The following is a 72,089-nucleotide window of genomic DNA, read 5'->3' on the forward strand; positions in this document are numbered from 1 at the left end:
ATCTCTCTGCATTTATCTGCATGCCTCGCGGCAGAATGCCAATCAAAAGTATGCTTTTCCGGTCCCAAAATATGCCTATGATTTTACTTGTGACAAAAAAGCAGTATAATAACACAACCAAAACCGTCAGAGACGTGAAACGTAAATGCCGGCGTAGGGGGGGACTGGCCATGAGTGACTAACATTAAACGGTCGCCACGTGATAGGATGCGCAGAGACAATGCGCAAAAAGGTTCTTACTTTAAAAATGAACCATGTAATAAGGAAAAACACAAATTTACCCAATTTAAACTATATCTTACTCTTATCTTGATTTTGATTAAAACAGGCACCAAAAACATTATTGGGTTAAATTTTCTTTAAAAATCATCAAAGCAAAAAAATAAAATCAGGATTATGAATTGACGGTATTTCTCCATCCCTGTTCATGACATAAACTACGCTACCGTTGTGTTTATTTGGTACCCTCTAAATTTTGGGATACAATATCATTACAGTATTGAAAGAACTAGAAGTGTATCACAATTGAATTTTCCATCCACATTCGTTTTTCGTTTTATAATAATTGGGGGGTAAAATCATTCTTAAGTTTTAAAATAAGTACACAAGACTGGACTTTAAATATTATCTCCTGCAATATATTCTTTTATTATTAACTAGTATTATAAACTTTTTCGTTTCATATATTGATAAGGTGTTTATATAACATTTGAACATTGGAAATCATGAAGTGTTTGAGAGGTTATCTTAAATAGATTATCAATAACAGATGCACGATTGTGAAGAAGATTGATTTTACTCGTTTTTAAAAGTTGATGTAAGTGCCTTCACTTAAGTGATGGATATATACGAGACATTTGATGGTATTATGAGACGAGTACGTTAGTTTTGTGGAATGTATAATAAATCTTTGGGGAAGTTAAATAATTATGATTTATTATATCCTATTAGTTTACAGAAAGCGATGTGTTGCAGTTCTCGTATGTACGATAAAATAGTATTATGTTTTTTATTTAAAACTTGTGTATGATTAAAAATATAAAATAAACGTACCATAACATTTTATTTAATATTGTACTTTTAATATTATTTCGTTTAACGTTTTAGTTACGTTAAATGTACCCACTTTTATTTTGAAATATACACCTTCTTTTGCTGTATGAGTGGTAGATTATTAACAATAAATCTATATAACTAAAAATGAAATCGTTAATTTTATTTTATAATTATTATGTACATATTTTGAGCAAACACATTTTTTTATTCTGCCTTTGCTATTCTACTCCAATGTTAACACTCTACGAATTAATGATGATTAGATATATTTTCCACTTAGTCCCCTTTAATCATGAAAAATGTAGACTCAAAATATGATTTAGTGAAAACATTTAAATAATAGTATACATTAACACGCAATGTAAAAAGTTTAATTTACCAAAACGATGCTGCTGCAAAATTCTTTTAAGGGTATTTTAAGGGTACATTTACTTGCTTTATTAAAAATAAAAAGCTTTTATGTGCAATAAAAACTAAATAGTATTTACAAATTGCTTGCATTTATCGAATATAAGTTAAAGTAAGTTAATTTAGTGGGTTTTTTTAACTGAACACAAAGTAAAATAATGTACCGAAATAAAGCTTTAGTAATTTTTTAAATAAAGTACAATAATATATAAAGTGAAGTATTCCAACTTCAGCTTGCTCTATTTATCCAAGTTTACGACAAGAGATGGGAGTTGTTACAAGTTGCGTGATGGGATGTATAATACTAAACCCCACACACCTGTCAGACGAGATACATGGGTCTATTGTTTAGCTCAAACTTGTAATGAATGTGTCATTAGTGAATATAATTATTCTGCACCAGTTTAATGTTCAAGCCATGGTTCATGCTATGTTACAAATATAATTAAAATTCATACACGACCTGTTTCACTTCTTTTGAGTGAACGAGGAAAGAAACAAAAAAATCCCGTTCTGGACAATAATTGAGTTCATATCTTCTCAGAAGGTATATTTTAAATTGAAGTGTTAAATTTTAATCTGTAAAATAAATCTTTACTATTATTACTAAGGGCTGTTCACTAAAAGTTTGATACTTTAGAAAATCCTAAATTAAATCAGTGGTTTTAGAAATGTAGAATATTTTAACAATTTGTATGTACATAATGAGAGTTCTGATAAAATGTAAACAAAAATAGACCACCATTAAAAAAATTAACTTATTTCTTAAGAAAGATTTCCATACAACAGGTTATGTATTTGGCACTAGCTTGTGACCAGACAGGGGAACACCTAATGTTTCTAGTTTCTCAATTTATATACTTTACGTTCAACCAATTATTCCACTTAATTATCATGCTCTACATATACTTATAATTATTTCATTGTGAAACAATTTTTTTTGTTTATTACAGGTTTTTGTGAATGTCGAAAGAATATGATTGTCGAAAAGGTTCGCTGTGATTGAATAAATCAAAATAAAATACAATATTTATCTGCTAATACAGGATCTCATTATAAAACAGAATTCTTTAAAAGTGGTTCATTATGTTAAGAGGGACAAATATTTAGCGAAAAACAATGCACAGATGCGTTTAAATCTGCCGTTCAACGAAAAATATTTAGCAGAAGAGGGAAGATTTTACTGATTTAAATAAACAAGTCTACCTCTGGTTATTTATGAAAATCGTTTTCTTCTCCAGTGCTTTCTATAAAGAGTTCCTTTACTCAAAAATATTTCCATCGGCACATTTGTAGGCATCTGTTTATATATTCGGCTAGTTATTGCTTTGTATTGCAATTTCCTCAACATTTTTAGTTTTATATATTATATAGAACGCGCGTAAACTAATACCAATGTTACGAATGAAATATATTTAAAAGGCTAGGAATTATTTAAAGCCTTTCGAAAACAAATAGGTTTTATTATATTTTAAGTTTTTATATTTATGTGTTAACACACATGTTTTTATGGAGTCATACTTAGATAATCATCCACTCTTATTTTATGATGACTATGCGTTTTATTTAAAAAATGTAATATTTTATGGAATTTACTATTTAAATTATGTCTTGGATTAGGTTTATCGTCATATAAAAGGTTAATACCACCTCCTGTGAATTTGGGAGTAAACATTTTTGTAAGGTAAAATTTGTGATAAATTGATTGCTGACATATATTTTACTCATAATTATGTGGTGAATAAAACTAAATATGTTTGCATGGAAAATTTTTAACAGAATTGGTTTAAAACAATTACATTGTTACACATAAGCAGTTTTGGGTACTTTGGGATTATACCGACCACACCCAGACATGAATCGTTATTTGACATTTTGCTTCTACTGATTACTAGATTAGCATAGAACAATATTTCTTCAATATAAAACAGGAATTGTCTTATCGCAAACCCCTCCCCATCCTCAGACAGAGGTCAAAGTCGAGCGGTCTAGTAGATAACGTGATTGCAAAGTCTCGCCGCCCGTTCAGCTGGTGCGTCGCTTTGTTGTACTTCCGTGTTTTACCCCTACATTTCTCCAAACACAAAAATTCAACAAAAACAAACATTACCAAACAAAAACTAAACTCGTTATTGAAAAAAAAACACACAAAACTTGTTTTTATTCTTGATCAAACTCCGCCACCCAAAATGCGAGTGCCTCCGGCCATCAGCGCGGGCTTCGGCAGCCGCGCTGATGTCAACGAAAGAACAACATCCCTCGAGATAGTACCTATCAGTAAAATATCAAATTCTAGAGGGGCTGATCAGAAATATAAATTGAATTGTAATGGAAAGGCAATTATGTACCGTGCAAAAACTTAAATAATCATGTGATGCCGCGCGGCCTGCCGTAATCGGGCCGTAATCGAGATTCTCGAGAAAGATAAGATAACAGCGACAACAATACATTATTGTTGTACCGATCACAATACCTGGAAATGCTTGTTGATTGATGGATTGTTAGTTCTGTTACTCAACTACATCGTTTTTATAACGTTCTAAGTTCATTGAAAAAAGTTTAAGAGTTGGGGGCATACAGGTATAACGGAATCTGACCCCTGATTAAAGAGTTGTTTTTTCGTTCTATCGTGTTTGTTTCTATACATTTAATTTTTTTGGTTGTTCATACTGGTGTGGTCGGTATAATCCCAAAGCACCCAGTTTTGTGTATTTTTTTGGAATAATGTAAACTATTTCCTTGTCTGGGTTTAGTTTTTATATCTGCCATTTAGCAATTTATCTTTATTATGTATTATAACAGTACTTGTATTACAAATATTCATATATTTGCGAATACAGTACTTAATTTGTAAATATAAATCAAATGGTAATATGTATATAAATGAATTCCTGACGCTTAAGAATTGGTTTCATGATTATAAATGTTTTCATTATGAGAATATTAGAGTTAAACCATTCTAAATATGAACGTGTGAAAATTTTGTTAAAATGAACGAAAAATGTGAACCTCACCTTCCAGAAATTCGCAAATAATTTTAATGAACAAATATATTTTTATTTGACTGTAGATAAACTACTAATTGAGTTAAATCAGAAACTTCCCTTTCTTTTTTCAATACATTTTTATAATTTTATAGCAAATTGTGATCAATTTATTTACTGATCACCACTTTCAGTGTATGCTGTGTTCTATAATAGTGTACTTTAATTTTTGACCACGAGACGTATTTATTCTAGTAAGAGGAACATTTTTTGGATCCATTAAAACTTTGAAATCAATTTTACAAAGTAAGAGCTAACTTTGCCAAAAAATGTGGCGCACAATAGAGCGCCGGCGCGGCGTAAACAGAGGGGGAAGTACTTTCCTAATCCTATTTAAATAGCTGGAATCTAAATCCTCTTTTGAAAAAATATGTTTCTGTGAAAAACTAGTTCATTTAGGTATTTTATAAATAAAATAAAATATTTATATGCATGAACATGTAAATTAGACAATAAATACATTAAAACACGTTTTATTGACATCAAATTGTAATCACAGCTATAGCAGACTTTGTATGAAAAAAAAATATATCCTTTGCCCTGTATATGATTGATTGAGTTATATATTAAAATGACTAAGTATAAGTATTAGATTATAGTTGTGACTATTCAAAGCGTAAGTGTCATTCAGTTATAATAAAAAGAAGGAACATGTACTATAATTGTAGTCTAATAAATAGTTATGCATCTTTTCACTGTTAATAGTATTAAGTAGAACGTATTATACTTTATATTCAAAGTAAATAATACCCAAAGGTATAGAGTAATTATACAGGGTGAGGCAGACCACCCGTACAGTAGGTATAGCGGCCAAACCAAACGAGGTAGATTATTCGTAACAACTTAAACCCCCCTATTTCCACCCCAAGAAATTAGGATAAATTATTTTGAAATCTCTAAAACTCCCCAAAAGGGTAGTTTTTGGGGGGTAGGGGTGGTTTTTGGAAAATTTGCAAATGTAAAGGTATGTTGAGTTATACCTCATTTTATAGGTATTTCTTCACTGATTATTTTGATGCAAAAAGTTTGAACCTATCTTGCCGCTTATGTACAGGGTACACCAAAACGTTAAAAAATCAGGGGTTTGTGGGTAAATTTATTGCAACTACCTGCACAAATTTAGAGAGACGATATTTTTATTAAAAACTAATGATGAGACGGCTTATCGAAAAATATAATCAAATGTCACCCTACACCAAAATTTACACATTTTAAAAATACATAGAATTTTGAAATACTTAACAGCCCCAAACTAAAAAAACTCAAATAGCAACCTAGGTTGTGTTGTACATCATTAGAAAGGTCTTTAAAAAATAAACATTTTCTACATTTAAAGTTTGTCTCTATTTCCAATGGTTTCAAAACTGTAGTAAAAAATAGGGTTTTTAATAATTTTACTAAGTTAGTCTGAATTTTAATATCAAAACCCAATGAAAAAATGGAAAAAAGTTGGACTTTTAAGTTTAATTTGTTTTTAAATAATGTAAAAAAAACAGGATTTCTATCAGTGTAACATGTTTCAAAAGCAATCTAACCGTGGTGTTCATGTTTTAATAATCCCAAATACACGAGTTGCCCCTGAAAGAATTTTAAATGTTTAAAAATGGTAAGGTACATTTGAGTTAAAATTAAGATTATACAGGTGCTTAAAAAAGATGTATAAAACAATATGTTTACGTAAACTTAAATAATCAGAGTTACATGTAACAAAATGTGTAGTTTGCAACTAAAGAGTAAGTTGACGTAAAAAGTTATGTGATATATATTGACGTTATGCTACGAGCATTTTGTGATATATTTTACCTATATTCAGATTTACATTACTTAAAAAATTAATGCTTCCTTGCAGAAATCTATAGCACTTACGTGCTGTATGGTGTAGCATTAAGTCTAACGATGAATCGGCACAATACGCATGTATTATACATACATATATTTCTTACAACACATGTTTTGAAAAAGAAAATATCCTTACTCATTAAAAAGCATTTATTGACCTCTATCTGAATGAAACCGTAGAACTTTTTTGCTAATAAATTTTCATTTTTAAGCATAGGTTGTGGTGTATTTTGATATTTTTGTATCAAGATAAGTACACCTTTCAGGAATTGAAATAAGCATGTAAAATATCAAACAAGTAGCGAAATTTCTGTGATATGTTTTTGTATGATACTTACTGTGTATTGTGTACAATATATTTTTTCAGAATCACTAAGATAAATTCTACCCACTTTAGAGTGAAATATTCATGTATCGAAACAATACCACACAATTTTCCTCCATATTTTAGTAAAAGTTTGTAGCAGTACTCAGTTCTCGTAACATTACAATTTCAATATCATAGTGTAGCATTATAGCAACAGTACCTTCAATGTGAAAAACTTAAAATATTGATGTATGAACAAATCGTGTAACAAATTTTAACTACACAGCTACAGTATAATATCTCAGTGAAGGATTTTGTGAAATGCAATACGTGTTGTATCAGTTTTCAGATGATTTTTCAGGTATGACAATGTTACATATACAAGCCTAATAATATCCCTAGGAACGGATATTGTTGGACACAATGTGTATTGTGCTATTGTTATGATATCGATACAACAATGGAGCCTCAGAGTTCGGTAACAGGAACAGTGGGATCTGTGACAGCTCTCTGTTAACGAAGTGAACCTACTAAATTTAACAGGTTCAATAACTCATAGTCGAGCCTTTCAAATATTAAATTAAAATATTACTTATAATTTTGAGATAATTTATTGTTTACCTTTACAATACATGAAAAGAATTATTGCCTTTTTTGGTATGTATGTAGATAGCATTAAACATGCTGATTTTAATTTCGTATTTTAATGTTCATTTATTTGTTTACTTTGTTGAGGTAAAATCCTGAAATATTTTTGACGTGACAACGTCTTAAATTAGGTTGCGGATCGGAGTCACTCATGAAAAAGTGTAACGCCCGGTAACGTTACGATGCCCGTCCAGTGGGTCCGCCGCACGGGATCCGCACGGGATAAAGCAGATAACTGTGGGTCCGCCGCACGGGATAAAGCAGATAACTATGTTTATTCGTGAAAATGTGGAGTGCTTAGATTCGTCATTTACAACAACTACAACAATAAAGGTAAATAATTGTACACTGATATTTCATTATCGTAAACTATGATTGATTGATTAATTGTTAGATTGACACAAAAGTTGAGAAACTGAGTTTATAGGTTATGTCATACTACTGACAAATGTTGATAGTGTTAAGTAAATTATTAGTTTAAATCACTCTGCAATCAATCGTAATTCAGTCGATTGAGAAGAAACAGCGCGTATTGCTAGTCAAACATTTAAAATAACAAATTATAACCTCTAACCTGTCATAACAGTGCGACCAAACAAACGAACTAAACCGACCAATCACCACGCGCGGAGTTAGAATTTAACTGTGTTTAGCAAGAATTTCAAATTCCAATTTTAGTAAATGTTTTATTCAACTTTACCATTTACAATAACAAATTTTAATTAATTTCAAATTATGTACAATGTTTTAGTAAACAAAATATATTTCTATAGTTACAAATTGTGCAATTCTTATTTTCATTCAATTCCTTGTTCCTATTGTGCAATTTAATAATATTCATATCAATAAATATTCTACCGAGAAAAAGACGTTGTCACGTAAAATCTTCGCCCGTAAAACCGACTTTACAGGCAACCATAATTTTTCTTCAATTTAAATTTAAAATATGTATTTCTACGATTTTCATTACTTTAAGGGAGTTTAATATTTACAATGGCATAAACCATTCATAAAAATTTGCTATTTAAAACATGGGTTTTAAGATATAATTACAAAATCATAGATGGGTTAGATCTAACAATTTCAGAAATGCTCTCCTCTCTCCTGTTTCCATAAAGGATCACAATAGAACCGAGAATTACATACATAAAAACTGAACACACGAAACAATCGAAGAATCAAATATTTAAGAATTACCTTTTTACGAGCAGTTCAAAATTCAATTAATTTTAGTCTTTGTAATTATAATTGATTAGTTACAGAACATGTTTAAAATAGTACCATAATTAATAATTCTATAAAAATTTTAAACAAAATCCATTGTAAAAATAACTAAACAACCTAATCAAATTTGAACAAAGCTTCTTTTACTCTTACTAAAATAGTTCGCTGGTCCGCAAGTTCACAAAACTTGGCTCAATTGAGTGCTTATTTGTTAATAAATCGCCTATAGTTAGGTTACTTTATTATTTTTATATGATGATTTAATTTTTGTAGGATTAAAAAATTTGATATAATTTTAAACTACACGCTATTTGGCTAACCAATTACAATAATTTCAGTAAAAGCCATCTTAGACTGACTTTGTCTGTAAGTTTCTATGTTGTACTAAGCAGCTGATTGCAACGTAAGTGCAGTGAAATATCAGTAATATTTAGCAATTATCTGAACAGCAGAATAACAATTCCCTTCAACCATTCATAAAAAACGGGTTTTTATGAATTATTTCATGACCACCATGAGGAAAGTGCAACAAATATTTATTTTTTAAACAAGTATAAACTCAAAATTGGGTTTTTCATAAAAAAAAAAAAAAAAAAAAAAAAAAAAACTTGGACTGGGGTGCTGAGTAAATTTACTCAGGTACTCAGGAGTAAACATTTACTCGCTGTTAGCAGCTCCTGTTTGCTTGTCTTCACAAATTATTCATGATAATATTTAAAATCTATAAGAAAATGCATGCACAATACACGCAAAACAGTTTCCATATAGCAACTAACAAGAGAGCTGTGACACTTTTCGACCAAAAACAGGTTTTTGAGCATAGCGAGAGAACAACACAGCCAATAATTAACTTGACCATATTAATTTTTTAGTCTTGTTATTAAGCACAAATTTGTCCATTTAATCTCTGCTATACGAGTAGAGTATATCGTATAGTATCCAAGATCTCGTAGTGTGCATAAAATTTAGAACACATGGTATACATTAAAAAGTTAAAGAAATTGTTGTAAAATTTTATTAAATGGTTACATAAATTAGAAAATCATTTTCTGAATAATATTCTTTCTCTTTAAAAATATTTATAATTTCACAGGGAAACCTTCTAGAGGCAAAGAGGATAACGTTACTAGAATTTTATTGGAAAAGTATTATTCCTTTGTAATTATTTCAAATAATTTAATTCTATAGATTGGGTATGTAAGTCTGTCTCTCTGTCTTGTATTGTAATCATGATCTTTAGTGGTGATATAATTGTAAATTTTGTTTGGTATATATTCATAAATCATATTCTCTTTTCACTCCATTGATGATATTATACTGTACTGACATCCGACACTCAAAGTTCCATCTGTACGCTGACGATTTACAAATTTATCATACATTTTTACCTAATGAGATAGATTCTTTTCTACAACTAATGAACTCTGATGTTGGTTCAATAGATATAGTTTGCCCGGAACCTCAAGAGCTCCAGAGGATTCGCCGATCATCGCGCACCGACGCCCTTACACCGTCACACGCGCAACCTGGCTTGCTTGCCGTCAATTATTTCGATGGCGCACATACTAGGTTTTAGTTTTCAAAACTGACAATCAATTAATATTTTTTATTTTACGTTAATATTTTTGTACTTTTGATTCTGCAGTGCAAAACGAAATTCCTATGACATACCTAACGTATCTTAGGAATAAAGGGGAAATGATCAACTCAGCCTTGTAATTTCAATTACTTACTGATATACGTTCTTGTGGTCACACTTTGCGATAACGTTTAATAACCTGAGTGAATAAAGAATGAAAACTGATAAAAATAGTATAATTTTATTACCTGAAATCGTATTAAAGTAAAATTGTGTTCAAGTTTAATCAATTTACTAAATTTGAACTTTAAAATGTAAATTGAAATAATGAATTCATTATGTAATTAATTACTAAACGTAATTTAATACTACATGCCAATTACAGCATTGCAATAGAGATTATTATATTTTATTTTCAGTGTTTCTTTTAGAGGTTAAGTGGAAGAGAGGAATTTTAAGTCCTAACTTCGCCTTTATAATTAAAGACATTTTAAATTTTATTTTATTTAATTTAATTGACTATAAATTCGTTCTAAATTTGGTGAAATATTAATGTTTATACAAAATTAATAATTTAATAATATAACATCCGACGCAATAATAAATATGAATCACATAATCGGAAGATACAAAATGGTACTACATCAAACGATTACACTTGGAGTATTAAACATTCTCTGCAGCAGCACCGCTTACAAGGCAGTTATATAGTTCTCCACTCACAACGATGGCCCTAGAAGCGACGTATTGCAGCGATCGGTTTGTACCGTCTGCCAGAGCAATGCGGATCAGTCAGTATTTTTATATCGATCACCATAAAGACACGTGAATTAATGGAGAACCAGTTTGATGTTTTCCTCTTCAGAAGACAAACACTGCACACGTAAAATGTATTTTATAAAGAGCTAGGCAGCTTTACAGCTATAACGAGATAACAAGATATTCTTACTCAGTTCAGATATTATTGTTCATTCCAGGTCTTCATGCATGATTTGGCACTTCATATAAGTTTATTCTGGAGTAGATATCCAATAACCTCGGCAGTTAAACGGAAGGACGATTATTTTCAACTGTAAGGTACTTTTTTATGTGAAAGTCTTTCATGCCTAAAAAAAAAAATTACTATGGCAAACCAGTACCTTGAGTGATTGGACAATAAGAAAAATATTACACACATAGGTTAAACCTTTCTCGAGACATTTAGCGTGTAGCTTAACTTTGTTAATGACCAGCCAAATCCCATGGAGATTAATTTATCACCAAACCCATTTGCTGGCTATATATAAATGAAGCTTAATGTATAGTTTTAAGCATATAGCTCAATTTGTTCACGAAAATCTTCTGGACAGGGTGTAGATTTCTCTAATCCCCAAGATAGGTAACTAGATATCATTTATTTTTGACATCTGTATTATAGTACTAACAAATTACTGCATATTTAATATTTACTAAAATGTACGAACATGTAAAATGTTGAAATGTATTACTTTAGAAACCAGTGGAACAAACCTCAGACAGATTTTTGAAATAAGAATAAGGATATTTGTTAACTAAGGAACCTATAAATTTCCATTGAAAATTTCACTACAATGGTGAAGTTGTTTTTAAGTAATTGAATAAAACATACACACACAAAAACACTCAGACAGACACCATTATATTCTTATGTAATAGCATAGTTTATACACAACATTCAGGTGTCTCTATCGTACTCTTAATTAATGCTAATTAATAGTGTGTATCATAATTAACATTGTATCGTGAAAGAAACGGGATTTTCCGGACATATGCTATCGTTCAGTGACACAAAAAAATCAGTAACACCACGTTTCGAGATCTGGAATATGATCTCTTCTTCAGATAAAAAACTAAACTAATGCTTGACTACAATCTATGTTAAAGTAAACAAAAGATTCTGGAGCGTCATTACTACTGAATTCAGGTCACAATAGGTCTGCACTCACCGGCCAACCAATACCAAATAAATTTTATTGAAAGTTCATAAATCAACATTAAATAATGTCGTGTGAAAATAATATTATGTACTACAGTTATAGGTTATAAACGGTACAATGCAAAGTTTCGAGGATTTAAATCTATCATCTTCGTCAGGTGTGGGAGGTATTAATATATACAAAAATAACGAACAGAAACCTTATATCATCCTGTGCAGTGACATCGCCTGGACTGGGCTACAAGCACGTTTTGGTTATGTTTGAACCCCTTTCTTTTCCTTCTTGACTTCTTTCTGTTCGCTTTTTAAGTCATGGTAAATTCGTATTATCTGTATGCTGTGGGTGGTTAGTCTAAGTTACTCTCAATAATCAAGCAAGATTTAGTCCAACGTTGATTCTTGACTGATTGTCTTGATAATTTTTAGACAAATCCCTGTAAGATTGTTCCTCCCCGGAAGTCCTATTATATATGAACATAACATATAAAAAGTACAATATCATTTATATTCAAAACTACTTTTTCTATAAAAATTATTTTTTGGACATGATCGCTACTTCAAGTTCTCACTCCTTGAGCTGTCTCATCTCCAATGCGATTATATAAGAGAGGTCACTTGCCTCTATAACAAGAACAGATGTGGCACAGCCTGGGGCTATTAGTCTCACTTATCCGGTACCAGGTTATAACAGTCCAGGGTCCACATTTGTAATAATTTGTCCCACAGCTATATACCACAGTTACAACTTGTATAACACCCTATTATCGCTGTACGAGAGTTGAGCTGAGTAATTTAGACAATTAAGCAAGGCATTTTGTATATTCTGTCTCACTCAAAATGAATAAATTTTCATAGAGAAGTTCTATATTCAGACTAGTAATCAGAAAAAGAAATCCCAATACTTTTTATAATGATGATGCGCTACACAGAGTACTACGGTCCCATATAGTATTTCCCGTTTTGTCTAAAACTCTTTCTTTATTAACTCATGATTTGTTTTGGTAGATTTCGCGTTTTAACTCAAAATAATAAGAGTTTCGACTATTTAAATTGATGAAAGATGCAATAAGTACAAATATATTCTTGGATTCTGTATCGTTCTTGGATGGGAAACAACCAGAAGCGACATCTTATTTAAGTGATATTTAAATCAAAGGATCCAAATAGAAAGAGTAAGCGTCATAAGTGGTGTTACTGAGGCATGGAGTTCTCCCATAGATCTGTCATGGTTCATGTATTTTTAAAATATACAATGACAATCTAAAAGAGTAAATACGAATTTAAGAAAATTATTTAGGAAGCGGTATGAAACAGAGCAGGATTTTAAAACCAAATTCAGTATGAAACTATATTTCTGCATTAGGCCTTCATGAAATGAAAACCTAAATCTTATAGTTCTAAATGAAGTTTGATTTACATAAACTTTACGATAATTTGAAAGTTTACTACAAATGGTATTATAGAGGGATTATTCTCGAGCTCAGGAAATTGACTCTACTTAGTTCTTAGCTATATACTTCGACAAAGGTTTAATCAAGAACTGCATGGAAATAGTTTGTTCCTTAGTTGGGTCACTGTCATACACAACCTTACATAATTGTGTACAGGCTATGATTTTAAGTGACATTTTAACCTTATAATTTTGTAGTATGGAATACTTCGTTGGGGCAAATTATGATCGAAAGTTTAAGATATTTTATCATCAAAAGTACAATTACTCGTAAATAAAATGGTGCAGGGTGGCTTTCAGACTAGGACCGCTGGCTCTGTGCACATTTGGGACTGCTTATCTTGAATCTGTGTACTCGTGGTAGACATATATTGATGGTCTAGGTGTGAGTTAATCGATGGCTGAGATATTCACTATATGTTTTTGGAGACAACTTTTACATCGAAAGATGAGAATATCATATCCACATGTGTGTGTTCCTTTCTCCCCCCTTACCCTTTAAAACCCTTAAAACCTTCCTGACGCAACCCAAAAATTAAAAATCGTTCAAAACTCACTCAAACGCTACTTGGTGTTACAAACATTGTACTATATTTGTATAAGAATAAGTTGAGGTATACCAAAATCAAATTGATTGTGGTACTGGTACTACAGAATGCCTGTAAATGTTCGTAAAATGATATGTAAATATAAATTTATAGCGTTTGGTGTTGACGGAGTTCAGGTGAGTTAGCCATGAACATGCGTTGTGGGACCGAGATCATAAAGTGTACACTTTAATATCAACCGTTCTCAACAAGTAATGGCGATAGTGTTTTCGGAAGATAAGAAAAATTCTTATCCTATAAGGCTGAATGATAAGAAAATGGAATGATTACTTTGTAGGATTGCTGCATTTAACTAAACAATTTTCTATAATAATTCGTTATTAAGGTTTGTTTGTGATGGAGAAGGCAACCCAAATATAAATATTTTTCTTATGAAATATTATGAAAAAACATAAACATAACTGTTCTAATGACTATTTTAAAATATTTTACTTTGTTAAACATTAAAATTGACCAATTACTTCATTCGTAATTCATTTATGATTTCCCATTGGTCATAGTAATAATATTATCTAATTGCCATCTTGTAAATTTATGGATCCAATTAAAACTAGATGGGTAGTGGATTTATATTCAAATTAGTTTTTTAATTAGAGATTCTGCTGATTTTTACGAGAGGATAACGATAATGAACTTTGGGACTAATTACATTTCAAGGTAGTTATGCACGTAAATCCAAATTAAAAGTACCAAGCAAAGCTCACGTGTGGGATTAAACCGTTACTCGCTAAGTGCAACTGTAATTAGATAGCTAATCAGTGTAGATATTATAGCGCACCATTATTTTGGCCAGAGTTAACAAAACAATGGAGTAATGTACTTTACGTGCTCTTGCATTATAATCTTAGTGTTTTAAAGCAATATATGATATAAACTGTTCAACTTGTACTTTTTTCGTGAATAAATTTTAATTAAATATGTTTATTTAGTAAGAGGGCGTTAAATTATTATTTTTGATGGGACAGCATAATTTTGATACAAATAAAGAACTGTGATGAACACATGGTATATTGTAGTAAAAAAAGAAGCTATTTAGATCTATAACAAAACTTGCCAATATGAATTCTAGGATATAAAAATTGTTAAACAAGATTGATAATCATTACTTTAATTTGCACTCAAATCAAGCTAAATGGTTAAAACATCACGTAATATTAAGAGCCAACAATACTGTTGATAGTATTTGAATTTTTACTACAAAACAATGGTAAAGATTGAACCTATTACAATGGTAAAATTGTTCTTTTACTTTTGATTGTAAAGTTTTATTGTAGTTATGTCTGCTTAAAAATTTAATTATATGCATTTGAAAAATGTTTATCTTTTTAAATATATTAGTATTAGTTTTTGATATGTGGTCCAACTGTATTTGATCACCCTCAAAGTACGAAGTAAACCATAGAAGCTTCTGGAAATTACCAGGACTGTAATTGTACTGTACTGTAATCACACCCTTTCCGAGTAAAAATACTCAGAAAGAGTGTGATTGTAACTATGCTACCTTTCCACACTTGGATAATGACTTGTAATGTGTAATTTAATAATGCTGAAACGGGGTACAATTTCATGTTTGTTTCAATATTGTTGGCTCTTGCGTGAAAAGGATATAAGCCACTGGTATTGAAAAGAAGAGTGCTATTCTGTTTCTGGAGGTGGGGTCTGGGGTTCCGCCGCAGTGTTGTCCTGGAAGGCCTCTATGTGGAGAGTCATCTCATAAAAGTTGTACTTAGCGTGGATTTTGCGAGATGCATTCTTGAGGACCTCGTTGTGATCTGCTCCAGGCCCTGCCGAGATAAAAAGTGTTACCAGTTAATTTGTCACATTACGTTAAATACTGTAAACGTTGTAGGGTGTAAACACTGATATTACAACATTTAGTAACTTTTGTTGAATAGTTACTAAACAAAAGTAACATTTAGTAAAAATGTACTCTATTAAAACTCACGGATGGTCAGATGAGCCGAAAGTGCGATCTTATCAAGGCTGACAACCCACAGCTTCATGTTGTCTACCTGTTGTACTCCTTCCGTTGTCAGCAGCGTCTTCAATACCTCGTCCAGGTAGATGCCCCTCGGCATCGCTATAGCATGAGCGATATGAGACAACATATTAGGTCATTGAATACAGTACTCACATGTTATCTTGGATTAGACAGAACTTTTTTACCAGTTTGTGAAAGAATAACATTAATATATCATGCAATTGTTAGTAGAGTAGAGGGAAAATAATTAACACTGAAACTACTCAACTCTAATGGTAGCAAAGTTTCAAAGCCATCGGTTAGCTTACCTTTAACACAGCTGATTTCGAAAAGAGATGGCACAGTTCAGTAGAATGACATTAACGAAATCATATCGAATTGCCCAATAAAACCGAAAACATTTTTATTTGTTTCTTTACTGTCCTAAAGTAATTTATTATAGTTTTAAATTAATTCGACTTAGGGAGAGCCTAAGTTAGGGTGAGAGCTGAAAATTAAAAGTTTGGGGACCCAAAAAGAACTTTAGACGTCCCGACACAGAGCTAGGGACTCATAAATAGGGATAGGTATCCAAAACATGCCAGTGAATTTAAATTTAAGGTATTTCTCATATGGAGATTAAGAACTCTAAGACCTTGGGATTTCAGCAAAAAGAGGATCGAATAAACTAAGATGTAGTCGAGCAGGGTATCACCAGGATCCAGATTTTCTGGACATAAAAAAATACAGTAATAACCGTGGAAGCCTATTTTCAATAACAGTTGTTCACAGATACGAAGTAAGACTATTCTGTGCTCACAGACTGGAAAAATCACAGATACAAGAGTACAGTTAAATGAGTACGTTTTTGTAATCCGATGTTTAGAATAAAAAAGTGACGTATCACGTACATATGGGCAGCCCTATGGATATTCAGGAGTGGAACTTGGGTAGAGAACGATAAGCGGACCGAGATGTTTTATATCGATATAAATAAGAGATATTGGATAATTGCAACCATTATTATTATCAACTGATACTTGTTAATTAATTTATTAGTTAACTTAGAGCTCCCTCTACACTCGGTATGTAATCGTGGTGAACATGTTCGCCAAATACAATATTGTGCGTAAAACTAAATATTTGCTGCAAAAATGTTTGTCGAATATTTATTTAGATGTTTTTTTAAACAAATTATGGTGTTTGAAGGGAATTCAGTGTTTAATACAATTTCAGTGTTCGAAAATAAATGCTGTTGTATATCGGCATTTACTTGCTTGTACATTTGTTTCTTCAGCAATATGAGGTATCAACGGCATTGTCAGTGATAACAGAGGCATACAAGTACAATGGTGAAATATTAAAAGTGGACTTAAACAAATGTTAACTGTTTTTGAAATGTTAAAACCGAATAGGAATTTAAAATATTTTAAAAGCACAGAATACTTGGGCTCTCCAGTCGATTACTATTTTAATTCCACATATCAATCTTTCATAATCTTAAACACTCTTTATTGGCATGTTATTGGACATCATCATCGACATCATTGGACATCGTTATCGTTCTCCTCCTTATGATTGCACTGTGAGTATAGGTAAGGTTACTTAAATGTATTAGTTACTAGTTAGTAGCAATACTATGGAGTATTAGTTACTTAAATATGCAAATTTTTATAGACCCTGCCGGTATTTCTTTCTTTTTCCTACTCCCAATACTCGATTTTGTCCCAGCATTATTTACTCTCGTCTGTGCTGAGATGAAAAATTGTTAATTTTTTTCTACACTTTATTAACTTCAGTGACATTTTCTGTGCTAAATGTTTTCCAACTGTTGTAAAGTTTATTATTCGTTTTAAAACTTTCTTCTCATGGAGTCCATATAAACTATGCTGTTAATATAACGATAGTAAAAATAAAACTTTTTATTTATCCAAAATCTGCTCTCTACTGATTAATATTCTAGTATTGTATACATATAACACAAAAATATACTAGAAACACAACATTTCGGCAAGAAACGGACTACAATAACTGCGACATAAAGGGGTTCCCCACAGAACTGAACAAAGGTTCGCTCATGGGGTGAAACTTTAGGAATAAGAATTGTCGAGGTGTAGCGACATCTGTCGGGGATTAATAAAATGTTCAACGAAGAATAAATGTCCAGTGTGGATGCACCTTAAGTGATCCTTACCATAATAAAAACATTTTAAACGTTATAAAAATATTGGATAAGTGATTTCTTTTAAATAAAAATGTAACGAAAATATAATTCAAAGTTGTTTTTCTTGCTTTTAGTACATTTTTGTTATTATACTTATTTATTATTTAAATAAGATTTTTCATACCTACCTATCGTAATTCTTGTTTGTTTTCATGGTTATGGTTCCTTTATAATGTGCCATTATATACCGGTTATTTCATATTTTGTGCACACAAAAGGAATCTTAATGTTTTTCGTCCCATTCTTTACATAATCACAAAGATTTCATGTCTCTATATTTCATGGGTTTTCGTGGCTGTTAATGAATTAGTCAATCAGTCAAGACATGTCAGATACGTGATATTAATTGACAGTTCTGTTATTCAATATATTGAGTACTGATATTAATACTAAGCGATATAAAATATAGATCCACTCATCGTACTCCCTCATGGAAGGGTACATTACTATTCGCAAATTTCTAGATATTTGAGGTAGAAGGATAGAGCGATAGGTCTATTTGACTGCGGAGGATGATTTTTGGAGTGGGTGGAACTCCCTTACTGATTAAGGATGATAGTAGCCTGGACAGCCAAGCTGTCTTTTGCCAAATTTGACTAGAAGAGTCTAAAAAGAGCATCCTTTCTTTCAAGGTGATATGACTGTTAGAATTCAGTATCGCTCCTCTTTGGATTTCGGCACGAATCTAACCCTTTCCTAACCATTTTGAATTATCTGTTACAACGGAAGCAAGCACAATGGTCTTTTTAGAACATAGCGTAATAAGGGACATAATATAAGTTTCTAGCCCTTCTTAAAAAGTTTGCGCAATGTTTTCAGAATTTGTAATAATACTTATATAACTAACCTCTTGTGGTGTTTGTGAATAAAAAAAACTATTAAGAGTTGTATAACATATGTAGTATATAACTTACGTACTTTTAAACTAAAAGATACAACAATACAAATTACATATAAATAAATTAAATAAAGTTTACTAACCATTCATGAGAAGATTTAGAATATCCTTCAACAGTGCCAGAGTGATCAGTAGCACAAATATGGAAAAGACAAACGTGCAGATCGGGTCAACGATATGCCAGTCGGGCTGTAAAAATAAATATACATAAGTTTCAAGTCACATGGGTGACACACTCAGTGAACAATATGTTGTGTGAAAGTAAATTAAATATATATTATGTAATATATTTACCAATAAAGGTAGTCCTTTTGGAGGAATAATATCTCAAACAGAAGAAGTAGTTGGATTTCGTTTCATTAGCAAATATTTAATAATTAATTTTTTATATTATTTAAATAAACATTACATAAAATTAATGTCTTGAAAACTGTTTGAGAAAAAGTTTCATAAATAGTTTTTTCTGATATGTCATTAGCATGCAATAAATAACTAAGTTGTGAATTTCATTTACAGTTTGAACTACCGCTATTTTAGAATCAAATGGTGTTTCAAGCTGGCCCATGAATCTAGCTGAAATATTTTTATCAAAACGTTATTGTACCAAATTTAAACTTTTAAACTTGTTTTTGACAGTTATATTTTCTAAAATATATATTTGTTGTTTAAAATACGGAGTATAACTATATTGATACAAATATTCTAAAAGTAAAAAAAAAAAAAAAAAAAAAAAAACACAACTTAAGTTTAATAAAAATGGAATTTTTTCTTTATACCTAAAACTTTGGACTATAAAATTAAAAACATAATTAGTGCAATTATTACAAGAAAATATTTGCCATGAAGTTGATGGTTACGATAATGTAAAGAATATAAAAACGATTGCATTTATTTTAAGTATATAGTGTTGAACTCACGCAACAGTCAATGAACAAGGCTGTGACGAACACACCCAAACTGAACATGAAGTCAAAGACGATATGCATGAAAGCGGCACGAACATTGGTATTCAAAGCACCTTGGCATCCACCTTGACCCCTTGCTTGGCAGTTGTTGTGGAGAGCCATTCCCATCCTAGAACAGGTCAAATAGACGAACATTGGTATTCAAAGAACCTCGATACCTACATTGAAACCTTGCTTGACAGTTGTTGTGGAGAGCCATTTCCATCCTAGAACAGGTCAAATAGACGAACATTGGTATTCAAAGAACCTTGATATTTACCTTGAAACCTTGCTTGGCAGTTGTTGTGGAGAGCCATTCCTATCCTACAACAAGTCAAATAGACGAACATTGGTATTCAAAGAACCTCGATACCTACATTGAAACCTTGCTTGACAGTTGTTGTGGAGAGGCATTCCTATCCTACAACAAGTCAAATAGACGAACATTGGTATTCAAAGAACCTCGATACCTACATTGAAACCTTGCTTGACAGTTGTTGTGGAGAGCCATTCCCATCCTAGAACAGGTCAAAATAGACGAACATTGGTATTCAAAGAAACCTCGATACCTACATTGAAAACCTTGCTTGGCAGTTGTTGTGGAGAGCCATTCCTATCCTAGAACAGGTCAAATAGACGAACATTGACCAGAAGGGTAAGACACATTGGATACCTACATTGAAAACCTTGCTTGGCAGTTGTTGTGGAGAGCCATTCCTATCCTAGAACAGGTCAAATAGACGAACATTGGTATTCAAAGAACCTCGATACCTACATTGAAACTTTGCTTGACAGTTGTTTTGGAAAGCTATACCCATCCTAGAGCAAGTCAAATATACGAACATTGGTATTCAAAGAACCTTAAAATTGACCTGTGAAGAGCTATACCCATTCTGGAACAAGTAAAATATTATCATTGTAATAGGTATAATAGAGACTATGCTGTCTGCACGTTTTAGAAGGGTTACCAAATTCTTTATCCAAAATTCGTTGTTGGGCAAAGTATCATAGTAGCTTTTATATATAAAATATTTTGCTAAATTCATATTTTTCAAAAGAGTACATATTTCCTCTTTTGTTAAACAGAATGTAGCCTAGTTAATAGCTTGTTCAATGAAAATATTCAAACCATACGTTTTTCCTCTTCTGATAAACAACAATATAATAGCCTAATAGCCTAAGAAGTACAATGCAAAAGATGCATACCCATACGTAGAGTTATATAAATATATTGAACGAAAAAATATTCTTAACACGGATTTGTGTTGACAAAAATGTACAATACTATACGCACGGCATCATATACAGCAAAAAGTAGTTATGAAAATTTTACATGGAACGTGGTTTAAACATCACATAACTATTATTATTGTATGCTCCTTCTAATATTTTAAAACAATGCTAAACCTTTTAATCAGAACTCTTATGTTACCTTATTATTTGGACTACACGCGAGTTGTATGTATTTGTATCATGTTTACGAAGGCATAAGTTCTGAATTATACACTAAAAAGTCAAACAGTTTTGCCGTTCTCTTTCCAGTATTTCTATAATCCTAAACCGATAAAACTCGTTAGAGATAACCTCACCGACCGAGTAAATTACTGTATAGTAGAAATTCTATAAATATCTAATAGATGGTATCTGCTATTGGTGGGTTGTGGTAATTTACTATCCTGTAGTATGTAAGCAAACAGAGTCATTCCGTGAGATAGGTACTTGTAAGAACATTCACTCTACACTTGAGCATGTAATGTGTGATTACAAAAATAATTATTTAGACATATACAGGATATTTAATAGGTATTCCGGAATAATTCATTATATTTGTGCTTTAAAACTTACACGTATAGTGGTAGTCTTATATACCCGTGGTTTATTATATGATATTTAATTATGTTTTACTTACTTAAAAGTTATCTGCAAAGAAACCTAACCAATATCAATGAAAGCCACGTTTAATGAGGAGTTTGTTTTTGTTAATACTCATTCCAGATGATTCAGAAAGGTTATTAAAGTGTTAGTGTTAACCAAACTTTAGCAGGCTATCAAAGTCATTTCTAACTGAACGTATGCACACTTACATACTCAAAGTTATGAAAGTCTTACGGTAGCAATAATATTTACAACCTTTGGGGCTCACCGATGCCACTAGGGCTACAAATATTTGTATCTGAGCTCACATATAATTGAAATCATGAAATTATTTAAACTATGTAACACTGGACATTTATAAAAAGTATAGACCATGAGGAAGTCTTCTACACTTATACAAATTGGATATGAACTCACAGAAGGTTGGCGACGACTCCGAAGGCGGATGTGGCCAGCATCATGTCAACGTCAAGGACAAAGTCACCGGTGACGATACGGTCAAAGGCGAGGTACAGCACGACGCTCGACAGGACCCAGGTGAGAAGAACTGAGAAGAGCGCTGCCATCACCTCGAAGCGGTACCATGAGAGGGTGATCGGCCGGGCCTTGTTGGAGCGACGGCTTGACAACTCCAGGGCAAACAAGGACACCATCAATGTCGAGAACACCGTGAGCAGCTGCGTGGCATCCGCAGCAATCACCAGACTGTTGGACAGCAACCCGCCTGTACACATTCACTGTCGTTTGGGCAAACTTCAGTATTTACTAACATTATTCATAAAAAAAATAAAGTAAAATCCCAAATTATAATACAAACAAAGGCCTAATTTTGCTTCCCCTTGCAAGCCAGACAAATTTAGTTCAGAGACGCCAAAAGGCCTATGAGGTCATGTTAAGTAAAATAATACATATAAGTAAAAAAAAACATATATATATATATATATATATATATATATATATATAGTCTATGACATCGTATACACTCGACACTTAAATACATTGAATTAAAATCATCCTATATTATGAGAAATTTAACTCAACAGAAGTTATATAAAAGTATAAATGAAAATTTTTATCGAGGATGGGTTTCCTAAAATTATGACAATATTTTGAATATTTTTCATCACAATATAAATGTTCAAAAACTTATAATGTTTATTATGATAGAAAGATTAAATCAAGAAGAAGAAGTTTTAACAAAAATATAACCTTTTGCATGAAAACTTCTGTTGTGTTAGTAATCTGCTATGAAGGAGGTATTTGAGGCTATAATATAATTACTAACCCTCATTTTAAATGAAATATTACAAGTTTTGGCCGTGTTTATACTAAAATCGTCAATAGTTTTCCAGCTATAGTCTCATTTAAATCTTCCACTGGATTACTGCCTATACGTATACATTTATAAAATAATATAAGCTATTCATTTACCGCCGAACTCCATCCCTATGAAGAGCAAACATATCACACTGGAACTGATTATCCTTCGTCTGACGCTGCGGTTTCTCGCTTCAATTTCTTTGTCCCATTGGCAATGGTCATCTTGTACTGAAACGTAAGCATTTTGTTATATTGATAGTTCACATTAAAAAAAATCATTATTCATATTACATATATTTTATATTGCCAAGTACAGTAAACATACGAGACAAATGTTTACACTTACATTAACTTTTCAATACACATGGCTATAGGCTGTAGCAAATTATAATAGCAATTTTAAATGTCTTCTGATTTATAACAATATTTCAATAAGTATTTATTAATTACCTAATGTAGATCATACACTACCAGTTATATAAGTTACTAACAGACAATCAACAAACAAAAATACATTAAATCTGGTTATAGTTATTACTAGGTTTTGCTGAGTATATAATTTATATAATATGAAACTAAAGCAACTGTAAGCAAACAACAGACCCCCAGTATGTATACAGTATGTTGAAAGCTTGATTAACATACTCTTAATAGTAGAGTACTGTACAGAATGTGCCTAAGCCCTTGTGGTAGGATTTTATTCAAGCAATTAAATTAGATTATTTTGTTCTTTACCGTGTTTTATACCACACCCTTACGAAAATAAGAAAATGCAAATCAATAAGGTTATATTAAGCAGAAGAATAATTAAAAATAAAGTAACTACAGTTAAATTTTGTAATTATGATTGTGTACAAAAAGAAAAATAACATAAATTAATTATTAAGTTTAATTTATAAGATATCAACACAATTCTTTTAATAAGTTATTACGTATGCTCAAAACCTTACATTTTAATGTATGGTATATTGCACCAACAAATATAAAGTGTCGATGATACATTTTTTCATCTACGATCTATGTTTTTATCATATTTTGTATTAGTTGTACATAAAATACGTAACAAGATATTTGTTATGTATTTTCAGAAATTTGTTATTCTGGCAAACCAAACCTTTATTATGGTTTAATTTGTGTTTAAAAAAAATGCAATGATATTTTGAAAAACTGATATTTTTTGCCTATTATTGCCTATATCATTGTTAATCATATTACACAGCTTTAGAGACCAAGGAGAGATTTGGTTGCTACATTAAAACCAATGGGAGTAGCTCGGATGAATTTTCGAAATAAGAATAGGCCTATTTTCAATCCAGGAACTCTAAAATTAAATGTAAGGTATAACACAAAATAAAGTGATTTTTTCAAACACACAGTTATTCAAGTAACATTTAATAAATACTGTAGTTAAAATTACTAATTGATCGCCATTACCGCTCATATTTAAAAATTGAATTATGAACGCTTTAAAAGTTTGTTTAGCTGAGGTGTTCTACGATCCACAACAAAATAATTAAAAGACGCATGCTAAACGTACATGTACTTTATTATAAAGTTATCTTTAAACACTCAAGCTTTAAGCTCAAATAGAAATTTATTTAAAAAATAAATATAGCCCACGTCATAGATTAGCACTTAAGTGCAATATTTTTTTACCTACTTAATATAACGAACTGTCACGTAATTTCAGCTTATAATGTCCAGGCGGTTTGAAAATCTTTATTTTTATCTTGTAAATTTAATTTGAAACTGCTTGAATTCATAAACCTGAACTATTCTCGAATCTATCTGAAGTCTAATCCAATCGATTTTTAGGAGTAGTTCAGTGACATACACACGCAAACAAGAATGACGTATACATAAATACATACATACATATATATATATATATATATATATATATATATATATGAAAAAATAAAATAACTATCATAAAATTATATTCAAACAAAGATATCTACTATGCACTTTAGTAAGGACTAGATTCAGTATACAAATTTATCCTGACGCCTAAACATGATTTTGAGAAAAATAAACCTTACTAAATAAAAAAACCTATGTGATTATGATAAGCAGCAGTTACTACTCACATGTTATCTTCACACTCTGTAAAGACGTTACCAAAAGTCTAAGTTTAGGTACTTTACAATACAATATCAATCAGATATATCCTACTAAGAATGTATCAAACATCCAAAGATTTACCATACAGTTTTATTATTGATTTTTCTTTGAAGCCTTTCCTAAAATTAAGTGATTCATTCATCCATCTAAAAATTATTTTACATTGAACAAGAATAACTTATGTTATTCTACTTGATGTCTTAATTATTGCCCCTTCTAGAATAGTCAATTTTTCTTTTCTCAATTCGTTATTTGTTTTAAAAATTCTATTTGAGTGGACGACATACCTATTGTTATAGCTTCCATGGCAGGCTTGATGCATCCTTCCATCGGAGGTTCTGCAGTTTCTCCGTGACCGGTGAACACGACCTTATGGATACCGAGGTCTCGAGGTTGCTTCTCAGGGACACCGAGGTTCACTTCTAACCTATCTTCTACGTCTTCGGTCTTCTTGTATGTTTCACTACTCATCTCTCAAGGTTTATCTGCAGAAAGTTAGTAAGGAATTTACATTTTTATATAACGCTTAGCTAATATGTATTATATGTGTGCAAAAATGCTTGAATATGTAAGCAAATAATATTTTGTTACCCTTTAAAATAGTTTATTCTAGAAATTAAATGTACGCGAATATATTTAGTTTTAGTTAAACTAAAGAGGAGTCCTGCCCACTCAAACTGTTTAACACTGGCTTACGCACTAATCGATTTATCCATTATGTTGATTTTGAGGTTTACTACATGCTTGAAATACATTGATTGGTAAAACATTGCATCGCCGGAGGTTTAAAATAAAGCTTTACTAGATATCTTGTTATTCAAAACAATACTTTGGATTTACAAGATTTTGATAAAGTTCCGTTGCATAAGACTGGTATTTTGAAACTTACATTACTGTACAAATCTATGTATGAACGTACGTGACACTCACACCCTCTAAGCTACCATCTTCTGGGAGCTTTCGGTCTCTAACAGGTCTAGGCCTCTTGTAGGAGACAACTTCGAGCAGGTTATAACATCGGTTGACATAGAACTGTGGCAGGTCCCCGGCTTTGGCAGATATTGATCTTCAGAGTTTTCAGTATATAGGACTTCCCAGCATTTGGCAGGTCCCCGTCTATGGCAGATATTATCCTCTGCTAGCTTTCAGTATCTAGGCCCTCCAGGCGTCTGGCCGGTCCTGGCCTCCGGCAGGTTCCCGTCTTTGGCAGATATTATTCTTTGGTAACACTCAGCACTTAGGACCTCCCGGCTTCTGGCAGATCCTGGCCTCTGGCAGATCTTGGCCTCTGAGATCTTCGATCCTTAGGAACGTCCCAGCGTCTGGCAGTCTCCCGTCTTTGGCAGATATAGGCCTTTGGGAGCTGTCAGCCTCTGGGATCTCCGGGCCTTTGGAAATTACAGGCCTCTGAAAGCTCACTCCCTAGAACCTGTCGTACTTTGGAAGGTACGCGTCTTCGACAGCTTTTGACATTTTAGTTCTTCTCGGTTACGAAAAATATCTGTTATGTTTTTGTTGAATGTAATAAAATATGCCTACTATTTGTTAAGATACATTACAAGCTTTTAGACTAAGCTTATGAACATACTGTTTTTAAACCTAGGTCTTCTTTATTTGTCATAAAAGGGTCATAAAATCCATGCTCAGTTAAAACTTCCCATTTAGAACGTACAGTTGGTTGGAATCGAATAAACTACAAAGTAAAGAGTAATTGCACATATTAAGAATTTGTAACTATGGCTCTACTCATTGTCTTAAAGAGCTTTAGAAAACCATCCATGGTTAAAACTTTATCACGTAGGATGCTCGAGCCAAATATGGTTACAATAGTTCTAACTGTAAGGTATATATTACCTGTTCATAAAACAGTTTTGAACTGGGTGTTAATCATCACATTAAGAAAAAACGGATAGATTGTAGTAAATTCTAGATTTCGGTTCAACAGTCATTAGGATTTAAAACAGTAAATAGGGTTATAAGAATATAAAGCAAACATGTAAACAGAAAAATATACATACATAAAAAATCAATGAGGGTAAAGTAGTTTGATATGATAAAAATGTAAAGTGCCAAGTCATTCATATTATCTCTGAATTTTTTTCTGTTAACCGTAAATCCAATATAAAGAGAACCAATGTACATACATGAAACCAATCGGAATCTATATGGACCATCGCAATCAATCAATCTGGATTTTCACAAACTCATGGGTCCAATATAGAGAAAACCAATCGAGTTCTAGAATTAACACTCTGAACGTAAATATGCAATTAATTGACACGTCTAGCAGTATGGTACGTCCAAGATAGATATGCCATAGATATCCAAAAATGCATATATAAATGCATAGTTACTTACACTGAACTATTCATCATTAAGGAACACTGTGGTCGTAAATCGATACAATCAATCTTGACATCTTCCATTATCGTAAGTCTAATATGGAGAAGACACAATATACACAAACCGATCGACTTGTCCATAAGGAAATTTCTAGTCTTAAGTCGATTAAATCAATATAGACACCTCCCAGAATTGTAATGTTAAGAAATATTCAACATATTCGTAAATCAATACATATTCTTTGGAAGGAAAAAAGAATACACATTTCATAAATCGTAGAAATAAAACTGATCAGATGTTCTGTAATAAAGTAGGTCAGAGAAAGGCCGAGGTCCATGGAAATCTTGTCTACGTATTTGGCTGTTGTGAACGGACTTACATATTAACCGTGCGGCAAAGATTATATTGATATTGCATTTTGTTCCTCAAAATAATTAACGAGTAAAGATTTAAAGTTGGATCTAAAAATGATTTTTAAGATAAATATTCATAGTATAAAATATTTACGTTCTTAAAATCTACGCCATACTGTGTACTGTACATTGTAGTTTGATATAATGTTTAAATTAGTTAATTTAAATAGAGATATGCAAAACACCAAAGTAAAACACAAAACACTGACCTATGTACAGCCTTGAGACAAGCGATATAGTAGCATCCTCTGGTGGCACGAGTTCTGTGGATCAGATTCCAGCGACAACGGAAGCAAGTATCTCTGACCTCATTCACAACACTGAACACAGGTTTGCATACGGCAATATGGTTATCTACAATATTTTATGGTCGCAGCGTCTCTCGTTATCTTTACCAAGGTCGAACTCACGCTCGTGGGCAGACCATTCCCTACATGAACACTATCTCTGAGGCCTCGTGGCAATTAAATAAAATGTATTTTCAATTAATAGGGCTACACCTATTTATCCAGTGCGAGGCTGTGCGATCTCTTTATTTATTTAATTAGTGGTGTGAACTCCGTAGGAGGGTACTAAATATCCAGAAATTAGCCAAGACTTATCCCTAATACAGGTATAATCTGGCATGATAATTCAAAATAACTTAAGATTTTGTCATAGTTCATAAATTTTAAATAGTAAGGCCACGGTTAAGGCCGTGAACGTGCTATAAACCACATGACGTTTAACATGGTAAAACATTTGAGAAAATTAAATTTACGTTTTATACTCAGGTTTATATTTTCTATAAAATAACAACCGATAAATAAACAGATATGGCTAACAACAAGAAATTGCTCTATTTACTTTCATATTGAGAGGCTTTGATTAGATATAAGAATTTAAATTGATTGAATCGGAGCAAAACTGTCAAGTTCTTGTCCCTTATGAGCTGTTGTAAACACGGGAAGGATTTAAAGCATAGGAAATTTGAACTCAGTTTCCAGCATCAGGGAAAATTTTATGAGAAATTAGTAAAGAATTAGCCAAGAATGCTAGCAGTTGTTAACTTTAAGGAGGTCTGGCCTGACCCTTATAGCATAATGCCTTACAATATAATAGCTAATCAGATAGAAAAAAGTTTGAAACTTCACGAAATACTAAGACTTACAGTTAATTAATTATGAGTAAATTGTACCCCGCTGGATTTCCGGCTGTTCTAATAGGTTTATCAAGTAAACAAAAAGGAAGTTCAGTTCAAATTTTAAACTGACAAAATTGTTCATCAGTAAATCTGCAAAGATTTCTCAGGTAGATAACAAAAAGTTCAATCTAAGTTAAACACATATAACAAGGTACATCAGTGGACTGACCAACCACGCTGCAGGACATTCAATATAAGAAAGGTATGAAGTATATGGAAGCCGCAGACCAGGTCAGCCAAGTTAACGACCAATTGTAGGTCAGTAGCTATTTCAAGCTATGTAGCATTGTAAAGTGGGTATTTCCGCTCAACCTATATAACATATATTTAAAAAATTAATCAGGTTGTCTTAATTATCCGGGAATAATCATTTGGCCATATCTGTCACATATGTGTTTAAATAACCAAACTAACATATATGATCGGAAGACCAAAATACCTGTCAAACGAATTTTGTTTACATTCATTAAATTTGTATAAATAGCAATAGCTGAATTTAATTTCAATAAACAATGAATAAAAAAAAAATATTTGCCCCGCCAGAACTCGAACGGGTTTATATATACATAGTTTAAATATGTATATAAACTAGAGGAACGATTGATTTACTATTATACTTAGTAAAAAAGATATGAAACCAAACCCATTTATTATGAATTCGTTATTATTAAAAGTGACTTCACGCAGTTAGCATTTAAATAATTCACAAATATTCTAAATTGGTTCTATTGAAAGCAAATTCTGTTACTGAATTATTAAGTTAGCATCGAGTATTTACGAGTTTCAAAAGTTGACTTTACAAATCTGAGAGGGAAACTCTCCAACTAAGTTACTTATCTGCGAAAGTCACCTGTCAGGTCTCAGAATTTGTCATCGGATTAGGACAACATATATTTGGAAATATTCATATTTGATCCTATGAAAATGTTTACTTTGAATAATCCGGATGTTTTTGGATAACTTATCGCAAAGGTATAGTATATTTTATACAATTGTGAAGAAAATGAAATTAGAACATTTTTATTTTTTTTAATGCAATTAGAGAAACCATGCACAATTTCTATTGTTAAAACAAGTCGATTAAAAACCCAAATTAGAAACTATGGTATATTGTGGGTTGTATGTTAGTTTTAAGTTAGGGATAATAATTATGGAAAATATACGATAAAAAATGTAAATATGTAATGGAACGTAGTCTGTTCTTACATTCTTAAATTTGTTACCAGCAAAGAACTGATCCTGAATGTAACCCACAGTAACTATAATATTATGATTTCTGTAGGCAACAAACACTTGGAGTCAGAAGTTATAAAAGGTAAGGAAATTTCAGATATATATATTATCTTAACGTAAATAAGGCTATTGCCATTTATAAAATTTAAGGTATGTATATACTGTAAGATCCAAGGAAACAGACGTTGACAGCTTCTATGATTCTAGAAGCTAGAAATCTTACTGGTCAGTAGCCTCCCACTTGTTTTAGGTTTATTTACAAAAATAATAATTATAATTAAAGTTGAGCCATCATATAAATAAGCCACAAATAAGTACAAAAATATAAAAGGATTTGAATTCATAGTTAAGTTATGGAAATTTAAAGATGTGCAGTCATACCATATTTATAAAAGGTGATATTTTCAAACTATGTATATTTTATTACCCTAATGTAATGCGTTTATACATTTTCAATATAAGAAATTAAAATTGTACAGTATCCTAATTCAGAATTTATAAGTTAATCATTAAAATAAGCTTAAGAATTCTAATTGTGTATTTTCGGTTTGTTTCGTGTTGTTAAAAATCTAATACATAGTGTTGAGTAACGTGTTGTGTCGGGTGGTTTGGTTAGCAACCTACTTTCGATATTTCGAGATAAACCTACATATGGATAGTTTTACTAGTCATTAACATATTCATCTGTATATTCTATTAATAGTCAAATCAAACAATATATATCTTCTATAATAAACGATACGCTAATAAGTTAATATTGTTATTATAAACCAACAGTTAAATTCTTATACGCATCTGTCGGAGTGCTGGGGAGGGGCTCAGGTTATGTGAGGTTGAATAGCCTTCATCTCACCTGTTGACGTTCCATTTCCTTTTGACAAACTAGTTTACAAGGCACAATTTCCTCTAGATGCCGTTGCTCATATCTGTCCATTGACATGTGAGAAAATGAAGGAAGCAAATGGGACATTCATTTTAGCAACTCGTTCGATACGTTTATTTATATGTTATCCTTAAAAACTCTATAAACTTTAATAACTTGCTTTGCAATCAATGAAAATTATCGTTTAATTTATTCACTGAAAATATATAATAAATAAAATCAATTTTATGCTAGTTTTTTCATTTAACAGAATTACTGTAAGTAATTTTTACGCATATAAGATGAACAATAACTTAGAAAACCGTATGTTTTATGTGTAAAGCAGTACTAATACATTTAAAATATTGAAAAAATATAGCAATATATATGCAATGAATGGTGATTAAACTTTATCTATTATCACAAGTATTCTAATGTTGGATATAAATTTAAATTATAAAACTGAAGAGTAGCTTAATGTATACCATTTCGACCCTTTCCAATGTGAAATTACTCGCATAGCATTCTTTATAGATATAGATTAAAACAGTTTTGGAGTGTAAAAAACTAGTTTTCGGGAATTTACTCACTTTATTTCATAGTTTTTTGTTTCACTTTTTAATGAATTTAATGCGTAATTATTGCAATGAAAATAACAAACAATAACAATTGATGGTTATAATTGAACGGCTTAATTACGATCAATAACAATGATAGAGATTGATATTTGCCTATTTCCCCCCGTACACATTGATTAAAAAGGGTTGAAATTATTGAATGCAAGGTTGCAACTCTCTAGGAAGAAAATATGTTTAAGTCTTTTAGCTTAACGCAAGAATATAATAAATCATCTCCCAATACTTTACTAGCTAAATATTAACAAATCGACGTTCTGGATTTTTTTCTACCTATATGTCTTTGAATCTATACGATATCCCAAAAAGTTACCAACAGTCTTGAAATGTTGTATAAAGTTTCTTATATAGGCAACACTGAGTTTGATAGTGCATGTGTGGGATATTTTTGAGTAGTAGCGAACATTTTTGCTTTAATCTTATAGGTAACCATGATGCCGAGTACAATACTCAATAAATGAATTTGTAAAGAAACTGAGTACAGTCGTATGCCATTTTATTATATGACATATTGACACATACAGTCTAACCAACCAAACCAAGCATCATCTTTTTGTAACTTGACCTGTAGACTTTTATTAGCTTCCAAAACTGTTACGAATTAAACTTTAAACTCTCGAGAAATATTTCATTTGCTAAAGTTCTACTCAGCCTCCCGATAATTGCAGAATACCTATATCTCTATACAGCCACCTGAAAGTTTTAGAATAGCTAAACTTCTGTTCAGCCAGCCTGCTGTAGTTTCAGAATACCTACTACACCTCTAATGTGTTGTGATAGTTGCAACATACCTAAAACTCTACTCAGCCTCCCGATAATTGCAGAATACCTATGTCTCTATACAGCCACCTGATAGTTTTAGAATAGCTAAACTTCTGTTCAGACAGCCTGCTGTAGTTTCAGAATACCTACTACACCTCTAATGTGTTCTGATAGTTGCAACATACCTAAAACTCTACTCAGCCTCCCGATAATTGCAAAATACCTATGTCTCTATACAGCTACCTTATAGTTTTAGAATAGCTAAACTTCTGTTCAGACAGCCTGCTGTAGTTTCAGAATACCTACTACACCTCTAATGTGTTCTGATAGTTGCAACATACCTAAAACTCTACTCAGCCTCCCGATAATTGTAGAATACCTATATCTCTAGACAGTCACCTGATAGTTTCAAAATACCTACTCATCTGTTCAGTCCGCCTGCTGATATTTTCAGAATACCTACTACACCTCTCCGTAGTCTCTTGATAGTTGCAGAATACTTACAGTCTAGTACAGCCAAAATGGAAATGATGCTACACCTTTTTGGAACACTAATTGAGTCTTATGACGTGTTGTAACAGGTTTCATTGTAGTTGCATGCGAAATGTAAACCATATTCCTCGAACATATTCCATAAACAATAGTCACTGATCTACAATGGTCTGTCAAACGTATAAACTGATTGCTTAATACGTAGTTTCTAGGAAATGTGTTATGAGTGGAGAATCAAGCAACCCCTTGCGGTTTCGTCTGCTGTGGTTCCGACTATAAGATTGTCTGGAACATGTATGTTGGGATCGATCTGCTCCCAAACATCCCTAAAATCTGTAAATTATTAGAATAAATAGCCATTTCACTCACTAACTTTCCCCACTGCCCAAAACCCGTAATCTCGCTTATTCAAATATGAATATTATCGAGTAGTAATACATTTATCAGATGTAATCAAACATTTTACATTTTCAATACACATTTCAAGCCCCGGTATCCTATATGTTACGAAGACTGTTGTTACTATGAGGTATCTCGAGCAGTTTTAAAATCATACGAGAGTTATAACGTTTAATCGGGTCAGGGATAGTTTATAAAAATATATAACCCTAAGACACCGGATAGAACAGTCGAGAGGGGTAAAATCCAGGGTTCGAAAGGGAGGGGTAGTTTCCAAGTTCAGCTCAGAACCGAATTAGTGTAAAACCAAAAGCCGAAGCAAATACAGCACCGATGTTCAACGGATCAACATGCTTTCATCATCGCAGACTCGGAAACGAAAGGGAATAGAGGGAAGAGGCGTCAGCATTTGCTTTAGGATGACTGTTCCACCACCTAAACGTCCCCTAATACGACAGTTGTTAGTTCAACTGAAGCTCGAAAACGAGGAAACGCTGGAGCCAACTTACGTCAAGCGACCCAGCGGCCAAAAAAAAGAAATGAACAGCTAAATAAATCTAAATGCGAACAGTAGTTCGCTCGAAATCACACATAGCTCGACTAGTGCTCGAAAGTAAGGAACGCTGGTGCCAACGTACGTCAAGCGACCCAGCGGCCTCGAAAAGAATCAATGAACTAAATAAAAACTAAATGCGAACACTAATTCACACTCAAATTCGCACCTAGCTCGACTCGAGCTCGAAACTAAGGAACACTGGTGCCAACGTACGTCAAGCGACCCAGCGGCCTCGAAAAGAAACGATAAACTAAATAAAGGCTAAATGTAAACACTAATTCACTCAAATTCGCGCCTAGCTCGACTTCGAGCTCGAAACTAAGGAACGCTGGTGCCAACGTACGTCAAGCGACCCAGTGGCCTCGAAAAGAAACGATAAACTAAATAAAAGCTAAATGTAAACACTAGCTCGCTCGAAATCGCGCCTAGCTCGCCTAGAGCTCGAAACTAAGGAACGCTAGTGCCAACGTACGTCAAGCGACCCAGCGACCTCGAACAGAAACGATAAACTAAATAAAAGCTTAACTAAATTACGTCCTGCCCGATGCTAAGGAACGCCGGTGCCAACGTACGTCAAGCGACCCAGCGGCCTCGAAAAGATACGATAAACTAAATAAAAACTAAATGTAAACACGAGCTCGCTCGGATTCGCGCCTAGCTCACCTAGAGCTCGAAGCTAAGGAACGCCGGTGCCAACGTACGTCAAGCGACCCAGCGGCCTCGAAAAGAAAACGATAAACTAAACAAAATTAAGCTAAATTTAACCTAGCCCGAAGCTCAGGAACGCTGGTGCCAACGTACGTCAAGCAACCCAGTGGCCTCGAAAAGAAACGATAAACTAAGTAAAATTAAATTAAATTAAACCTAGCCCGAAGCTCAGGAACGCTGGTGCCAACGTACGTCAAGCGACCCAGCGGCCTCGAAAAGAAACGATAAACTAAATTTAACCTAGCCCGAAGCTCAGGAAACGCTGGTGCCAACGTACGTCAAGCGACCCAGCGGCCTCGAAAAGAAACGATAAACTAAGTAAAACTAAATTAAATTACGCCTAGCCCGAAGTTCAGGAACACTGGTGCCAACGTACGTCAAGCAACCCAGTGGCCTCGAAAAGAAAACGATAAACTAAATTAAACTACGTTCAATCCTAGTCCCAGAATTGAGGAACGCTTGGTGCCAACGTACGTACGTCAAGCGACCCAGCGACCTCGAAAAGAAACGACAATTAAGTAAAACTAAATTAAATTACGCTTAGCCTGAAGCTCAGGAGCGCTGGTGCCAACGTACGTCAAGCGACCCAGCGACCTCGAAAAGAAACGATAAATTAAGTAAAACTAAATTCAAACTATTCTTTACTAGTAATAGAATCTAATCCTATTCGTACTGATCTATTTTTCTTGTTACACTTTATATCTATAATTATATTCCGTTAGCAGCTTAATTACGTAATGTCGCGTACTTATCCTATCGTTAGTGACTAGGCAAGTTCAGGTAAAAGCGTGTTTTGGCAGGTAAATAAGTACCTACTTACTTTGCAACCTTATCGTGGCGTGTGTGGGGGCGGCGACTCCGACTCGACGACTCCGACTGCTAGACAGCGACCGAGAGACAGCGACCGAGAGCCAGCGACCGAGAGAGCGAGGAAGCCAGGCACAGCGTACTTACGTACTGTAGTACTGGAGTCGTCCGCTGTAAGGCGCTTCAGCCCTTGAAGCGAACTCCGGCGGATGTATCCTGAAACTCTGCGTCTTACCCGGTCGAGCCGGACCCCGCCGGCTGACGTCTCCCACGATGGCGTTTGAGCTACTGGAGTATAATCAATTGTAGGTGGAAGAAATAAAAATCATAACATGTCATTAACAAAAAAATATTTTCCTCTCAAAAAAAATAAAAATGCCTTATTTAAACCCCCAGTAAAAATGACATGTTACAGAGTATTAATCTTGAGCGTACTAGTATATATAGATATCACGTACACCTTAGTGATCATTTTGGCGTTTTATCAATGTTTTATGATAAATGATTTATGTAAAATGATTGCAGTTTTGAGTGAATTTCCGCAGTTAGGCCACACAAATTTAAACACCGTTTCATAGAGAGCAAGTTTCATGTAGTATAGAACAATTTCATGTAAATCCGTCCTGTAAATTTGAAGACTTCGAGATGATTCAGCCAATGATATTTGGTTTCTACGTAAAGCTATATAACCAAAAAGGAGGTATACTGTTTGTGAAGGAAACAGGATTTTTCCGGACATTTGCCATCGTTCAGTGAAACAATAAATCAGTAACACTACGTTTCGAGATCTGCAATATGATCTCTTCTTCAGGTAAAGAACTAACCTAATACATAATTACAAACTAGGTTAAAATAAACAAATCTTACCAAAGCGTTGTGGCACGCCTAAGTCAGGAATCACAAGCTACATGTTGTTTGTCAACTTCACTAACTCTATAAACATGTAATTAATAAAAAACTATACAAAACACTAATCATTAAAAGTTAACTACGGAATACAGGTCACAATACGTCTTCATTCGTCTACTAACCACCTACGACTGACCAGAGGGACTAGCCAATGGTAATCGTCACGGAAGACTAAAACAAGATGGCGGAAATAATGTTTTCAGATTATACTGTTATAATGTTTGATCTCTGTTATACTGTTTGAATCAGATTATACTGTTTGTATAATCTGGTTAGGTAAACTCTAAAAGTATCAATTTTATCTTTCACTTTAAGATTGTTTCGTTACATTTGTTATTTTCGTACCGAATGGGCGAAACACAGGAGGTTGGATAGCCCTGAGGTCATAGTAATGAATACTCGATTCGCAAAGTTTAATTATATTTTAATTGGGGCAAATAAATATAAAGCACCGCTTCTAGATGTTAAAAATACAATAATCAATTGCCAAGTTGCTGCCAAATAGAGTGATAACGAACGAAATGATATCATGAGGGTGAGCCTAATGGTTCTAATGTTGTTTGGGGATTTTGCATACGGACTTAATAATTATTAAAATTGCTTCCCTTCACGTTGATGTCGACTCACAAGCGCGGGCGTTAGCATCTTGGCTTGACATTGCAGCTGTAGCTGGAAAAGTGAAGATTAGTAGAGTAGAAGTTGTACTTATAGTATATACGAAACTAAGAAACTTGAAATAAAAAAATCAGAGACTCAATGTTGAAATAAAAAAAATGAAGTTAAACTCTCCTAATACAAAATCACTACGGTATTAGGCCATTTATTGAGACAACTTAAGATGCGTGACAACGTGATTTCCTCAGAAGGACATCACAACACTATCATCCATATTAATCTGGCAAAGAATACATCAAACAAGGTACGTTACTTTACTATTTACAACTTTACTTTATATTACATTTAAAATTTGATAATTGTGTAATAATTATACAAATTATAAGGGAAGCGCACTGTTGCCCATTCCACTGATCACTGATTACTGAAAATGGTAAACAGTTTACTCGCTAACTGTTACGAACACACAGTGATGCCACCTGTCCATGGCTGCCACTACTTACTAAAAAATTCTCTTATTCTGTGCCACCCTTTATTGCAAGATATTAACGGTGCTTACAAGCTATCAACTAAAGTCAATCAGACACCTCAGATTTGACTTTAAACACTACAGACACGTGTTACATCCTGAATTTGGACTTTATATTGGTTATTCATTTTGTAAATATTATGACGTTTAAATAATCAAAATAAAGTGAAGAATATTCGTAATGCCTTTTGTAGGGAAGATTTTGCTTATTATTTAAATATCAGCATGCTCTAATATACTATTTGCATTACAAAGACTTTTTGGAAAAGTTCAAAAGCGTAAAATTATATTACTATACTCTTCGTCTAAATCTGTATTAATCTGCAGAGGTTTTCCAAATATTGACACAAATAAATTATGGATTTTATACTTAGTTTATTTAATTGTTTTTTATGAATTTGTATATCAAATAAAGCAAAACGAATTCCTTACGCAACAATACTTTGTCAAATACTCGTAGATTTATAAATGTTCCAACGAGAATGCTTTTTTTGTTTTCTCTCGGTCAATACAACATTTTAAATTTAATGCTTACTGTTAAAAATGAGAGTATAAATGAAGATATTGTGGGTTTCCTAGGTTTAGTCAGATATAATAAAAATTTGTACTAACTAAAATATTGAATAAAATGTATATTTTTATCAATAGCTTTGAAGATGTTTAAATCTCTTATAACTGTATTGCAGAATACGAGTATACTGATTTGAAAATATTGTGAACACTAATACTTATAAATTGTATAAAATTGTAAAAATCTACTTTGAAGTGTTATGTAAATAAAACATTGTCTTAAATTCAGTATTAATATAAAATGTTTCTTGTGTGTTAATTAGCCATAATTTTAGACGTTAGATTTGGTTTTAAGTAAATGTAATATTTACAAGCTATATGACCTTGGTTTGTAGTCTAACAGCAGAGAGAAACTTTGCAATTTAAAAGCACGTAATTTTGTTTTTCTTAAAATCGGTACATGATTTTTAACGAAAAAAGAAATCTATTACCAGCAACCCCTCGGGGTGTTTAAAGAGTTAAATGTATAAAACAATAATTGTTGTCGAAATTTAATATTTCATGGCTTGCTATACTAAAATTGATTGTTCGGCACACAAATAACAGTTACATACCCATCATACAAACAAGATAAAAAGACAGAAAGTCGAGTATATGGTATATAGTTAGCTGATGCTGATATAACATTTGTTTATACACCCGAAAGTTGGTTATGAAATGTGTTACACTAAGAGAAAGAATTTGAGAAAAATTATATTTCCATATTAAAAAGAAATTACCATCCTTATGGTAATCTTCCATTTCCAAATCTGGTGCAACTGACGTCGATCGATTTCTAACTTTGGGGGTATTTCTGTATAAAATGTAAAAAGATTTGAGGGTTTTTACGAGTTCTCTCGATAATGAAATAGTTTTAATTTATACATTACCGGTTTTTCAGCTCATTTAAGTTTTTGATGATCGATCAAGAGAAAACTGTTGGATACTTAATCAGTTCCAGACTCATTCGTCTCAAGGAATTCTCCTCGTAAGTTCTGAAAAAGAAATCAGTAGTCCTAAGAAATATCAGATGAAATAGACAAATTGTTTCCATTCCATAAACGGGTTTGTTATTATTATGAAAACAATAACCTGTAAAAAGGGGTTATTATATATGTGTTATTATATATGAAATAACACACGTGTTTAAATGTTTATTTTTCGATTGGTGTGTTTGTATTAACCCATAAAGTTGTATTTTACTCAACTGTGGACCATAATAACTGATACTGTATTTACGGTTTGTATATAAAATCTTGTTCAATTATACGTTTTGTTTTAGAAAGGGGATTTCAAAGAATTTTGAAGATTGTAAAAAGCAGTAATATTGTTCTGTTGAATGCGATAAAAAGTATAATTTCCCAATGTACACTCGAATTTCGCATGGAAATCGTTTTTATTTATTCCATCTAAAAGTTAAATACAGAGCCTAATTAAAAAGGTAATTATATGCAGTCATTTCTATTACGCTAGCAATTTGACTCTCCCTTGGTAAACAATATGGGCCAAAACTAAAGTGTGTTCGAATAACATTGAATGCAATTTTAAAACAAATTTGATAGGAACCAATTTTTATACTTTTTGTAAGCGTGTAGACGATTATTCTGATTTTGAATGAAGAATACTGTGTATTGTAGACCAAACCGATTATATGAATTTAAATGCTATTTTTAAACTGACTACACAAAAATGACACTAATATATTTGTTTGGTATAAACAAGTTTTATATTCCTTTCCAAATGGGTTTTGGTATCTAAAAAATCCAATTTATTCTCCTGGTGTCAATTTAGTATTTGGTCATATATTTGTCATTGTGTTTTAGTTCAGTATTAATAAAGTAGTTCTTAACTATCCTACGTGTTTAGTTTACAATATAGGTAACAAAACCCCGTACAGTTTATGACAATGAATATATAATCTACAAAAAATTGTCGTAAATAAAGAGCAATCCATCAAATTATTGTTCATTGTTTGACTTATTCAGTTTTATACTATAAAAACTCGTACACTTTAATTGTTATCGTGTTACTCTCAACTATTTCAGATGTATCCATCGCTTAAGTGAAGTTACTTACACCAACTTCAGGTAAACTTTCTTATATTTCTCTTCCTTGCTTTTCGAGATAAGCGCTTAGCAACACAGTTACTGATTTATTTGTGTTTAAGAGATTACACTTTAATCTATTAATCTGCTAAGTTTTAAAACGTGCAGTGATATAGATTTCAGAGTTTTTAATTAATCAAAATTAACTAACTCACGATAAGTTAAAATTTCCCATGTACAAAAACTTTTAGTTTCCAGTATATTAAATTTGAATAAATAATGTAAGATTAAAATTAAATTATAATATTTAAACTAAAATATCTTGGAAGCATTTTATTCAACTATAGACCTAAAATCATTATTATTACAGTCATAATTAAGATTTGAAATAATCAGTCTGCAAAACAAAAAATGCTATCATATCATTCCTTCATTTTGGTGAGTAAGCTACTTACTACGTAACATGTATAACACTTTACATATTTCACATATTATGTATTTGGTTTAAAATTATAATAAAAGCATTCAATTAGCTTCAATTTACTTTGCAAGAATGTTCTCTACAGTTATTATTAATAAACCAGGATAAATAAACTATGAATGGCGATTTTCATAAAATTAATTCAGAACCGTATGCTAGTCACACTAATAAAGTTATAAAAAATCAGCATTCGTGAACTCCAAACTAATGCTTCGGATTAAAGTGAAAATCTAGCTGCATGATAGATTTGTTTATACGAATTATGTGTGTTTGTCTAGAATTTATAGATTAACTTTTATGTGGGAACAGCATGTTATCATGAATCACTCATATTGTCAGGCGTGCACTTTACAAGAGGCATGAGCGGGAACATCTCGGTAAAGCAAGTTAAGTCCCGTACATCATCTTGACAAGTTGCAGGTCTCCGGGGCCTCATTAGAAGCCCTCAGTGAATTGCGTCATTTCTTATCGCTGCAGTCGTTTGGCCGCACTCATATAAATCTTTCTAAATTATCCCCTTTAAGAATACAATCTCAATACTTGATGGAAAAGTAACTTTTTCTCGTTAATACAAATTTGATAATTTAATAATATTTAAGATTAACGTTAAGTATTCGTATGTGTAAGTAATCCTAAGAGCAAATTAGAAAAATAGCAATAGTGACTTTAAATTAAATTTATTTACGCTAACAGAGTTGAGCAGGGCTTGCTATTATCCATCCCTGTATTTGTTTAATCTAAAATGAGATCAACACCACTCGCTCACTCGTGAATTCACTCCTCAGCACAACGTCTCGGTCCTCAAGTGTCAATTCTCACATGGTACTATTTTACTCCTGAAGAGCCATTTCATCCGCCGTACTTTTTGATTTTCATTATTGAAATATCAACTATTATAATGAGATATATTACAAGTGATATTATCTAATTTTTATTACATAAGGCAGCAATGATGAGTTCAGACTAGTTAGTTTATTCTGGACCATTCGCAACACTTTCTTATTGAACAAAGTTTTGAATTCGCACATGGAGGGTACTCGAAATTGTTTTTCTTTGTAGGACTGCATACTTACAGTACAGAATATAAATGTGGAATAAAACGGAAGGCCTGGGTACTAAAATGATTGAATTCTTGAAATGAAAATTGGATTAGCAATTAGAGAGTTCTGGTACAAATAGTTTCTACTATCTTATGAAGTTTAAAAAATACTATAACATTTTCAACTATCCAAACTTTAAAGTTAGTGAGTTTTAGAATTTGTCGACTCATTCAATGACCAGCGACGACAATTTGAAATAACCAACGATCGCATGAGTTCGTGAATCATGTAAACCACAAAAGTGTACATCGAGTTCATTTCTAATTGATGAGGGATATGATAAAAATTATAAATATGAATATTCATATAGTTTCTTGACAGAACCAAGAAAATAGAATGATATAGTAAACAGCGAGTGGAAAGCAAGAACACAATATATTATACCGTGATATACTTATTCCTTCCAAAAGCGAACACTGAGTGTAAAAACAATGGTAACGATTCTGATGGCCAGCAAAGTAGGCAAATTAAACTAATTGAAATATTATTATTAAATCAGGACCGTAAAAAAATGTTTGTCCACTTATTATCTGGAAAACCATTTGACGTGAACTGAAAAGATTTAGTACCAATGTATACCTATTTAAAAGTAAGGCACATACGAAAGTTAAAATTCATTACCCTCCACGGAAGTGGAATAAAGGTGTTGGAAGCAAACAATATTCAACTTTAATAGTTTCTTAGTCTAACAATATTTTTTTCAAAGATTATATTGGCAAAAAAATTATTTTAAAACTAATGTTTAATAATTATTGGTTTGAAATCTGCACAAATATTCTAAAAAACCATTGTTTACAATATGATTTAACATAAACAATAATGTAAATATAAATATAATCGTTTTAAAATTTGTTTAGCGCTAAACGGATTTTTTTGAACAAGGTCTTTATTCTAATTTAAAATTAATAAGTTTAAGTTAAGAAAACGATCTATATAGTAGAAGATAAGTGTTGTCCTCTCTTAAAAACTTTGTTTCTTTATAGACATATAATAATATTCTACATAAAAGCTAATGAAAAATCGGTGTTTTATTCCATTTACTTATTAATTTTATAATTCCATAACCATGAGTTTTCAAAAATATAAAACTAATATTTGTGATATACACTTATATTTGTTTAAAAAATACCATATGAATCCATTGTATTAAATCGTAAGAGATTTAAAACAACTCACTGAAAATTAAGAAATTTAAAGCTATGAACTTTTATGAAATTTAGTGTTCCTCCACAGTGGTCTAGTGGTTCAAGTGTTACTGAAATCAGTTTTTTAATAAAATAATTGAATGTCACAGAGATATTGGAAGATAAGTCGCGGGCAAATACTAGTATATTATTAACGTGATAGTAATGCAATGTAGTAACAAATACATTCATATACATATAAACACAGTAAATATAGTATTAGTTCATACAGTAACGTTGGAATTGCAATAAAAATGTTTAAATATTTGATATGTAGTAAAATGTTTACATGTGTACTGGTTTTCTTTTGTTATTTGACTTTAAAGAATTTCAATAGGTGCTCTTTTGTTAATATTAATAAAACAAATATTTTTTAAACTTTCCTTTTATCCATTTAAAACTATTTGCAGTTTTTTCTTCTGCTTAACTGTTATTATAGATAATAAGTATTGTTATAAAACATACAGTATGGCGCCCAGCGTATAAACGAGATATTTCTCGAAGATTTTTATATACTGGAGACTTTTCAATTAAATCGATAGTTGATAATTAATGAAAGGCGCCGCACGATGTACATCGGAAGCTACTACTTGTGTTCTTAAAATTATCGCAGTAAAAGGTTATTTCCACGCCTCTGATACACTAAAATAAATTGACCCTGAATATAAAACAGACTGGCGCGGTATTAAATTAATCTGCTTCGTATTACTTAAATTAACAATGAACTATTTTCACTTCATACAATCTTCTCATGATGAGTCTGCTTGCCTTAGTTTTAATTTAGACAACAAACTTTCCTGCAGAAGGTAAGGATTGTATCAGTCACATTTTAATTTATTAAACTGTTTTTACTAACTGAACGAGTTTTTTACTGATTATTTACTCGTAACACTATCCAGTACGAATAAAAGTTAAGAATTAAGAATAATTAAGTAAATGAAGTCTGACGTGTCTTGATGAAATATAGATTTTTCTATAACAATAAAGAAGTTTTGTTTCGAATTTTTTAATGTGCAGGGTATTAATATTGACAATTTAGTTGTATTTAAGGAGTTTCGTAAACTGAAATACTGTTTGAAAATATTACGGATACTATTTAATTTTAAAAACCTCGTGTTTAAAAAAACTTATAAATTTTAATCTTTAATAGGGTGATTAAAGAGGAAACAAAGTTAAAGAAGTAATTTAGAACTTATTAGATAAAAACATAATAAAATATGTAACACATAACTAAAACAGATCATAATTAGATAAAAATAAATTGAAAACTTTGTATTTATCTATAATTTATATGCATAATTGAAATAGGAAAATTAAAAAAAGTAAAACCTTGTCATTTCACTCAATGTAAATCTTGACTTCTTTGATCGTTCAAGAATATCTGTATTAAACCAATAACTTAATTAAACAGTATTAATACTTCTATTCCGTGCTCTAGTTATTCTCCAACATTTAATTATTAACAAAACCAGGAGACGTATTTACATTAATAAATCCCTCTCTTGGCAGAAGCTCACGAAGGAATGAAGCTAAAATATTTACTTAAATTCTGAATTGTTTTATAAAAGTGAAGGTGGATTAGGTTTGAAGTGTTGAAAGCGTTAAATTTGACAATATTACAATTTATTAATAATATATAAATATTTAAAAGTATGCTCTGTAATAGGGATCATACCAGGTTTTAATAAAAGTGAATGCTTTATAGTAAAATAATCTTATAAATCATAGGAGAAAAGTATTTAATCATCTCTTACATAATACGCAACAAATATTAGAATAGAATTATTGGACATGAAGAATGGTTTTTGTTACTAAGAAGATGCAGAAATCTCATGAAAGGCCATAATGGAAATATATTTTATTTCTGATACTGTATCCAATATGCCTTTAAACTGAGTAATTCAATGTAATGTCTATTTCCTTGTCATTGTAATAGATAATCAAATTGACATATACTGCATGAGCACAATTGGCGATCATATCATCCATAAACTGAGTTTCGTAAATAGAGACAACCGGTACCCTCGTATTTACCGATCAGTAGTATTCGGCGTATGAAGGATACAATAATCCACACCATTGTTTCAGAACCCAATGAAAATAGCAATATCCATACGTGGTATTAATATCGTGAATCTAATACCGAACCTTTCAGGATTTCAATATACGGAGAGTGGAGAGGCATTAACACTTATACCCAACTTTAAATTGAATAGAATTTTACCAATATGAAGCTTTTTGTACGTAATTTGAGTTGTATCGACATGGGGGGAAAATTTTATTTAATTAATATATTACCCTAGTTTTTATTTAATAATGCCTGCCTACTTCATGGATAAATTAAAGGTTGTCATTATGTAATAATATTCCACATACATTAGTTCATGTTATTTAAATGTGCATAAGGAGTAGCTAATAAGATTTGAAAAATACAGATTAAGTAGTTCTGATCTCACTCAGAAATATTCAACTTTATCCCTGTAACATGCGTAGATGTAATTAAATCAAATAGAAAAAAAGGGTTTGCCAGTTTTTACTACTAAAGACGATATTTAAAATTTCTGTATAGCTTGAAGACAATCAACTGTATAAATCCTAGGTTGGTCAATTCGTTCAGGTAAAGAAATGGAAAAGAGTTCAACCAAGAAGTAATGGAGCTAATCGTTCATGAAATAGCCACTCTGGCCCCATCGCTTTACGTTTTTTTTTCAAACTGGAAGAATAGAACCAGATTTTGATTTCCCCGTGAGGAATTATATATGTTTAAAGGGGCTTTTTTTGAGAAATATCTAACAAGAGTGATAATAAAATGGTTAAAAATTGATATAGGCTGTGCTTTGTGTAAATCATAACTTAAGGAAATGAGCTATAATAAAATGTTAAATGTTTTCCGAGGACCGAATATTACTATGGACCCAATATCGACCAAAATTGAATTTCTTTAGATTAGGAAAAGCTTTAAATATATAATTAGGTTTAAGCTATAAAAACTGTTATGTTACCTTGAGAAAATATACTTCAAGGGCTGCTTAGTACAATCTTAAATTCATGTTAGCATTTTTATAGCTTTCTTAAAGTGGTTTACAAAAATGAAATAGGAATCGATAAGTTCAGAGATCTTATAAGAACATTTCAAAAATGTCAATAACTTTACTGTTTGTAAATTAAAATGCAAAAAAATAGTTGGAACATCATTATAATGTGTTAACCTGTGAAAGTGTTAAAATTATGACGAAATACAGGAAACATAGGATAAATGAGTATAATGTCATAAAACATACGTGACTATCAAAATTAAAAAGCTCAAAATCAGTAGTTATTTTAAAGCGCGATTCTATGTAAATGATTATTTGAACAAAAAAGAGAACTCTGGTTACCACAGACGAAGTGATTATAATTCTAAATGTTCTGAAGTTCAAGATAAGCAGATTATATGTCAAGCTTAACTCAGTAATTACTAACTTTACCAACTTAGCCTATACATTTTGAACTTTTAATTTAACCTAAACAACGGGCTTTATTTAAAATTTTCTTTCTAGTAAAAAGTCATTTTCATAACTTCATATACATAAATCCATTGTTTTTATCCTTAAGTGAAAAGCCATCCCATATACTAAATCACAGCAATATTACTCCTTAAATAGTTACAATTTTGTATTTTTTTTTTAAACTGAATAAGAAATAGAGCACTTCGATTACACAAAAAATGCACTATCTCTAATATATATATATATAAACATATTTATCCTGTGCAATTGGCAGCCGTTACGATAAAAATTATAATAAATTTATGATAATGATATTTCAAATATATTTTTAACGTGTAGGAACTAACAAAGTAACTTTAAGTAAGGAAATGAGCTACGCGGTCAATTTTGCAGTTACATACAATTTTGTAGTTGAAATGGAAACTGTACGTTATCTCAATGTTATAACTAAAGCCAATTACCAACCTGTCAGCGTACTTCAGCTGTGTTGTATTTCACCTATCACTCCCCAATCTATTTTTTGTTTTAATATTTTAAAAATTTATTTTTGTTTTATTCCAGTCGTATATTCGTATTTGTATTACTATAATATATAAATTATGAATACGAAAACTGAACGTATTTTGATGATGGAAGGATTGTGAAGGAAACACAGACATTTCTGGACATTTTCCATCCTTTTGTCTTGTAACGATAAGTATAAAAATATAAAATCCGATCTCTTTTTCTTGTGAATAAATAACGTAAAAAAAACTAAAATGTAGTTTAAAATAAACTAACCGTATTAGAGTAATCTCCGAGATCATTAAAAACTAAAACGAGTGTCTTTTCATTCACAAATTCACTACTACGTAAATATTAGGTGGTCAAATATCACATATATGACTGTAAATAGAGTGCCTATGAAACAGAATGTCCACGTCCCTCACAAAACAGACGATATATTTAACATTTTAAAAGTCTCTGTTAAGGTAGTCAAGGTAACATTGTAATCTAATGTGCATCAAAGAGGCGTGAGTGCTTTTTTAACTAATAACTTGTGATTTTGAGTATAAGCAAAACATTATAATAATTACTCATTTTTCCATAACCTACGTAAGTTTGATGTATTCGGTAAATATTATTTTTATCGAACAAGTAAATCGAGGCGTTATGTGTTCAATACTCTATTGAACATAACTATTAATAGATAAATAATATTATGTTTTTAAACAGGCGTCAAAAAGTTACAATTACACTTATTTGGATAAGTTTAGCATAGGGATTATTAAAAATATATTCACAATGTATATAGTGATATAGCGCATTACAATTCTATGTGATATAAAAAATGAAAATTTATTTATCTTTAAATGCAAAATAGGGGTTGGTACTCTGAGGGTGGTTGACTATTAAGTTAATTCAAATCTTCTGTTGTACGGCTAGAGGAGCCAGCAGAAATAGTCCAATTGGTGGCTGCTTCGTCTGAATCTCTCCATCTACGTCCCACGATTATCACTGTTGTAAGTTCACTGAAACAAACTTCAACAGTTGTTGCGGCAAAAAAAATTGGTTTCATTCTTCCGTTTTACGAAAATACTTGAATTACACGGATATGATAATAGCAACGTCGAAGTGGGGACAGCTGGTGGTCAGCAGCGATATGACAACACTGCATAAAATGTCACCGGACTAATTTAGTGCACGCTGCGCTAACGATAACCCGTTTAAAACTGTTGACAACCAAGTCGACAGAAACAATTTTGTGTCTGTTAAATATTTTACAATTATATAACAGAGTAAGTAATTAAAACATTTCTTGTTAAAATAATTGGTAACTAAATAACAATATTCAGTTGTTACCAAAACCATATATTCGTAGTCTAATGAAATCAAATCAAAGTAGATCTTATTTCCATTATTGGTTTCCAGTTTCGATGCGCGTTAATTTTGCCACAGACGATACAGAAAAACAATATTCTTTGCCGTTACAGCCATACATCATCTATCGATTCTGGAAACTTTTTCCTGTTTTAAAACGTAGAGTCTTTAAACCGCTCTGTTAGCTTCCCGTGCCATCTACCAACTTCAAGGTGTGTCCCGGACTATGTCAATGAATGTACAGAGCATTTTTGTGGGAGAATAGTAATCGATGTTACTTACTTCAATACATCGGAGCAATGCGTCAATACAAGTTCCAGCACAATGCAGGTTCGTATAGATTAACCCTCTCTAGCCTCAATATTCCTCTAGCCTTCACGTTTCTCTTGGAATAAACCTATCACGCCAAGGAAGATTTTCAGCTTCAGATATTCAGTGCAAGTCTGGAGTAGTAAATACACGATAAACTATGTTAACCAAATTAATCACACACAAGCCATTTAGGCTTGATGAGTTTACTGCATTCAAGTTACTCCAGAAACAGCCATATAATTAAAAAACAAGATAAAGTTCATATAAAGTTTCTTTAAAATCTTGAATTATAAAATTTTAAATAAATAAATTACATAATTTCTAACATTTAATGTATTAAAAACAAAAATGCACAAATGGTAATCAATAGTCAAGTTTCTTATAGAAATGTTAACACAAATCTGAACAAGGGCACGTTACAATAATAAACCAGTACAGCAATAAGTTAGCAAGTAAAATATAGACCAATACACTAGTATTAGGGCAGAGTACTTCAACCTGCTTTCAATAACTTCCCACCGTAGAGCAACACAAATCTCATTTAATGCAGTCAGTCTTCATAAATGAGACCTCGTCAATGTTGTTTTTAAAATATATAACAATACAAATTCTTATTAAAAATTAACACATTTACCACATTTTAAAGTTTTTTTTGTACAAATTATTTTCTTGATTTGGATTTTTGAAAAATATTGTTTAAGGTATGTCTTATTGAAAGAAAGCTGTATACCAGATTTAAAAACTATGTGTACAACTATTTCTTAAAAAAAACATAAGTCTAAATGACAAAATGGCACCTATATGAATAACTGTCTAATTTTTAGAGATTTCAATGTTATATTTAGATTTGATTTTTGCTCAGAAATAATGCCTTAAATTATTTCTGAGTTATGTTATTCGTTGCTCTCTGTCTGATATTGTTATTCTTTTCATTTCATGTTTTTTAATTATATTCCTATATTTTTTGTTATAGAATTACGTGTGAAACAAGTAGATAAGCTACAAATTTAGAAAGTTACATCGTAAAAGTAATACATCAAATAGCAGCAAAAACGATATCGTCTTCCTGTGAACCCTTGCAATTTATTTTTGGCTTTTTGTTGGCTAATTAATAAAAATAATGTTCTTTATATACTGAGATTGTTATGTACTTGTTATATTTTTAACGTAGCCCTAATAACTGTATTTTATAATGCCATTTACCTGATTTAAAGTGAAGCCAAACATCCTCTGGAAATTGTAAAATTGGATTGTTAAGCATAATACATATTCAAAGTACTAAAAAAGAAAAGCAATCAACGTCCAATCCTCTAAAAAAACTGTTGAGGAAACTCTGATTTTTAATATTTAATCGTTGTAAAAATTTCAGCAATTGCTACTTGTCATGTTATTTTCACAGTGAGTATTAACAAAAGAATTAATTCATTTTTTAGGTTTTGTTGTTGATTTGTTTCTAGTTAAATGTCAAAGATTAGGTTTGCTTCATACACATATCAAAGTAATTTTACATTTCATCCCAATAAATAGAATAATAGAAAACTTCGACAGCTAGATGGCAAACTGTTAAAATCAGAAACTTACATTATATAACCTTTACACTAATACTCCCGTAGGTTTACAGCTCATATTTGATTCAGGCATCTTCTCTGGGAAAAATTATTTTTATATGAATACTCAAAAAAAGGAAAGTTTCGGTTAAAAAATAAAATTGACACGTAGAAATAGTACATGATAGAAATTGTTACACAACATTTAGTTAGAAAACATTTGAATACATAAAGAAAAGAGAAATGTAATCTAAGTAACTAATAAATAGAAAACTGAAGGCAATTACCTCTCTTGAGACAATAAGAGAGATTATAATTCTCGTTTGACCAACATTCTTACGCGATAAACTGCACGTTAGTTAGAGACACGTGACTTCCGTTTTTTGCTCGAGTGACATTGTGCATTGACATTTAACAAGCATCGCTTAACAAGGAACTGTAAGTCGGTGATTCCACAAGTAACAGTTTTGTAAGTTGAAGGGTTAAGTTGCGCTCGATGACAAGTTCTGTGACGAGTTTCCTGACGCCAAGTACTCAAAGAGTTCCGCACTTAGTTAGAACTTGTTCTCACTCAACATGATATTGATCTTCTTTATTAGTCTGTAACAATTGTTTGATAAATATATAACAAATAATTATTCTTATTAATAACTCCTAATGGTATAACTATGAAACACAACCAATACTATCATACATTCTAGAAGCTCCTTTCTTATTGCAATTCTTTATAAGTTTAAAAACAAACACTCCAATAATATACTTTTAATTTTTGTCAGGCCTTTAGAACACATCGTTAGACCCACATAACTGAACAAAAGTGGGTACAATAATAATATAAACAATTTGTTTTAAATACAAATACATGTCATTAAAATACAAGGAGATAATATTATGTAACAGAAAAGTATGTCTATGTATATATAAAAAAATAAAGTGAATTAGATCAAATAAAGTATCGGTAAATTTGAAAAGGACCAGGTTTGTCGTTTACCAGATTATTTTGGTTCTTATTGTTTCATATGCATCGATGAATTCTTTATTTTGGATTTCTTTTAATAATTTTGCATTTGAAAAATAGTTTCCAGTTTGAAGTGCATGTTTTGCCATGGCTGATCTTTCTTCTTGTTGATATTTTAAACATGCTCTATTTCCTTAGCTACCTTTTTATCTTTCTTTTTGTCTGACCTATGTATTTTAAATCACAATCGCTACAATTAATTTGATATATTCCAGATTTTTCTACTTCATTTAGTTCATTCTTGTGATTTCCTAATATTCTTTAACTTGATTTGAATCATTATTACCAGTTAAATTAATTTTTTATCTCGTATAATGAAAAAACTTAATATTAAGTATCTGCTTTATAACATACAGCTTAATTCATTGCAATAGTTTAAATTCTTTATATATAAACATCTCGCATCAGAATGTTTGTTTAAGCTAATTTCCGAAACAACTGAACCGATTTTATTGAAACGTTTAAGATATTTATTGTTTTATCCAACTTTAAAGATAGGAAAACTTTTGTATAGATCGATAAACGTCAATTGTTTATAGTGAATTACATTGTTCTTCATATTATGTTGAATTCACTTTTATAAATTGTTAGATGTAATCAACTGTTCCGTGTAAACAGTACTACAATTTGTTTAATTAAATTAACCACAATGTTCAATATGATTACGTATATAGTCTTGTGAGTATAGAGGAAACATCGTAGTAGCAATACTTCTTACATCAAACTTTTCTGGAACCGCTGTTTAGCATCCAGTAAGAAAATATACAGATAAGAAAATTAAACTCTAAATGGAAATAAACTATACATTTTAGCTAATGTTGAGTATGCAGTGCCTTTTTATTACTGTAATGTTGGTATAAAATATATGTTACTATCTAACTTTTACTATATTCTTAATGTTAGTTGCCTTTTGACAAACATAGGCTTCTCTGTCCTGTATATGTATATATGTTTTAATCGAGAAAGTAGGTAAATAAAATATTGGAAAAAGTAACGACCAGAGTAAATTACAATGACTATACATACACACTTTTCTGCTTATATCGGTGACGCAAATACAATTCAATCAAACCAGAATTGCTCTTATATGTATAAAGTGACGAGTAACAGCTATCAATATCATTCATAAGGTTTCAATGCCCTGTTCAACTAGCATTCTTGATGACCATTATGAAATTTTAAAGCCAGACTATGTCCGTTTGTGACTTAGAATTAGAAAACCTATGTTTGTCACATAGCCAATTATATTTTGCATGCTCATATGTTGGTAAGCCATATAGTTTATGTATATAAGGGAAGAACAAATGAACTAAAACATTTGCTATTATACTAGTTTAGTTTAGTTTAGTTTTCTAGTTTGAAAAACTAGTATGTTATTCGTTAAGACTTAACACTACTCGTCAATTGCATATGAGTCATATTGCTTTGAGTCTTTATTTCAGAAAAAATATTTTATTTATTGCTGTACCGTGTTTTTATTAATGTGAAAACGTAATTTAGATCAAATATTAGTTAGTTTGGTTTTCAAAAATGATAATTTGCACTTTATGTTCTGTATTATGAAACGAATTCCGTGATTACAAAATGTACGAGCCCTTTTTCTCCAGTCATAGAAACTTTTTTCATTAAAATGAACGTGTGTAAGGATATATAATATAACGGATATTTCCGGATATATAAAAACTAACTTTACCGCATTGTAACTAAACTTGTAATACTGATGGGTTACAGAAACGGATAATGTCTGAGGCTGATGACAGTTTTTGTTTGGCCTCTCCAATGATTTTATTTAGACCACCAAGTGATCTTATAGGGATATAACTCTAAACCGTTTTGTTTTAGGCCACGTGTAACTTCTGATATATTTAGAAACTATTATAATAGTCTTCGCTGAAAATTAATATTTTAGACGTTTATAACTGCAAAAATATGTAGCTAAATCATAACTTCAACATTTACAAATATCATGAAATACTGCAGAGTAGTTTGTGTGCTATGAAATCCCATATATACTTAGGACTTCACATACTAGGTACGGTGAGCTTCCAAAGTTTCTAGTTATCACACGTGTTCAAATCCTATATCTACAACGGTTTTGAGTGGCAAGGCTAAAAATAAGTAAAAAATTCCATAAAGTAAAATAACCAATTCAATAGCTAATCGCTGCATTTGAACTGGTGTTAATAAACATTACATTTCAAGAGTCATTTGGAAATTCAACTATCATGAATGATCAATTTATCAATATTTTATTTAAAATAATACAACTCAGTGTCAAACATTAATACACAGAATGTGGTGAACCATAGTTAAAATACTGGTTGGGATGTTTCTTAACAGGTGTAAGATTCTTCACATGAAAAGATCAGTAACTATTAAGTGTCTTTAAAAGAATTAAAAGGAAAGATTTATACATTTAAGCTAAAAAATGTAAAATTTGTTCATTATATTGAATTTTATTCACTTAAATATTACAACTCAGTAGGTACTTTGGGATTATACCGACCACACCCAAGCATGAATCTTTATTTGACATTTTGCTTCTACTGATTACTAGATTAGCGTAGAACAATATTTCGTCAATATAAAACAGGAATTGTCTTATCGCAAACCCCTCCCCATCCTCAGACAGAGGTCAAAGTCGAGCGGTCTAGTAGATAACGTGATTGCAGAGTCTCGCCGCCCGTTCAGCTGGTGCGTCGCTTTGTTGTACTTCCGTGTTTTACCCCTACATTTCTCTAAACACAAAAATTCAACAAAAACAAACATTACCAAACAAAAACTAAACTCTTTATTGAAAAAAACACACAAAACTTGTTTTTATTCTTGCTTGATCACACTCCGCCACCCAAAATGCGAGTGCCTCCGGCCATCAGCGCGGGCTTCGGCAGCCGCGCTGATGTCAACGAAAGATCAACATCCCTCGAGATAGTACCTATCAGTAAAATATCAAATTCTAGAGGGGCTGATCAGAAATATAATTTGAATTGTAATGGAAAGGCAATTTTGTACCGTGCAAAAAACTTTAAATAATCATGCGATGCCGCGCAGCCTGCCGTAATCGGGATTCTCGAGAAAGATAGGATAACAGCGACAACAATACCGATCACAATACCTGGAAATGCTTGTTGATTGATGGAATGTTAGTTTTGTTACTCAACTACATCGTTTAATAACGTTCTAAGTTCATTGAAAAAAGTTTAAGCGTTGGGGGCATATAACGGAATCTGACCTCATTAACAATATTGATAATCGTTGTAAGTTTGTAATTTTGTAATTATAGAGTTGTTTTTCGTTGTATAATGTTTGTTTCTATAAATTTATATGTTTCTGTTATTCATCCTGGTGTGGTCGGTATAATCCCAAAGTACCACCCAGTGTGCAACTCAGAGCTATTCATTACACAGAACGTGGCAAACCACGGTTAATAGCTTGGCTTTCCGCCAGCCGCGCTGAAGCACTAGAATCCTGCATTATTACAGGTCGAGCCAGGCTGATCCCCGTTGATTGTCAAAACTTCCATAATGCGGTTATATATCAGGTCTTACCCCACATTTCGAAAGAATAATCAATCCTCTTTAAAATGACATTTTTTCTAAACTTAAATTCAACTATAATCGCAGTCTCAAATTAGAAAAAAATTACCTATAATAAATCATGTTAATTTCATTAAGTGTAGAAATAACGTAAAATAACAATGGACTGTTCATTAAAATCCAACAATGCAAACTTCTGACATCACTATTACTCAAGTCCAACTAGTGTCACAATGTATTTTGTCAGCTAAAATGCTATTTATCCGTACTGTTAAGAAATTCTGTTTTTTTGTACCAACCTGTATGTTGACAAAATATATTCCTGTTTTAATGTATCAACTGAAATATATTTTTTATAATAATAATAATTTACTTTTCTTAGAAGGCTCTATTATTGTTATAATATTTTAATTATATCAATAGGAGAAGTGTACAGTAAAAAACCTCCAATGAGCGTGTTTATACACCCTTATTTGTACTTTTTATTGTATTGCTACGGGTTAAATAAACACCTACATATTCTCATTGAACTATATCACTAAGGTTAAATTTGTTCTTCTAAAATATTCTGAAATGTAAGGCTTCTAGCTCTATTAATTTAATTTTCTCCACACGAAAAAGTGAAAGAGATTTAACAAGACAGTTATCGAAAAACTCCTTGTTTTATACTGATAAGTTTTTATTTGAGTTCTCTATATTTAAAGATATTGCATGAGGAGGAGAGGAAGTATTTGCATGGTAACCTACTAGAATTGGAAAACGGTCAACGCTGAAACAAAAACTTTAGATTAGACTTTCAACCTTACAAAAAATAACAGATCTTGAATGTGGACTATATATTTGTTATTAACTTTGTTCATATTATTATATTTAATTCACAAAAATTAAAAATTAGTACTTTTTTATAGTAAAGCCTTCCAACATCAAATCTGACTTTATCAGATACATACTTAAAATATCTTTATAGATTTTTTAGTTATTCATACTATTTAAGTATCTGTATACTACAGTATATTTTTGATATTATAAAGAATTTTTTGACACAGAAATATGTAAACGTTAAAAAATGATATGTTTGATACTGTGCGTTTTTTAAATATGTCTAGACATTTTAATTCATATTTACACAGTTAAAGCAAACATCTTTATTCTTATATTAGTTTTAAGTGCTTTTCCTCTATGAATTATATAAATATAGTAAATAAAATTACTGAAAACATTTTTCTTCCTAAGCAACATTTTCAAATTATGGATGTCTCGGAATGTTTGATGGAAATTTGTTTGAGTAAACCACTTCTTTCTAAGATGGAACTTGAGATGAAATTGACATTCATAAATAACAGAGACAGACTTGTTTATAGAAATGAGTATTTAAATCCTTCTTCTTCTCCAAAACCTCTCTGATTGAATAGCTGATTTTTAAAGGTTCTCTGTACTTTTGTTTTCTAAACATTTGTTTTCTTGTGATATAACACACTAATTTTAAGCAATCCTCACTTTTTAAATAAGAATATGAAAGTAGATATTGTATTTTCCGCAGATACAAAAAGCGATGAACGTATTTATTACGATTGAAAAATATGATTTTAAATTAAATTGATGATTAATGTTAGAGTAATATTTGTTTGGTTCATAAGACACATTTTATACATTTAATACAACAAGATGATGTGAATTAGGAAAAAAGTAAATAATATAGTTTACATAAACAAAAATAGCTGATCGACAAATAAACATGTTTTCGCTATTCGTTATAATGTACAGTGTGGTTAAACCACAGAAACACATTTTATCATTTACAGTATTGAAAACGTAACACACGTGAACTACTATACATAAAAATGAGTTATCGATCATATTGTTAGTTATTACAGTAATTGATTTAGTTTTATACTTCATATAGCAATAAATTTTGCTTTCTGTCGTATTGCCCTTAACTGTTTCAGATATATCTATCACTTAAGTGAAGGCACTTACATTAACTTTGACATATGAGTAACATCAATCTTCTATCTGCCAAAACTGTGGAGGGTGCATCTGTCACTGGTAATCCATGTGATGGAACTAGTTAAATGTTTAATGATTGTAGAAATATAAATAATGATTTTGTAATAGTAGATAAGCAATTTTAAAAACGTTTTAAAAGGAATACTTAAAATTTATATTAACGCATAAATTATTCAATTGCGAATGCAATGTGTGAATATTTAGTAGGTAAAGTTTGATCAACATCAAACCAAATTTAACTGAAAGGGTATGCTAAAAAACAAATTATGCTTAAAGCCTAAACAAATCAAATCATATTAAACCTCCTAATAGCAGTAAATGATATTTTAAACTTTTATAGTGATAGGATATTTTGTTAAAATCAGGAACATACATTATTCTCTAATAATAGTCTCTCACACTGAATACTCATATTTTTTACTTCACAAATTCAGTTTAGTTTGCTTTCTTAAAAAAATCATCTTTGTATTAATACTTCATAATCAAGATAGGGAAATTACGGATTAAAGAACTAATTGAATCTTCACAGACATTATTATTACATATAATTACTTTACACATTATTATAAACTATTACACATTAATTAATTATTACACATTATATAAGTTACTACACATTACTAATAATGACTGGAAAACTATCAATAACAGAAGTAAAGATGAATGCAATCTAAGGAACGAATAATTATGAATCTGAAAACAATTATTATTACTCTTGAAGGCAGTAAGAGTTTCACTTTCCATTTGACCCAAGTGATTAGTCGTACGGCAACTAACGACACGAGACTTCCGTTTTCCTGGTTGAGAGACATTATGCATTGACACTTAACAAGCATCGCCTAATAAGCAGCTGTAAGCCGGTGACTCCGCAACAGTTTCAGAAGTGAAGGGTTAAGTTGCGCTCGATGACAAGTTCTGTGACGAGTTTCCTGACGCCAAGTACTCGACGAGTTCCGCACTTAGTTAAAACTTGATTGAAGAGTTGTTCGCTGTCGACATGATTCTGTCTCTTCTCCTGTTTTGTTTCATGTTCTTGTGCGATGATCAATGAACTGTAACAAATGTTTGTTTATTAAGTACTCTTGTAAGTACACTTAACACGGACTCCTAGTGTCCGTAATTGGGGCTGATCACAGGTAAGCCAATTAATTTACTTACCGGTATTTAAAATATGTTATTTCGGCGATAAATATGCTAATAAAGAAACTCAAAATGAAATTGTTTAAATATATCCTATATATCAGTATACCGCTACAGTACAATCCCGTTTGTTTTTGTTACTCCAACTCATTTACTAATTTCTAAGATTACGCGATAACTTGTTTGTAAATGATCCAAATATTTTATAACATGTCTATTTCTAAATCCAAAATAATAACTAGTAATATAGTTTTCTTTTACTATGAACTATTAACAAGTAAGAGTAATCTCGATATGCAGTAAAGTCGGTCGGTGCTGAATTCATGGTAAATTCGGAAGATTTTGTTTGCTGCCTCGTAAAAGTGCGTTTTTGACGTTTTCTAAACAAAAATAAGGTCCGGGTAATAGTTTAGCAGAGTGGAATATACCCCTGGTGTTTGCATATTTTTTAACCAAAAAGAAATTTTTAGTACCCACCCACTCTGAAACATCTGAACTTAATTAATTGATTCTGAAATTAATACCATACGAGATTTGGACTGTTATCCGCAAAAAAGTATAGAAGCCACGTGAAGCCATCTGAAAGGAGGATAATATTGTTAGTTGGAGATAGGTATACAAATCTATCAGCCAATGGATTAAGGATTGTTAGTTACACGTTTTCTTACAACTCAAATACTTGTTGAAATATATATACACATTTGATATATATATATATATATATATATATATATATATATATATATATATATATATATATACACATTAATAATTTATACTATACACACAATAGTTTATAATAATACACACAATAATTTAAGACAAATTTGATATATATATATATATATATATATTTATATACACATTAATAATTTTTACTATACACAAAATAGTTTATATAATAATACACACTTTAATTTAAGACAATTTGATATATATATATATATATATATATATATATATATATATATATATATATACACACATTTAAAATATGATTTTTCTTCATTTCAACCAAGTAGTTGAATTGTAAGAAAACGTGAGCTATGAATCTGATTGGAGTTTCAGGGTACAAAATAACAGTGAGAATGGTTTTAAGAAACCCTATAGGTATTCTTGGTAAATACTGTTTACAAATAAAATTTAAACTTTACCTGTATATAAAGCTAAAGATTTGTTATTTTTCCGAAGAAACGTTATTGTTTTGTTTTCAGAGAAAAATATATCTTGCCATTTCCGCAACAAAAACAACATCGACCTTTGTCCCGTAAAAATTTTAATTGAATTCAGTTGTACTACAATGTAATATGGTTGATTAATTCTCTGTCGGATAATCCTAAAACAAAGTAGCTTGCAACAATTTCAGAAAAGAATCGTTGCCGCAGAAGTGCCATTCAAGTGTGCGGGAGTAAAAAGCTAGATAATTATTAGTTAGAAAGGGCCAACTGGAAACAAGAAGCAATGTTTTAGTTAAGTTTCCTAGGTCTAATAGTTGTATCACTTGTTTTATTCTCATTATAAATGATGTATGATTTAGAGATATTGTAGTTATATTAATTTTAACTCCCGTGATGTATGCTAACAAAATGTTCACTACTTTTATGTTGACGCAAACAATTATGAAAAATATTTTTTTCTAATAGAGATTTTGAGACTTATGGTCTCTGAAAAAAATGGAATATACCATATGGAACATACTAACAGCACGTTTAATAGTTTTAGACTGTAAAGTAGATCCACTATATTCCTAAACGCCTTGCTACGTGTATAAGAATACAGTTGAACCCTACGAAGGAGCAGTTGATGTTACGGGAGGAGATTTAAGGTTGCTGGTTCATATGTGGTGTGTGTATGAAATAGGTTCGGACTATATTGGTAGAATATTAATCATAAGTCCTGCAAATGTAATCTGGACTGTTCTTCTAGGAGGCCAAGTTCAATATGCTATGAAGCATAGAACCTTAAGGCACTTTTGTTTAGAAGGCACTCATACGCCTTGAGGATCGCAATGATTGTACTGGCTTACTGACTCCTGCCCCAAACACTGCTCTTTAAGTTACATATGTGATTATAATTTTGTGTGTGGAAAACTACGTTTACGGTGTTTCTGTCGGAGCCACGGCCTATCCATTTTTACTATTGTGTTTGAATTTCGTTGTTTTGACTTGTAACCATTAAAACCCTGGAAATTATCTGGCCCATTGTATGCTGAGCTGTCTCCTATTATTATTCCAATATTCTTATGAGGATTTTCCTTCACAGGTGGAGTATTCCTCACATGGGTGAACACTATTCTTAATTGACCTTCAAATACTAGAAATACAGAGTCAAAAAACGTGTAAAAATTATATATTTATCGTTATATTGAATTTTTATATTAAATAATGCAACTCAGTGTGTAGCTCAGAGTGACAGCTATTCATTATACAGAATGTGGCAAACCATGGTTAAGAGCTTGGCTTTACGCCAGCCGTGTTGGAGCACTTAAATCCTGCTTTATTACAGGTCTAGCCTAGCTGATCCTAGATGATTGTCAAAACTTCCATAATTCGTTCTTACATCCGGTTTGATTGCAAATTTCTGAAGAATAATAAATCCATATTTAAACGAAATTTTTGAGCTTGTGCTTAAATTGAATTCGCCATTTGAAATTACCGATAGATTTGCATTTACCGTAGCATTTATGATGTTCATTAGAATAATTATGTAACAATAATTATTACACATATTGGACTCCATTATATCCATTAGTACTCATTAACATGCAACACTTAAATAAACTAAATACTATTATACTCTTTGTTTTGTTGTACTATATGCGGTTATTGTTAACACACGTACTTTAATATATAAAAATAATGTATTCTTTTTTTATTGAGTACTACGTACAATTTCTGAAAATAGGTACATTTATGGAATGGAAGTCACCTGACTATACAAAAATTTACAGTAATAAATTTAAACGTTAAATTTAAAATCGTAATTCTTTTCGAATCATATAAACACTTAAAAACATAAAATGTAACTCTAAATTAAAGTTAAATTTGTGTTATTAATATTTTTATATTGATATTACTATCTTAACTTATAATCCTGGTAAAACCTCGTATTTCTGGTACACACTATTATTAAAACGTACTTGATTTTTCTGTCTGCAATTTTTAACATAAAGGTTCTTTTTGAATTCAAATAATTCATCTCTGAAGCTCAGTGATTTATTACAAGCGGATGCGGCAATCCTTGGTTAAAAGGTTGGCTTTCCACCAACCACGACGAAGCACTTTAATTTTACTTCTTGTTACTCGCGCAGGCTGAGAAGTCCCAAATGACCTTTCAAAGCTTCAACTTTCATCATATGATTCATTTTTATTATATTTTTAAATAATACAAAAGAAAATGTCTTTTCGTACGCCTTTTACTATTTCCAATTTTATCAAAACATTTATTTATAGTTAACTATGATTAATTAAAATTGTTATTAATTTTACGTAAGCATGGTCATTTATATAGGTAAACTATATTTAGTGATAAAATGCAACTTCAAATTCTTTTATACTTGGAAATATAAACACCCCTGTGTTCACAATCTTACAACTTTTATAAAATAAAACTGCAAGATTCTTCTTTCATTTAATGGTAATTCATTTATTTTTACTATAGAAAACTGTAACATGTTAGGAACTTAATTATTTCGTAATGATATGTGTTTACTCTATTACCAGTACACAATACATAAAATTTAATAAATAATTAACTACGCGGACCTAAAAGACTGTTATATCTATATGCGACAATTTCTAATATATAAGAACTAATAATATATCTAGCCTGATGGTATGGACTTAGTTTTCTGACTTACGCCGTGGTGTCAGCTCAAATCTAATTTTTTTCAAAACGATCATGTCGAAATAATACTAACACAATCACATTCTTGAAATGGTTTAGCCTTACTGTGTTTTTATAAAAGGAGGCCAACACATAGCAAGAAACCTTGTTTGTCTTAATGTTCCACTAATAGCTTACTGGGCAGAGTATGTTATAAAATAGTGTAAAGGAACCCATGCCTAAGGATCGTTAAAATTATTGTACTCTTGAGATAAAGCTTGATTAATGCGTTGCTATTCTAATACCTACCACAGGTGTCTCACTCGTACATTTGTAAATAACAAAGGTCGTTCATTTTCAGTGGGCCATTAAAATTGTTCGATTATCAATATGTAACTGCTTTTCTGATAAGTCCAATCATTATCGGATGAGGCACAGCCACCGGGCCACACTCAGTATCATGAAGCTTAATGCGAGAATAGTGCGTTGTGTGTCAACATTGCGATATACAGTATATGAACAGCAGACTCCAATACATGAAAACCTTCCCAGTACGCAATATTGCAGGAAGACAGCTGATTTGAATGTTAAACTTAATGATTAAATATAATGTAGTCAGTATCTAACTTAAGAATGAATAGGACGCTTCAACGCCTTCCACTTTCTTTGTGATAATTTACCAAACTCAAAACTCTGATCAATATTTTAAACCAAAGCGTTATCCGATGACCCCAACTATCTGCTTTAACTTACACAAATAGTTAATTCGGAAACGTTGTAAACATTGCACAACACCAGACAGAGGGAGTTAAAGGGTTTTTGCTTTAAATTTTACATAATTAAGTGATAAAGCAGTGTGGAAGTGACGTGTGAAATCTGATCTAAAACATTTGCTTGATAATGATAACACTATTTGCTATGAACAGAATTCGGAAATTTATGTTATATTACATCTGTTAACACAAACCAACCACTGACTAACGGTTTAAGATAAAGTTGGCATAGAATGTTGTGCCATGATTTTGATGAATAATTTGTTCGACTCAGTAAATACTGTAGTATATAGTCTATAACATAAGTGACGTATCCTTCACTCTAGAAGGATATTTTAAGCAAGTAACTGTAAAAATTTCAAATTTGAAATAAATGAGAAATTTTTTAAACTTTTAAACCAAGACAAGAAACCGCACTGGTTACCGTACTACAGGATATACATTGAAAATAACCTGTATTGCTAGTTTAAGAAGATGATACTTTTAAGTAATTTTAATAAGACAGTTTTGCGTGTACATGAGTAGTTATTGTAATATTTAATAATAGTTTTATAGTTTAGTTAATTGAAAATGACTCAATCCCTACAGCGAGGATAAAGCTATAGCTTTTATATTACATTCTACATTTCCTAAGGGAATGACATTACTCAGAGTATTAAATTTACGTTAACATAAGTAAAGCGTTCTTCTTAGCGACTGCTAATAATAGTTCTTCCATAATAGTTCTTACTATTGCAAGATTATGGAATAACAAACATCGTATTTATCGTTACAATTACGTATTATATCACATCAGACTCCATTATCAGAACAGTATTACTTAGCTAACTTCAAGAAGTGCATAAACTACTATAACATAATCTCAAACCACAGACAAGTTTCTACTTAGCTTATTAGTAGTAGCATGTCTCGAGGGCGCAACCCCTTATCCATGTTATTGCATTATGTTACTAACTTGCCAGATATACTGCTTTAATTCCAATAATGGTGTAGAGATATATCTCTGAACTCAATATAATCACCGTGCATTATGGAGTCACATGTAAACGTCCTTTGTGTATAGTACGAATTCTTTATAAATGGTAAAATCCGTATATGATTTATAGCCCTCACATGTTACACTCTTTATGCAAAGTCCCGTACCTTGATATACAATTCTTTTTAGCTTTATAATAATTTAAAGTTATTGTGTATTGTTCAAGTTTGAGCAAGTTTTAAGTTTAGAAATAAACAATGAAAAGTGCCTCTACCACACATTTACTTAAAGAATAGCTGAATGATAAGGTTGGGAAACAATTAGCGACGTTTCATATTTAGTGAGCTAATATAGTTCCAAATTTTAAACATCTATTTGGTTGCGTTTTGATATACTACATATATGGTTAATTATAAATAACTTTTGTTTGGGCTAAAACTTTAAATTTAAATAAATTCATGTCACACATGCTGTATGTGTTTCAGTTTGAAAAATCCCCGAACAGCCTACTTGCCTCTGAATTGGGCCTTTTGCGGCATTTTGTAAAGTTAAACACATATTCATCATATTATGAGAGATTACATTGGGGGAAATAAGAAATAAAGTATGAAGTTAGCTAATGCACAGGCATACATACCGCATGACGGTTTCCCTCATCCTGTATATTTACAAGGTTGCAATACGCCACCACCACATGACCTGTTACGGAATTAGTTGAAGTAATTTTTAAGCTTACAAAATTTAAAATCGTTCAAAAGATTCGTCCTACGGAAAAATAGGAAATTGGAAACAATACGCTGAGCCAAATTCTATGATTGGACATCCACCATCACAAAATACATTTTTTGTCTATGTATAAATAAAGTTTCGTGTGAATTCATATATGGACAAGAAATATTTCTGTGAATGTCTTGCTACGTGATAAATTTATATTTATGTTCATTAAGTTAGGTTTCGTAGTTGTTAGCTGGATAGGGTACTATAGCGCAAGATTGTAACAAAATAAAATATTGCCATAGAAATTTAAAATTTACTTTCTAGTGCATTATTATTTACTTTAATTGTATAAATAAAACGCTAAGTACTAACGCTATGTACTATGTTGGTTAAAAAAATTCTCGTTATCTCTATGGTTAACCATAAAACCAATATAAACCAATATTCACTCCGCTGATATCGCTCAGACTGATAATATGGAATGTCATCGATCATAATCAAAGCCAGTGTTGCTTATATAAAAATAACCTTTTGTAGAAAATTGCAAGTCTATAGATCAGTTAGTTTTCAAGGTATTGTGCGGATAGAGAGAAATGTAATTTTTCTCGCCTCTCGAAAGGTAGGCTTCGCTAAATATCAGCCAATATAGATTAACGTTTTTGTTCATTGAGTTTATAACCTAAGCACCGAATGGATTTCAATGAATCTTTTGTTCGATTGAAGGTAATATAGCGTAGCATGGATTAAAAAAACCATCAGTATAACTTGATTTGCTGATTAACTCAATTTGCATTGTGTAAGCGCCCAACATGGGTTTTCTTGAAACCGGAGGGAAATTTTCACTGAGACAGAAATCAGTAAATTAAATTCGTTAGTCATCTTAGCTTTGGTCCATTGTAATATTTGGTCCTATTATATAAAATGTGTTAATATTAAAAATTTTATATTGGTTGTATGTATACAAAGAATTATAGTAAACTTGAATACAGCGTATTACTCAGCAACAAAAAACGTTTTTGATTTTTGTCTAGACACCAAGGAAATAAAACGGACACAAGTGAAGCATTTATGTTGATCTGTTGTCATGTGTCTAACAATGCAGTTTGTCTGGCGTAGAATGCCCTTCTTTTCTTTCTTTGATTAAAAACTTAAACTTGTAAATATAAAAAATATTACTTGTGTCCTTTTGAACTTTCCCACTATTGATATCTCTCAAAAATGACTAAATTCATAGAAAAGTTTTAAAACGCGTTTACACATATCATGCAGCGTTATTTATATAATAATGGTTATCGCCTTGAATCGGTAATGCATCATAAGCGGTTTAGTAGGCTAAGTAAAATTGTAGCGATTTTCGATTTAAATAAAATGAAAACACAAAAATATATAACGTTAAAATGAAACTATATTTTACTTGCTCCGCCGGGACTCGAAACCGGATCCCTCACTTGCCGGGTGAGTGCGCTACCACTACACTTCATAGCCCTTAATTTTTACGATTAAATTATTTTGTATTTTACCGTTTATGTCACACATTTGTTTAAATAACCAAACAAACAGATTATCGGAAATATCATCATAATCACCAGGTTTTGTTGTAATACCTGTCTTTGATTTATATACATTAAATTTAAGTGAATGGCAATAGACTAATTTAATTTCAATAAACATTGAATGACAAAGCAAGTATTTTTAGTGATTCAATGATTAATACAATTTTATTAGGCTATTCCAATTTATATACATAATACAGCACATATATGTTTTCTTTTACTATATTTGTTTCTACTGGGTCTACTATGATGTAGTATTTTCTACTCATTGTTACAACATTTTTAAACACTTTAGTGGAATATTATTCCTAAGAAAGTATATAGAAAAGAATGTGTTCAAAAATAAAAGAGTTTAAAAATATAAGTATAAGGCACACCGTATAAAACTTTCAAAAGGACCACTAAATTGGAAAAATATAGCAAATGTTTAAAAAATATTATTTATAGTAGTGAGCAGGTAGAGTTCCCCATTTTAACTTTTCTGTAAATTTGTTCTGTTTTGAGATATTAATTATGACACAGTTAAGGTGAATGCTCTGTATATTACGATACATGCATTATTTCTTAAAGGAGCAAAGTTTCAGGCAAGTGAGCAACAAATATTAATTAACCTGACTATGGCAATGCCAAAAGTCTTATTCCTTAGTAACAATGTTGCAGAAATAAATGAGTAAATCTCTCGCAAAGCCTACTTAAACTGGGAGCGTGCTGATAACAGAGATGTATTGCACATTTGAGAATGTCTACGACCAAGACCGCTTAGTTGTGTGATTTATACAGTTTATGGTTCTGCAGTCTTAACACCCATTTACACTTTATGGTGTCATCAATAACAGTATCATAGACTTTGAGCAAATATCTTCCAATGGCTACTTAAACTGGGAGCGTGCTGATAACAACGATGTATTGCACATTTGAGAATGTCTACGACCAAGACCGCTTAGTTGTGTGATTTATACAGTTTATGGTTCTGCAGTCTTAACACCCATTTACACTTTATGGTGTCATCAATAACAGTATCATAGACTGTGAGCAAATATCTTCCAAAGGCTACTTAAACTGGGAGCGTGCTGATAACAACGATGTATTGCACATTTGAGTATGTCTACGACCAAGACCGCTTAGTTGTATGACTTATACAGTTTATGGTTCAGCAGTCTTAACACCCATTTACTCGTTATGGTATCATCAATAACAGTATCATAGACTGTGTGTAAATCTCTCACAAAGGCTACTTAAACTTGGAGCGTACTGATAGCATCGATGTATATCACATTTGAGAATGTCTACGACCAAGACCGCTTAGTTGTGTGATCTATGCAGTTTTTCGTTTTGTAGTCTTAACACTCAAGTTATGGTAGTTAATTTTATCATCAATAAAAAGTATTATAGATGGTGAATAAAACAACCCAATACTATAACTAGTTAGTTTATGGTCAGTTCGAATTTTAGTGCATCGCTCAAATTTTTTGTAAAACAAATTTATTCTCAATAATGATTTATAACTATTGCAGTAGTGAGTTGTAATGCTGTGTAAAATTATCACCATAAAATAACTTCAGAGATGCTTTAAGATATTTTTCGGGCGAAAATGTTTCTAATAGGCATATTATAGCCCGGTTACAAGGTGTGAAATCCTAGCATAGCAAACTGTTTTTTATTTGCATTTAGAAAGTTAAACAAACTTTCACTTACGTGCTACAAAAAGTCATGTTCAAATATTAAAAAAAATGTACATAATAGAATATTGTTACTGTGCAAAGTTTATTTTAATTATACACCTTCGTTAGCCTCAATATATATCCTAATTGACATTTTTTAAGTTACAAGAAAAAGGAGATAAATTCAATATACGTTTGGGTGTTTTTTTGCAACAATAAACATTTAGTAACAGTCGATTAAAAAACGTTCTCGGATAAAAAATAAAATATGTTTTTATAATCCATTGGGGTGTTTTAAGCATTTAAAGTATAACTTATGATCAGGCTGGAAGAAATATGGTTGAATATAGGAATATAATTATGTCACCATATCTCGATAAGAGTGAATGTCAAATGTTTATGTATAAACAATCATAAGTAAAACTTTACAATACATCTTCTCATAAAAAACATCTTCCATAAAAAAAACTTATAAAGTCATAATACATAAAAATGTAAGGACTAAGGTCCCTGATACTATAAATAATATAGAAACTTTAAAAAACTCACATATTTATCTTTGGAGATTTATATGTGTTATTTTAATTGTGATGGTATTATATAATTTCAACTGCACTTTATCATGTCATTTAAAAATAAATAAGTATCGGGGACAAATATTAAGATAAAATGGAGTAGAACTAATTCTATTTATAAACATTATCTAAAAAACCACGCTTACTCGCTAACCAGATATATGCCACACAGCGTTTAAAAACGGTTATCGGTAGCGAACTTTGGTCAGTGATGATAAGTCAGTTGGTGGAACACACTCTGTAAGACATCTCAGTATGTGCAACATGTGGTTAAGATATACGAGTATACTCTTCGGCTTCTTGGTTACAGCAGGTATCACAATTTAATATAGTTTATATACTTAAATTATACGGTTTCATAAGATTTCAACTTGAAAAGTGCTATGAGTTGCATGGGGATTCAATAATATTTATAGTACTTGATTAGGTTGATTTACAATGTGTATTATAATGCGTCAATGTTGCGATTGTTCTAATTTAGTATCCATAGTCAATAGTAATTATGTTGTGCGGTGGAAAAATGTATACAAGTTTTACAAAGTTGTTAATCACAATATAATAAAGATATAAAATTAAGTCCCACGATTATTTTTTTGGATTATGTTTACTAGATTTAACATGGGAATTTGTTGTCAATTAAACGTACTCATACCTAAAGATTCGATGGAAAATCCAAAAATGTATTTTGACGATAATTTAATATAAAATTTCAGAAGCAATATTAACAAAATATGTTCAATAACTTCAATCCTTGGTTCAGGTTTAACAACAGCCGATAAATTAATTCGTGTAAGTTAAAATCACACAGAATAGTTTTTTAAGAAATATAAAATTTGATACTGTTATGCAGAAATCACGAGTTATATAAAGTATTACATTTTATTGTGCAGTGTCTCTCTTATATCCATGTCTTAAAATGCTATACTTATTTGACCTATTTAACTATTATGAAACAAATTGGATTAAGTCAACCAGGACTAAAATAAAGCTCAGTTATAATTAGGGCGTTAATGAGATAAATAAATAATCCCACTATTTTCAAATATCAGGTGCATTTTTAGGACCTACGAATTTTATTTAGAAACTAAAAAAGTAGATGTAAAATGAAACTAAGTCAGGTATGTAACCAGAGGAAATTAAAAAAATTACACGAATAGTTATATCTCTATAAATAAAGATATAGATATTCTTAAAAAGCGCAAGAAAATTCAAAAGAAAAGGCATTCAAACCCGTTCATAAACTTTTCACAAGTGACAAACTATAAATAAAGGAAAACTGTCTCAGAGACAACTGCCTGAAACTGACAAACAACGATGCTAATATCATTATGGTTTGTTTTCTCTTCCAATGTATGTTAAATAATGCTCAAAGCCCTTCAAAGCATTGGCCAAACTGGCAGAATTTAAAATTGATTTGACGTGTATTTAATACGTCTTTAATGTCCTTATCATTCTCGGTCACATATGGTAACTTTACTGTTGCCATAGAAACACCACGACATAAATGATCTTTCATTCATAATAATATTCAAATAGTATATTTATTTTCCAAAACTCTTCCTTTATACTTTATAATTAAATCTTAGACATTTGATTTACTTTTTATAGCATTATTTTTCTCTAATGCTTAAGAACCTTACAAGTGGATATCTTTAAGAAATCGCTAAAATGTTTTGCATTTTTCATAGACAACCGTGTAAACTCATGAAAAACTGTCTTCTGGCTCATGTAACAATTCGTCACAGTATCTCTTTAAAAGTTGGCATATTTTCAACATTTAACGCTTAGATAAGGTTATTGCTTGCTGTAACGATTTTAATAGTTTCGTAATGTAATAACGGAAATCCAATAATACCGTTGGTACTTTAAATGAATATTAAATTGTAGTTATTAAGTTTAATAAAAATCCAATAATACCAAGTTTAAGAAAATCTGTTGAGTGACAAGGAAGGTACTGCCCCTTGAAAAAGTTGAGTATTAAACAATATCAACAGTCACTTTGTTACAGCAGCACTGCTTTTGAGCCATAAAATTACCTGCTTGAATTTCAGCTCTTCTAACCAGCTGATTGAAACATTACCTTTTTAACTGTGATAATAATAATATCCTTACCTCGTATTACAGGATAGACCAGGAAAATACTTGAAATGACATAGAGTGTTCTGAGATACTCTATATATTGGATATACTTTAAATTTAATTTCAATTTCATAATATGTAAAAACTTCATATACAAATACTTTATTCACCTTGTACTTATCATTGTTCCTCAAGCGACACATCTTGAAAAACATCAAGGAAATTGTGTATTAATAGCTCCAGTAATTCTAACAAGTTTATAAGGTCTACCTTAAGTATAAATTTAATATGCTAAATAATCAAACTGCAATGAAAAAACAACAATATACGTATTTGCACATTTATTATGATTAATTAAGTAGTATCAACGTTTCTCGGTTTTAGAACACTAAAACGCTACTTCATCAATCTTGAGGTTATGCTCCAGTTGATATTATCGTCTACGGACGTAAGCAGGGTCTGGAGTTCAAGAAATTATTTTGATTAATTTGTTGTCAACACAAATCGTTAGTCAGATTTCGCCGTCTTTTATCCAAGCGTGATGACCTTCCACATCTTTTGATTGTGGTCCATCGCTTATTCAAGTTGGAACATGTTATCTTGGTTTTGAAATATGTTTATGTTGTAAAGTTAGGGCTCATGAGTTTTTACTTTAGATAAAGGTCTGGTAAAATTTTTTGCTGAATATTTTTATATTTTTCGAAGAAGCAATTTAGTTAAAGAACCGGTGACGTAAGGGTTCTAGAAGCCGTGAAATAAATTCCAAAAGTAATGCTTAATGTGTAAGACCTTTTTCAATATTCTTTGAGGATAAGTAACTTTTAAATCGACTGTAATGGTATAAATTGTGCAATCCAAAAATGATTTAAAAATATTAATTTTGAAATTACTCAATTTGTAGCCGGGAATTCCCATAAAACTAGTTGAAATATTTTATATTGTATTAAAAGTTGGTATAATAAAAAAAAATCCATTAGACTTTAATTTATATTTCAATACTTAGCAGATAATTTTAATTTTAACATAAAATAGAATATAGTGGGTATCCGTGTTCAGTATAAAGCTATTTAAAAATTATAATATCGAATTATCAGGTATTTTACATAAAATCATAACCCGATTAATGAAATTTTTATCAAATTCTACGTGAAATGTGTTTTTTAATAATATATAATCAGATTAAATGAAATTTTTCAATAGACACAGAATAGTTCTAAAACTGCAATTAAAAATCCATTATTTAATTACTGAATTTGTATTCTTGAGTATAAATGCTTTATTCTACTATAGTTTCACAACCAAGCATTAGTGGATTGTGTAGGTGCATGATTAGTACAAAGCATACATTTATTAAGACGATAAACTCTATTAGTACGTAATTAGTAAACTCAACCGTTACTAAATTTACTATAGTATTTATAGTTGAAGGATAAATTACTTATGAGTTTCAAGTTACTATTATAAATGGCCAGCTACATGAACCTAATGTAAAGTGAAAGTGATTGAAATGTAACAGCAACAGTATGACGTGGAGAACGCTGTTATACTTGTGTATTAACCAGACCTAGTTCACCTAACTCTTTATAATTGTATTGACCTCTACCTACGAAATATTCCTTCTCTAGTGATTATTTTTAATGATTTCAGATATTGAAATTTCACTAGATTGTGTAATGAAAAAGTTTGTAGTCTTGTCTTAAATTGATTAGACTTAAATGTCAAAGTCAAATAGTTTATTGCAAGTACACGTAAACA

General features: G+C 31.2%; 2 protein-coding genes across 3 annotated transcripts in view; one reads left to right on the forward strand and one right to left on the reverse strand.

Annotated features, from left to right (window-relative positions):
• Nucleotides 1-15,209: 15,209 nt before the first annotated feature.
• On the reverse strand, nucleotides 15,210-28,580 carry LOC124362327 (zinc transporter 2-like). The gene is made up of 8 exons (XM_046816738.1): nucleotides 28,428-28,580; nucleotides 25,750-25,947; nucleotides 23,450-23,566; nucleotides 22,436-22,742; nucleotides 20,117-20,273; nucleotides 19,283-19,388; nucleotides 16,063-16,197; nucleotides 15,210-15,901 (listed from the first exon to the last, which is right to left on the reverse strand). Exons 2-8 carry the CDS (start codon nucleotides 25,931-25,933, stop codon nucleotides 15,753-15,755), a joined length of 1,155 nt encoding a protein of 384 aa, XP_046672694.1. The 5' UTR covers nucleotides 25,934-25,947; nucleotides 28,428-28,580; the 3' UTR covers nucleotides 15,210-15,752.
• A 39,849-nt stretch (nucleotides 28,581-68,429) lies between these two features.
• Nucleotides 68,430-72,089, forward strand: part of LOC124362328 (prolow-density lipoprotein receptor-related protein 1-like) — an 11,253-nt gene continuing 7,593 nt past the window's right edge. For both annotated transcript variants that reach the window (XM_046816739.1, XM_046816740.1), the window contains exon 1: nucleotides 68,430-68,568. In XM_046816739.1, coding sequence (XP_046672695.1) covers nucleotides 68,511-68,568 — 58 coding nt within the window. In that variant the 5' untranslated portion in view covers nucleotides 68,430-68,510. The remainder of the gene's footprint in view (nucleotides 68,569-72,089) is intronic.

Source organism: Homalodisca vitripennis, chromosome 5, assembly GCF_021130785.1.
Source record: "Homalodisca vitripennis isolate AUS2020 chromosome 5, UT_GWSS_2.1, whole genome shotgun sequence".
In the NCBI taxonomy this organism is placed as follows: Eukaryota; Metazoa; Arthropoda; class Insecta; order Hemiptera; family Cicadellidae; genus Homalodisca; species Homalodisca vitripennis.

Coding starts and splice junctions, on each gene's coding strand:
- LOC124362327 (XM_046816738.1), bottom strand. CDS start 25,933: ATGAGTAGTGAAACATACAAGAAGACCGAAGACGTAGAAGATAGGTTA. Junction 22,743..23,449: donor CATAGGGATGGAGTTCGGCG/GTAAATGAATAG, acceptor GAATGTGTACAG/GCGGGTTGCTGTCCAACAGT. Junction 16,198..19,282: donor TCTAAATCTTCTCATGAATG/GTTAGTAAACTT, acceptor CTCATGCTATAG/CGATGCCGAGGGGCATCTAC.